Below are 50,774 nucleotides of genomic sequence, written 5' to 3'. Positions count from 1 at the left end.
GGATGATCTCTTTGTGATCAAACGCCCTAAAACTGCTGGATCGTTCTATAACTGCCCACTTTCCTCGTAATAGCCAACTTGTCATGGAACTACCTTTTCTAACTGCCGTCATTACTCTTTGTCGTTCAACCGTCTTCAATTAAGTTCCTTGAATCGTGGAACATGATAGGGCTGCTTTAATAACTGCTTTGATAACTGCACTTCTTGATAACCACAACACTTCATGTTTGCTAAGACCTTGGGTGACTCGAAGGTTTGGGCGAGAATAGAGTAACAGCTCTGGGCGACTGCATGGCACTCTATTCTTCAGATTCTGGACGACTTGCAAATTTGGGCGATGGTGTTACCGCGTTCTTGGACCTTCCTATTTGGGCTTTCATCTTGAATTGTTTGATTGGGCTTCGTTCTTTGGGCTATCTAATTTGGGGATCCTCCAATTGTGCTTCATTCATTCGGCCGTTCGATTTGGGCTGAATTTTTATGTGTCAACAATTATATATTCCATGTTTGAAATTTCTTTCATAGTTAAATCAAATCCCACTCATTTCAAGTCCCGGCTCTACCATTGCAAGGACCATCCACATAAACCTCCATAAATTATATTCAGGTATGTTCTTCTTCCTTGGAATTGCGACTATAATATTTTGCATTTCTCAAAAAAACATTTATTAATTTATCTTCATATTTTATTTAACATGATTTTTTATATGTCAATTGACTTATCAGTTTAAATGTGATTTGAAGAATTCAAAAAGTAAAGTACTAAAATATGTTATTCATTCTATGCAATTATTGTACATTAAAAATAGAGAGTGAATTTAGCTCGCTAAATTTGAAAAGTCAATTTCAATCTTTATCTAAAAAAGTTAAAATAAAGACTCTTTTGGAGCTCATTTTTAAGTAGGGGCGGATCCAAGAACATAATTCAATAGGGACGAGATAGAATTATGTAAAAATTATGGGTTATAATTATGGACTAAAAATTATGTGAGCTACTTTGTAAATGTCAAAAATTGGGTTCATCCTTGTATTTTAAGTATTGACTATTTAAAATAAAGAATATTAATAATAATTTAAACTTTGCCAAACATGTACGGAATATAAATTGTGGTTCCTATAGATAAATAATAATAATAATAATAATAATAATAATAATAATAATAATAATAATAATAAGTGAATAATAGTAGTGAATCATAAAAATTTGAGAAAAAAATTATGTGTGATCGACATTAATTATAATTTAAACTTTATCAAACATGTACAAAATCTACAGCAATATGTGATTAATATTATCTAGCACCATTAATGCTAGCATCCGTCCAAGTGATATCTAAATTTCATTTTAAAAGTAGAAGCTTGAATCTCATTTAAACACACATAACTGATGTATCCTTTTCAAATTTTTTTTTGCACGCTAACACCTTGACTTTGTGAAACTATTTCCTTATGACGTGCATATGGGATTATATACGAATTCCTTGCCAAAGTCATCTAGTTGTAATATTAGAAGTCCTCTTCCTAATTGTACAAGAAGTTCACTTCCAAACTTGAGGGCTTCCATCGCACTGCCCCTAGAGTATCATGATGGAGGCACATCGCCCTATCAGGTCAGGGAACAAGAACTTGCCCGTACGCTGGTGGCCATAAAGGGTCCAATTCTATATCTCAGGAGTGGAACCCTCGCACTGCGACTACTAACAAGGTTGTGATTACCTCACTTCTGTCCTTTATGTAAGTATTATGCCCTAGGTCCAATCGACTTTGGACATAAATACTTTTATATATAATTAATGCAATTAAATGGCAGATCTATTATTTAATTAATAGACAATTAAATAAATAATAGAGTCCGTAGATTCAAATATTTTAATTTGTTAATCACAAGGAGTTGTGATTGTGAGATACAAATTACATCTGATTGAATCTTAAATCATCCGTGGTCGTAAGTAATAACGAGATACGGATATCGTTATTACGGATAGACCATCACGTGTGGCATTTCTTACTTGTGAAGTAAGTAGCTGATCTCACAAGTTAAAGTGTGGTAACACTTAAATGAACACGTGGATGTTTGTTATAGAACAAAACATTGGAAACCCGTCGAGAGATTCCACATGGATAACTATCTGAGTGTCGGTGGTTAATCTCTAACGTTCGGTAGTGAAATTGGTCCTTTGACTTGAGGTTGTCATGGTACCTTATATGAGGACAGTCATACTTTGGCGGTGTTGGATGTTGCTCTGAAAAGGGCCGCTAATACGACATCGTTCGGGTACGTCAAGAATCGTATGAAGGTTGTGATTGATCAATAAAGGATTCGTCACTCTTAGATAGTAGGAGATTATGATCTGCGTTTCATTCAATTAAGTCCATGATCAAATCCTTGGCCAACAATGATGAAATCCTTGGCCAAGGTGTACTCATAAGTCGAAAAGGAGTTTTCGATTTATATTGACTTAATAGTGGAGTGAAAGATATGATCGATGATCGGGATTGACACAATTCCATATCTCGTAATTGATCGGATCATATTGACGAAGGGATTATAGTTTCACGGTAAACGAACGAATTTGGTTTTGTCATACCACGTGACATTTTCCGTCACATGTATTGCCCTGACACATTGCTAGATGTCAATCAGGGACGGCGAATGTGAATTGACGATAAATTAAAAGGAGTGTTTTAATTTATCAATTTTGATTAGATCAAAATAATATTTCACGTCGTTAGGCATCGTGGTCGGGAACCTAATGGGTCACACACAAAAGAGAATTGGAAGATTGCAAATTGCCAATTGATTAATTTAACAATCGTTGGATAAATTAATTAATTGGATTTGTTATTTATATTTTCGAATTAATTAATTGGATTAATTAATTCACGGACCGGGTTTAATTAATTGGATTAATTAATTATTGGGCCGGACCGGGCCGAGCCTATTTGGGTTTATATAAATACATAACTAGGGTTTGAGGTCCATTAAGGTTTTCATTATTCTTGCTAGCACAAGAGAAAACCCTAGAGGCTGCAATCAAATTCTCTGTGTGGATCACCGTTGGAGGCTGGACAATTGGACAGCTGTGGTGGCGAATCAAAGTTGTGGAACGAAAAGAAAAGCAAAAGGATTGCAGATCTGGAAAAGGTACAATCTTATCACAATTCCTAACCAAACACAATGAGATCTATTGGATGGGAATCGAAATATATTTTAAATTCCGCTGTGCATGTATAAGTAGATTCCCAACACTTTACGCCACTAGGTTATTCCCCGAGGGTGAAGAAGTTCACTTTCTTAAGTATATTAGGAGTTGTTTTTCTTCTAAATATAAAAATTTCCTCCCGACTATCCATGCACAGAGAGGCGGAGTCAGGAGGGGAAAAAATAAAAATAAATAAAAAAAATCTACTGGAATTGTGCATAGAAAAACTAATTTTTCCAAAGAAAGATTTTTTAGACCACAAAAGTAAATGGGCTTGGGGCAGCCATGCCCCCTCTCCTCCCTACGCCCCTGCATGCAATCCCTACCTCTTTTAACAATTGAGTGATCTTTAAGAGACTTTAACGGATGATCTGGACTGTTTTCAACTTGACAATAAAACTTATCGAAATTTTCACTTATAACCCTTATATAGAAAGATAATTCCAAAAACACTAACACAGTTTTTTAATCCTAAAATACTATATCTTGTGCCATAAATTTTTGAATTACTAAATAACCCAATTAAACATATATATAGGTAATCGATTGCAATCAAGATGCATATTTATCTCCAAGTCATTAAATAGCTCCTAAAATGTAGGGATTTCATTCTAGAAACAATTGGATTATTAAATAACATCGTTTGTATTTGGGGGTATAATTCCAAAGATATTTCTATTTCCAATCCCTTCATATTACTAAATAATGAAAATGCATGTTTGGCAATTTATAGTCTTATATTATTTTTTTAATGAAATGTAAGGCAATTGTAAGACGTTGTGTTGCTATAATATAACTTATAATGTCTTAACATTTTTAAATATACTAGTCTATCGCCCATACAATGCATGGACTGGATTATTTTGAATGTCATATTAGCATTTTTAATGTAAATATGAGTTTAGTGTTTAAAGAATAAGCGAATGAATTAGTTACAAAAATAATCATTGAGATAAGCTATTTGTGATATTAATTTTGAAATTGAATAATTCAATATAGTAACAACAAAAAATGAACAGTTCAGCTTTGTACAAAGAAAAATAGTAATTTCCACCTGTTGAAAAAATTGAAATAATTTTAAATCAAACAGATTTATATTGAAAAAATTTTGAATAGAAAAAAATTTCTTCTTTGAAAGAGAGAAAAATAGTAATTGAAAAAATTAAATCCAATCATAAAGAGAAGAATTTTAAAAAAATTTATCTATAATACGAACAAAAAAATTTTAAAAATAAATTAATCAGTAATTTCCATTAGTAGAAAAATTGAAATAATTTTACATTGAACAAATTTAAATTGATAAAATTTTTAATAAAAAAAATTTTGTCCTTTGAAGGAGAGGAAAACAGTAATTAAAAAAATTAAATAGAAAAAAATTTATCTATAATATAAACAATTTTTTTATATAAAATAAAATAAAAGAAAATTTCCATACATTGAAAGGAGAGTTTCTCACCTTTCACGGAAAGAAACTCTCATTTCAAAAGTAGAGAACGCTCATTTTCTCCTTTTCAAAAGGGGAGATAGAAAAGAAGAGACAATCCCTCCGTGGATAGAGAAAATGGAGAGTATTTTTTTCTTATTTTTTATTTAAATTTGTTTTGTTCATATTATAACTTTTTTTATTTTGGGTTTAAAATTATTTTTAATTCTTTTCTCTTTATGATAAAATTTATTTTTTTAAATTTTAATTAAATAATATTAATATATTCTTTGTTTCATTTTTGTAACTTTAATTTGTTTAATTACATAATATTTTTTTAAGTTTGTTTTGCTCATATTATAAATTTCTTTTTCTTTTTAATTCTTTTCTCTTTATAGGTTTGATGCATTCTCTCTCCTTAAAGGAACTACAAATGAGTGATACATGCGTCTTTGAACTACTGAATAAATCAACAATTCTCTTTACAAATGCAAACAACAACGGAACTATAAACACTACTAATTGGACAAAAAAAACTCCAAACATTCACAAAGCAAACTCTTGTAAGCCTCATTAAATATAAAAAAAACTGATTGAAAAAATTCAAATTTCTCAAGTAGATAAGGGTAAAGAAAGAAATACATGGCTAACTTTTACACATTTAAAAAAATATATATTATGTTAAATAAAGTTGAAGAAAATAAGAAATTAATTTACAAGAAAGCAAATATCCAATAAAGACATAAACTTCATAGTCATATCCAAGAAAAAAATAAAATTGCAGTTATATTTTCATGTATATACAAAGACAAGAACATACCTTATATCTGGGTAGAGGAAAATGAGTCAAGCTAGATTTTCATCTATATACAGAAATAAAAACTATATACCTTATATTAAAAAACGGAAATACAAAAAAAAAAAAAAATTGCAAAAACAAACCCAAAGATAATTGTCACAAATTCTATGGTTTTCTTCTCTACGATTGAGATTAGGACTGCGCGATATTTTTTTTCCCACAGAAAGAAACAAGAATTTTGAGAGTTTTTTTTCATACATGAAATCTGAACTTTTAGACGGAAATTGATTGAATTGAAGGAGGGAGAATGAGTGACTTGAAAGAGTGATAGATGATAGATTACTTTATATTTTTTTATAACATAATAAAAAAATCAAATTACTTTGACCAAACCCATTTCAAACCAATTAAATGTGAAAACAAATATGAGAAAAATGAACATTCCAGATTTGTGCCCAAAAAAATAATTTTCACTTTCACCAATAGAAAAAATTGAAAAAGTTTTCACTCCGTGCATGGAGTGGAGTCCCTATATTTTTAATTTTTTTAATTTTATATATATTAATTTTTTAATTAATATTTAATTTTAAAAAATTAAATATATCTAAATATTTACTTAAAAATGTTGAAGTTAATATTTTTTCATCTATAAGTAGCTTTTACAATTATAGATTTTTTTATTACTTTTAAATAACTTGAAGTGATTTTATGACTTATAAGTAACTTTTTATATTCTAGATACTGTAATCTTTTTATTAATATTTAATTTTAAAAANTTTTATCACTTCGTGCACGAAGTCTATATATACATATATTTTTTAAATTTTGTTTATTTTTTATTAATATTTAATTTAAAAAAAGTAAATATATTTAAATATTTACTTAAAATGTTGAAATTAATATTTTATTTATTTATAAGTAGCTTTTACAATTATAAGTTTTTTTATTACTTTTAAATAATTTAAAGTCATTTTTTTATTTATAAGTAACTTTTTATATTTTAGATAATGTAATCGTTTATTAATATTTAATTTAAAAAACTAAATATATCTAAATATTTATACTTAAAAAAAATTAAGTTAATATTTTTTTACTTATAAGTAGCTTTTGTAATTATAAGAGAATGAGGGATTAATATTTTTTTACCTACAAGTAGCTTTTACAATTATAAATTTTTTATTACTTTTAAATAACTTGAAGTGTTTTTTTACTTATAAGTAACTTTTTACATTCTAGATAGTGTAATCTTTTTATTAATATTTAATTCAAAACACTAAATATATCTAAATATTTATACTTAAAAAATTTTAAGTTTACATTTTTTTACTTATAGGTAGCTTTTACAAGTATAAGTTCGTTTTACTTTTAAATAACTTGAAGTAATCTTTTTAGTTATGAGTAACTTTTTACATTTTAGAAATAAAAAATAACTTTTATGTAAAAAATTATTTAAAAAATATTATTACTAATAAAATATAGGATATGGTCGATAGTTGATAGCGCGAGAAAATAAAGAAAGAGTACTTTGTGTCAGATTTAAAACATGTGAACTGCAAGTAAAATAGAAAACGATGTCGTTTCTACTCTATCAATTAAAAAAAACTACAGCGTAACAAAATATTATTTAAAAAATTATTACTAGTAATAAAACTATAGGATATAGTTGACAGTTAATAGCGTGGGAAAATGAAAAAAGATATTGTGTATCAAATTTAAAGGACCAAACCAGTTCAATGTAAAAATCAATGTAATAAAAATGAGCAGTAAACCTCACATTATCTCCTTTAAGGCAAGGTGAGACTTCAACATTTTTATGTAAATATTTAAATATATTTAATTTTTTAAATTAAATATTTATTAATAAAAAATTACTATAAATAAAGGAAAAAACATATTACTACTCAGTGCACGGAGTGAAATCACTCCATGCACAGAGTGGTTCCACTTCGTACAAACTAGAAAAGGAGAGTTCTCTCCTTTTGAAAAGTCAAAAAGAGAGAACGCTCCTTTTGAAAGGAGAGACTCTCTCTCTGTCCACGGAGATAAATTTATTATATTTTTTTTATGGAGGGATAATTTTTTTCATATTATATTTCAATATAAAATTATTTTTAATTCTTTTATGGTAAAATTTAATTTTTTTAATTTTAATTAATTAAATAATATTTATATATTATTTATTTAATTTTTATAAATTTTTTTATTTTATTTGTTTAATTTGGTTTAATAAAAATAATATTTATACATTCTTTATAATACAATGACATTCTTTAAATTTGAATTAAATAATATTTATTTTTTAAAAAAACATTTTAATTTAATTTAAAAAATTTATAATAATTTTTTCCTATTTTTGTCTGCAATTTTTTTTAATAATCTTTATATTTAATTTCATTTCTTTATTATATAATATATAGTACTAGCTTTAATAAAGTGAAGTAGTGTGTGAAAATGAAGAATCAGTGAAATGGCTGTGAAAATAGTGAGATGGCGTGTGAAAAGAATGTTACAGTATGATTGAATAGAAATATTTACTGTTGCCAAACCAGTTTCAAACCATTTTTCATGTGAAAACCTATTAAAGCACTTCAAGTTATTTAAAAGTAATAAAAAAACTTATAATTTAAAAACTACTTATATGTAAAAAAAATTATTAGTTCCTCATTCTCTTATATTTGCAAAAGTTTCTTATAAGTAAAAAAATATTAACTTAAATTTTTTGAGTATAAATATTTAGATATATTTAGTTTTTTAAATTAAATATTAATAAATTTTTTGCACTATCTAGAGTATAAAAAGTTACTTGTAGGTAAAAAAAATCACTTTAAGTTATTTAAAAGTAATACAAAAAATTATAATTGTGAAAGCTACTTATTAATAAAAAAAATATTAACTTCAACATTTTTAAGTAAATATTTATATATATTTAATTTATTAAATTTAATATAAAAATAAAAATAAAAATAGACGTGCATGGACCAATTACTCCATGCATTTGCATGGAGTGATGACCTTCATGCACGGTGACTCCGTGACCACTTCGTGCACGGAGTTAACTTCTTTCATTTTTTTTAAACTATAATAAATTTTTATTAATATTTAATTTAAAAAATTAAATATATATAAATATTTACTTAAAAATGTTAAAGTCAATAATTTTTTTATCTATAAGTAGCTTTTACAATTATAAGTTTTTATTATTACTTTTAAATGATTTGAAGTGATATTTTTACTTATAAGTAATTTTTTACACTCTAGATAGTGCAATCTTTTTATTAATATTTAATTTAAAAAACTAAATATATCTAAATATTTATACTTAAAAAATTTGAAGTTAATATTTGTTTACTTATTAGTAACTTTTGCAATTATAATTTCGTTTTACTTTGAAATAACTTGAAGTAATTTTTTTAGTTATAAGTAACTTTTTACATTTTAGAAATAAGGAATAACTTTTATGTAAACAAATATTTAAAAAAATATTATCTCTAACAAAATGAACAGTATACCTCAGATTCTCTCTTTTAAGATATGGAGGGATTTTTTTAAAATGAAATATTTATTAATAAAAAATTATTATAAAAAAAATAAAAAAAATTATCACCACTTCGTGCAGGGAGTGGAATCATTTTGTCCAAAAGGAAAGTTCTCTCCTTTTGAAAAGTCAAAATGAAACAACTATCCTTTTAAAATCAGAGATTCTCTCCGTGGATGGAGAGATTGTCTCTGTCCACGGAGAGATTTTTTTTTAATTTAATTTTTTCAATTTTAATTAATTAAATAATATTTATGTATTATTTATTTAATTTTTGTAACTTTATTTTATTTTATTTTTTTAATTTAATGAAATAATCTTTATATAATCCTTATGATATAAAAATATTCGTTAAATTTGAATTAAATAATATTTATTTTTCTTTAAATCATTTTAATTTAATTTAAAAATTTTATAATAATTTTTTTCTATTTTTATTTGCAATTTTTTTAAGTAATCCTTATATTTAATTTCATTTCTTTATTATATAATATATGGTATTGCCTTTAATCAAGTAAAGTAGTGTGTGAAAATAGAGAAATATTGTAGTGAGGTGATATCACAGTGAAAAGATGTGTGAAAATTGTGAAATGGCGTGTGAAAATAATGTTACAGCGCCATTGAATAGAATAATTTACTGTTGCCAAACCAATTTCATGTGAAAACCTATGTGACAAAGATGAACAGTAAACCTCTCATTCTCTCTTTTAAGATAAGGAGTGACTAATGTTACATGCACAATATAATGCTTATTTTCATATCATATTGTATATTCTATAGCAATTATGGCATGTCTAAAGGAGTAATATTATGTAATTTACGAAAAATGGAATGTTGTGAATTATGATATGTTCTTATGTGAATCTTGAATAATTAGTGGTAGCATATACAACATTTTGTTACATCATTCAATCATATTTTGTTACAATGGGATGTCAAATTAATGATATATATGGTAGATTATACCGTATTTTTTTGTCACGTCCTGTCAAATTGTATTGTATACTGAAATATGTTACATTTACATTTGGTACTTCGACAACTTATATGTACCATATTTTGTCATGTCAATCATGATATTCTAAGATTCCTATCGAATTTTATATTTGAATAAAAAATACTATAATCTTTGAATTGTAGATAGAAGATATTGGAATTGATACTCAAAATTTGGAGTAAAAGTGTTTGAGATAAGAAGATTAGAAATCTTTGGGATGTTTTGAAATTTTTTGGGTTATCATAGTTTTGATTTTGATTTTGAATGGGGTCAGGTACTATGATTTGAGAAAGTTCAGATGGTTCCGTGTTAATTTGAGAATTTTTGAAGATAAATTTGGTGTATTTGATTTGGCATGTTTACAGAAGTGATATAAGCTAGTTAACTAATTGATTTTAGGAGTGAAGTTTATGACATTTCACGTTTTTTGCGCATTCAACGTTCTATTTTGCATGCCAAAACTTGACTACTCCCGTTTCTACAAGTATTTACCATTCTATTTTGCGTACAATCACTTGATTACTCACATTTGAGCTTTCATATGTTGAACATGTACCCTTTCATTCTTTGGCGAAATATAATTGAATCAATGTAATACCAGGTTAGAAAGTATTTATTAAATCAATTAACAAAACAATGTGTCATATCATCAATAATATCTATAAATACAAGATCATACTCATAATTGTTGTCTAGATATAAAATTTTCAATAGTTTAGCTAATATAAATAATTAAACAATTTTAATCTCGTAATGTTGTACCAATTTTTATTATTATAAAAACAAAGAAAATGTCGTTGTCCGAATTAAATGCGCTCTAAACTTGATTCTAGTAAGAGTCTATAGAAAATAATTCAATCCCATCCCATAGCCATGGTCTCATGACAATTCTTGCATAAGCGAATCCTCCAACGGTGCGTGTAACTCACACCTCACAAGAATTCTAGCATCGATACTCATTCATGATTAAACCTTTCTAACATCACATTTAGTAGCACTGTCACCATGAGGATGAACACAAATAAAAATAGTGTTATTACAAGTCATGTGATTCAGGTTGTTTATACCATATTGAACCTTCATGGGATCTCCAATAAAAAAGGTTGGTTACTTCCAGAGGTGACTCCCTTATGGGTTTAAGCCAATCTAAGGATGGCAATCGAGCTCGTCGGCTCGGGCCGCCCTTGACTCGGCTCGACTCGAGGCTCGGTAGACCTGGGGCTCTGCCAAAGTCGGCCCGTGAGCTCGCGAGCTTGTAAAAAAAAATTTAATTTTGAGGCTGCCTTAAAAGGCAACAGCTTAGGTGAAGAGATATTTTAAAAAAAAAAAGGGGGGGGGGGGGGGGGGGGGGAGAGAAAACGAGCCTGCCCGGCTCAGCTCGGAAAATGCCCGAGCTACCAATTTTTTTTGGCCGAGCTCGAGCCAAAACTTTAGGCTCGCGAGCCGGCTCGGCCTGGCTCGTTTACATTCCTAAGCCCATCCCCTCTATAATTTATATATGCCCATCTCGGACGATATTTATTCACGTCCTTCTTGGACAATAAATGGATACCATAATATTTACAAGCTCTTATTCTCCGTTGAAAATTTGCATACCTATAAAGTTTTCCTAAAATTTCTAAAATATCAATATCACGTATTTAAGTAAGATAAACAAATGAAATTTAGAAATTTACTTCTAGTAATATGATTGAGCTATTGCATTTCATTTGCAGGTCTACAATTTTATTTCAATACTTTTCAAAGTAAGTTTTACAACAAAGTATGTAAGTGCATCTATTTGAAATTTTAAACACCCCCACATTCCAAAAATATCCAATTTGTATATAGTGAATATACGATCTTACAACTTATTTTTGTTGATAAGATCCAACATTGTGTAGAGATGATTAATGCAAATGTTTCCACCACTTTCATGATTTTAATCCACCAATGGATCCACAAATTTTTATTAAACACATTAACAAAATACTATAACAATAAATTATAAACAAATAATTGATTATATTTAGAATGCAGGGATCTTAGATAAGGGACACCTAGGAGAGCCGCCAACTCCAACTACCGTCCATGTATGATCCATATTAGATTTGACCAACTACCGATCATTTTTCGTTTATAACCAGGAAAGAGAGGTGCATGATCTCGTGAATTATTTCTAAAGAAATAAATAAATTATATGTATGCCCTGACCAAACCTATTGATGGTAGAGGTGAAATTTCAGTTTCAAAATCTCGATTAATTGAATCTCCTGCTCCAGGTATTATTTCATGACGTTCTATATTTGAGCCTCTTCAAACCGGGCTTATTGCTATTGATTCGATGATTCAAAATCAAGATGCCTTGGTGGTGAAATGGTAGACACGCAAGACTCAAAATCTCGTGCTAAAGACGGTGGAGGTTCGATACCTCTTCAACGCATAATATTGAGAACGCTCATTTCGACTGGATGAATCTTACTGATGGAATAATTAAATCATAATTCATTGATTGATTGTATCATTAGCCATTTCTTTTTTTTTTCTTTTTTTCCTTTTTTTGGTACAAGGACTGCTTTGGTATCTTTTACCTCCATTTTCTTTTTGGGAGGAATTTTACATAGAGTATCGGAGTGGATTTCGAACCCCCGACACCGTGGTTCGTAGCCATGTGCTCCTTCAGTGTTCCGGTCGGTGGAGCAATTTTGGGACGAATTTTCAATGTGCTTGGAAAACCTGTTAACAATTTAGGTCCTGTAGATATTCATACAACAAATGATGGATATGCAAGCATGATAGCTTATATGCTATTCTATATCTCCATGAATCTAGGAACTTTTGCTTGCATTGTATTATTTGGTCTACGTATCTCTGCAATGACACTATAGAACAAATGAAGGGATGTGACGCAGCTTGGTAGCCCGTACCACCCATGAGATACCCACGAAAACATGCAGGATCATCATTAGGACCATCATACTTATGGACCATCTTACCTGAGATTGCAAATCTCCCATTCGTCTGTATGTAAAAAACGACGACAATTGAGATCCATCATTCAGATAAATGAGGGTAAACTAACGAGCTCGGATATTAATTCTCACATGTGATATATAATACGCATCCAAATTAAGCAAGGAATCCCCATTTGAATGATTCACAGTCAATAGGGAGCCGTCGAAAACACCAGCTATGCCTAATATTTAGAAAAAGGATATAAGCATGTAGCGAGAATCGAACCCACGTCGTTAGCTTGGAAGGCTTGGGGCCTACTGGATGCACGCCAATGGGACCCTCCAATAAGTCTTGGAATTGGCTCTCAAAACTTCTGTCACTCCATCCCCGCAAGGGCAGAGAACCCGTCACTGTCTTGTAATGTCGGAGGAATCATTGCCGCAAGGCATAGAAGGGGAGGTCATAAGCGTATGAAGTATGAGTACTACTAATTATAATGAGATTAAATCAATAGCACAAATCAAATTCATATTCTCATCACATTTTGCCTTCTAAATTTAAGACATTTGCACTATGTCTTGGAGGAAAATAAACATTTAGGCCATTAAAATATAGGTAACAATATAAATTATGAGTTTTTAATTATGCATTAAAAAGATAATTAAAATAGAAAACTAAAAAATTAAAGTTACATCTATTTCTAAAATTTAAAGCTTATACGTTTATATTACAATATTCAGGACAATAACTCATCTATGATTTTCAATAAGTTTTCTTCTTCCTTCAAAATTTCATAAACATCACATACTAAAAAAATGATTAACAACCTAGGCATCATCAATTGTTTCTTTTCCAAAATAAAGTAAAACCTCAAAAGTCCACACCTAATGCTTTAAATCAATAAAGTTGAATATGCTGAGGGACATTATTAACTCTTCTTATAACTTCAAGAATTCATACATTACACTTATGACCAAAGTAAAAATATATGCCAATTTTGACACTTTGATTACATGTGTGATAGGGATCACATCTTAATATATTTCTTCATTGAGAATTCTTGAGAGTCAGTTAAATTTACCCCTTTGCATATTACACCATATATAATCACCAATATATCACTCCACTTTTTTCCTTTAGTTACTAATACTCATTCTGCAACAATTATTTGTAAAGCCTATTAATGAAAAGGAGATGAATTTTTTTTTTTTTAAAAAATCTCCAACATATAGTATACAATATTATAACCTCAATTATTTAAGTGTCAATTACGCATTTTATACAATTGGTTACAACGTTATATTCTATTTAAATTATAAAACTTCTCTTTGAAATATTTACTCATATCTTTTATTACAAATAGGTTAAAATTAAACAAATAAATTTTGAAATGAATAATAATTATGTTTTAGCATAATTTGTTCAAGAAGTTTCTATTCCCACGTATATTGACGTAGGTAATTTCAGAATATCATTAGCAAACATATATCATCACCAATTATTTACATAGTCATTGACAAAAATAATTGCAAAATTCATGTATATACACAAATATTAATTACTATAAAAATCACATAATCTAACCTTCAACTTAAGCATCATAGCTTGGAAAATATTTTTTCTTTTAGTGGTCATCAAGTAAGCAAATATTAGCATCATAATAGTATAAGATGTATAACATAGATTAATAACAATACATATGAGTTACAAATATAAATTGAATGATATAAATGTCAGTTTTTTCTCAATTAAATACTTGTAACTATCACCTTATACTAAATGGTTTATATTCCGCCACCTAAGCATCAAATTATAGAGAGCAATTTTTCAACAGGGTCACATCAAAAATTGAAATGCAAACTAGTTATGTTCTTTTACAAATATAAAACTAAAATAGATTATTTTATATGAGTCATGTTAAAACCAATATATGAAGGGTGAGTACGTAGACATAATACAATTCTACAAATATATGCAAAGAGGTATAGAACTTGAGAGTTTATGAAAGTCATCAATGAACCATCTTAATGAGTAGACTCAACCACTCCACTATATTAAGGTATACAGGTCAGGTTCACTGCTTAAATGAAAATAAATTTTCATAACCTATTTTGACTAGCTTTTCTTCTTCTTCTTTAACAAGGAAACTTTTATCTTTGAGAAGTCACTAGGACATTCACAAGACACTATATGTAGTTCTTTAAAATTTACCACAAGTAGCATAGTGCAAACGTAGTCTTTATCAAGTAGAAGTCCTAGGCTGTAGACCGATTTAAATGGTTCTATATCAATTCTGGAAAATACTCAAGGGTCTAAAATGCTTGCCATGTTTTGTTAATAGTTTATGCTAATGGTAGCAAATTGGACAATAAAACTTAAATTCAAAATTAGATCTCTAATGAAAATATAATGATGGTGATTTTAGTTATAATCATGCTACTATATCACTAAAGAAAATACAAAATCAGCAAAAATAATTTTTCATTTTAATCCAATACTATTTTATATTTTGTTTTCCATTAAATGTTACTATAATATAGACAAATTAATTTAGCATCAAAACATGGCAAATAACTTTACCTCTTGAAGATTACCGATAAAAGGATCACCTTAGTATAAGATATTGCTAAGATTTTCAAACCCAAAATTGCCCACTTATAGTTTCAAAAATCATATCAAACAATCCATGAGAAAGGGGGTCATTTACCCACAAATCAAACACAACTTTAGATTGTTGTGAAAAAATGGGTGATTAGTGTGTAAATATTTACCAATTAACATAATAAATTAAATAACATAAATATAATTCAACAATAATGTAAACATAAAAAGAGAAGAGGTAGAAATGCAAGCCTTAATGAGCCATAACAAGGATGTTGTCCTGAAGTCGTGTTGCCTCTAATTCGTACGGGTTCTTTTGACACTACATGGTATCTAGATAAAACTCATGTTTCTCACAACTAGTTCTCCTTTTATAGGCACGATTATAGAAAGATAAGTGAATGAATATTTATCGAGTTATCAAAAGTATATGAACATAAAATGTATAGGGAGTACATTATAATATTATTAATATAATTTTGTATTAAATTGAAATTAAAATAGAAAGAACAAATTAAAATGTATTAATTTTCAAATTTAAAACTTAAATTATTTATTTTTCAACAATTCAATCATTTTTGGACTAGAGGATAAACTGAAAGCTCCAAAAAGTAACATCTTTCCTTGGGCTGATATATATTCCAAGGAATTTGAAGTTATTTATAATATATAAAATATCATATCAAGTGAGAATTATTTTTCGCACAAATCTAGCCCTACTGTAATTTAATTATTTCAATGATATCTTACTCTTCGTTTTTCAATATGTATTTAACGTTCAATTATGCATTTTACTATTTACGTTCATGTATAATAATTAACATTTATTTTTAGGGATTTGCATTTCTCTCATATTTATATCAAAAGGGTACTTGGCTATACAATTGTTTTAGGAGTAAATAAATTATTTTATGTTCATGTAAACTTATTTATTTTGAAGATTATTCATTTAATCTGTGATATAAATTTATTCTCTAGGTTCACTTACACACCCTTTTGTCTAAATTCATTTTCAAAATCACCTGTATATTATTTTCAATAAAACCTTACTTTTCATTTGTCATATGTATTTAGCATTCAATTGCGCACTTCACTATTTACGTGCATATATAATAATTAACATTTATTTTTAGGTTTAACATTTCTCTCATATTTAGATAAAAATTGTGCAGATTAATTTTTCTGTGACTAGTATCATAAGTGCAAGAAAATTAATAGATATAATTAATTCTTCTGTGACTACTGTCATAAGTGGAAGTAATAGATATACTTGGTATATATAGGTGCTAAAATTAATATGATAGGATTAATGGGAAATTAAATCCCATAACCTCTTATGACCATGAAGTCTCATAATAACAATCCCCTTTAATATAATATTAACCATGCACTTACAAAATCATAAATACCATAATTCTACTTATTAACCATAACTCCAAAAACGTTATAACATAGTGCAACTCCACAACCTTTCACATCTCCACAATAAAAAATAATGAATATTTTAATATTAAAATGTATAACAATATGTGGCATATAAATCTTAGATATGCTTCCTAATTTGCCTATTATAATACCACAAGAAGAAAGATTATTTTGCAACAGGCAACATGCGTTGTCATAAGTCTTTGACAATGTGATCTTGTACGTACATTGCTATTTTTAATGTTGTTGTAGAGTAAATGAATATGACAAACATACAATGCATGTTGCTAAAGATTACAAAGCAAGCTGTCATGCACGATGTTAAAACAATAATGAAAACTTGCATTGCAAAACATTAACAATTCTTCGACTATGTACATTTTTCTTGTTGTTATTAATGTTTCAACATGTATATGACACAAGCTCAGTGTTCTACTTGCTTCATGTCCCACTATGGACGATAAGCAAGCCACCAGCCAAGTGATCACACACATGCCCATTCCAATTCTCATAGGATCCATGGCTATTTCAAGTCAGTCCAACACAATCCAGTAACTAGTCAAATTTCAAATTTTCAAGATTTTAAGCGTGTTTGCAGGAGCTTCAACGAATGCAAATTTGTGTACACATTAACTCTACTCGTAATTTTTATGGCCAACAGTGTCTAATGCTCTAACTAATTACTCTTCGTATCTAATAGACATAGCATGTTTGGCTAAGCTTAATAAGGTGCTTATAAGCACATTATTTGAGAAGTATCAAGTTTAGCCAAACATATTTAATTATTAATAGATATAAGTATGCACGTTTGGCTTTACTTCTTTTTTAGGCAGTACCAAAAGTTATATTTCCCAAAAAATCCCAAAAAGAAATATTTAAGATAAAGATTAGATATAAAATAGAGTAATACTATTCACAGTCACTTATTACAACAATTGACCTACGTAACATACACATGATAAGTTATTATTTGATGGAAAAACTACCATGTTAATGTATCAAATAATCACATGCTATGTGTATATTACGTGGGGCGACTGTTACAGTGAGCAACTACGAATAACATTACTCAATAAAATATGACTCAAGTTATGCCCTATTTAACCCTCATTTACTAGTACCCATTTTGCTTCAAATTTATTCTCAATGACACATTCTCTCAAATAATTAATTGTGAACATGGATACATAGCTTTCATATTTCTTAACAACAAATTCCAAAAAAAAACAAAAAAGATTCATTTTTAACAAAGAATATTCTTAAAAATCTCTAATCTTGTGTTACTAGAAACTCGATGTACGTATTATGAGAATCGAATTTGTGTTGCCAAGAATGTACATGTGTTCATAACAACCTGGCAACTAGACACAAACTTGACTCAGATTTCCACGTTAGATGCACACTCCTAAGCCACTTCCCCACACCTTCACCATACCTTCACCACGGGCTAACTTTTTAGACTGCTGCATTCGGGCGAAAACCCCTCTATATATAACTTTACACCTCTCCTTTACTCTCTATACACACACCTTTAATTTTCTTCCCATTACAGTGTGTCTAAATATTCCCTTTGCCTCAATTTTGTTAGAAACAAAAATGATTTCTTTGTTAGAGATTATTAGCTTCAAGTACAAGCTGCTCCACGATCTTCAGGGAGATAGCAGTCATCTGCATAATATGCCGATATTAAAAGCTGACGAAGGGGATGGAGATGATGACGACGACGATGATGATGGTGACTATGACTACGCTCCGGCTGCATAATCGGAAGGTTTCGGTGATGGAAAAAATGGTCTGATTCCAGTCGCCTAAATAAAATCTTAGGTGGTTTCATGGAAACCCTAGTCTTGGTCAGAACAAACCCTAGTTTTAGGTTACTATATATAAATGATGTCACTAAGGTAGTATCTGAATTTGTAGTCTAACGTACTTGTACTGCTATTTTAATATATTAGAGGATTACACAAATAGGTTTCCGAGCGTCTCTTTTTCTTCTGCTTTTTCTTGCCTTTAAACAACGAAAACCTAACCCGATATGCATAATCTACAAGTTTGATGCATGAATAAATCAATATGTTTATGTAGCATTTGATTTGCCACAATAATTTTCAAATAAGAAGTAATTAGTTATGGATTTTTGCCTCCATAATACCCCAGCTGGAAAATAACGACTCCCCAACTGAGAACTCAGAGATATGAACTTCGACCACCTTAAAATGTTCTTGCCTCAGTCGCCATCCATTGGATGTCATTGACGACGCCAATTATAGTGAAGATGAAAGCAAATAGCGAAACCATTAACGAAAACTAACTCAGATAGAGCGAAAAAAGATCGTACATGTATTGCAGACGCTAATTATATGTCCCATACAAAAACCAAGAGCGTAATGACGGTTTGTTTGCGAGTATCTATCCATATCCGAATCCAGTTCCAGTGATTTGATAGCCAACCGTTGATTTTGTTCTTGAAGAAGATACATAACTAGTGTAGAAAATATCCAAAAGAGAGGCAGTCGATCGATGGTGGCAGATGGGCGTATGCATATGCATACACTCGAGGTAGTCAGCAGCACTCAAGAATCTCAAGACAGCATAAGATGTGTAACTTGATGACGTGTTAATTATTACATCACGAGTAGGCCGTAGCCTGTAGTTTTGCAGAAAATAATTAGTTAAGAGAATTAATTAGAACGTGTGTGTTTTGACTGATTAATTATTAAGCTCTGCTACTCAAACAGGAGCTCTTGACAGGAATTTTGATAGGAGTTGAGGTCCTTGAGGAGCCCCGGTCAAAGAGCCCTGTTCAATCAACATTAGTGTTAATTACTCAATTACTTTTGAGTGAGATAGTGAGAAAATTTGCTAGAAAACAAAATCCGAGATATATTCGTTAGATATGGTCAAGCTGTACAAACATATTATTTAATTTCTTAGTTAATATAGGGTATGTATATATTGAATTTAGATGTATTGTTCCGACTGGATTATTTGTTGAGTTGTCTCTCTACTAAAAAAATTTCGTAATGAAATATCAAAATTTTAGTGATACAACAATCAATACTGTTGAGGAGTGAGTATTTCGCTATCTTTAAGGAAATTAAGTTCTCTACGATGTCGATCATTCTCATCAACGGTGCAAGATTTATCCTCTTGACTTGTACCTTCAGTATGCAATAGCCCAGCTAAAACTATGTTAAATTCAATCCTTTTTGCAGTGGAGGATGAACTCAAAGCTCTACAAAAATAACAATTTTCTTTTTATCCACATAGTTCAACTATTTTAGAAAAATAATATGAAGTTAATTACATCATATGTGTTTAAGAAAATTAGTAGAATCTAAATGTCATATATAGGTGCTAGAAAGATACCATAAAACATCTAGAAATTAATTAATAGTGTTGTGACCAAATTTTTTTTTTTCAATCTAACGAATATTAAATAATCTATAAATTAATAACTTATTAATATATCAAGACATTCCTATTTACTTAAAATATATTGTATGCATCTCTAAGGTATAAAATAGATTTAAATGGTAATTTAGATCTCTAAAGTGGTAGAAAATCTCTCTAATGGAGATATGCAAAAAAATGCTAATTGCATTTTTCGGCAGAATATATAAAAAAAATGTCTATTTACATCTTTTTTAATATCTGCAAAAGGTAAAAAAATAAATTTAGATCTTTTTACTGGAGCAGAATTTGGATTTAAATCCATTGGGATGTAAATGAAGATGCAAAAGTAATTTTAGAAACATCAATTTACACTCAATTGTAAACCATCATTGGAGATGCATTAACAATTTCATGTATTTTTAACCAAATAATATTTATGAATCTATTTATTTTTTTCCAAAAGTAGATTCTACATTGATACTACATTTCCCCTTTTCATGAAATTTAACCAAGCAAAACCTCCATTTAAATAAACAAAAACAATGATAACACAACACATCAAATATACAACAATGACTTCTCATCTCAAAAGTATAAAGAAATCAACAATAATTTAGTAATATTAGAGGAAGGTCTTATAATAGTCGAATCAAGAGCATTATATTCTAGGAAAGTATTCATTTATTTATTATATCAGATATATATATGTGTGTGTGTGTGAGAGAGAGAGTTTTTTATAATCTATTATCCTATAAATTTTGCAAATTATTAATTTAACAAATTATTCCCAACTCGGGACCACCCAAAATTATTATTTAAATTGATGTCATTAATTTACAGGATATCGATTATTATTGAGGTTTTACTGTAATAGGATTTAATAAAAATTAAATCCCATAACCCCTCATAAGTTATAACCCATAAACTCCCTCAAACCATACACTTATAAAAAAAAAAAATCACCATAATTCTACTTAATGACCTCAACTCCAAGATAATATAAAAAAATGTAACTCCCCAACATTTCATATCCCTAAAATAATAAATTATATATTTTTTAATATTAAAATGTAAAACAATATGTGACATTCAGGTCTTAGATATGCTTGCCTAATTTGCCTATTATGATATACTAGTATTTTTGTCGTCAACAATATATAATGCTCAAACTAATTACTCTTCAATTCAACATCTAATAGACATAGCATGTTCAATTGTTAATAGATATGAAGCAAGCAAGCTTTTTTGGACAGTACCAAAAGTGATAGAGCCTCAAAAAGAAATATTCAAGCTGAAGATTGGATGTAAATTAGATAAGACTCAAGTTATGCACAGTAATCACGATTTGACCCAAATTTTCTAAAACTCATTTCAAACCAGAATATCTACTCATAAAGTATTTTTGTTGTGGACTCATAACTTTTTCATATTTCATAATCAAATTTCTAAAACAAACTCACTTTTCATAAAATCTATTCTAAAAAAATCCTATTTAAACAGGTACTTAATCTTGTCTGACTCGAAACTCGAAGTACATGTCATGAGAATCGAATTTGTGTTGCACTAGAATGCACATGTGTTCACAAGAACCTGGCAACTAGACACCAATATGACACATATTTCCACGTTGAATGCACACTTCTAAGCCACTTTAGCACACCTTCTCCACGAGTCAGCCTTTAATGGCTGCTGCATTACAGCAAAACCCCTCTACATATAACTTTACACCTTTCCTTTACTCTATATACATACACCTTTAATATTCTTCCCATAGAAGGGTGTCTAAATTTTCCCTTTGCCTTAATTTTTTAGAATTATAATAGCATAATGATTTCTTTCTTAGAGATTATTGGCTTCACGTACAAGCTGCTCCACTATCTTCATGGAGATAGCAGTGCTCTTCATAGTCATCTGCATAATATGCCGATATTAAAAGCTGATGACGGGAATTCAGCATAAAGCTCCGCCGCTCAAGCGGTAGCCTAGCGCGCAGCGAGTGGCCCAGCTTTGAGCGCTCGAGCCGCATTTCGGACGGTTAGTGAGCAGCCTGAAGAGCTATGTCTTTTTGTAAAATATATTGAATTTTGGGGCATGTCTCTTCGATCACAACCACTTAACCTCTATAAAATGGACATCCTTGTGAGTTTAAAATCATCCCAATTCATATGCTTTGATTACATTGCATCTTGGAAGACAACTGCGAACTATCCGTGAGCACCTTGATAAGGCAAATTCGTCTTAAAGACATAATGTTAAACATTAGCCTTGGATAACAATCTCATTCACTATTTTTCATTTCTGCATTTTTCCTTTGCAGTTCCAAGTAAGTTGTTACTTTGATTTAGTATAGTTAAGCTGTTCAAATTATAATTTGCAATTCACACACATATCCACCATTAGTGGTCCTTCCAAGAAACCCCAACTGGAAAGTGACGACTCCCCAAATAAATGAGAATGGAGAGATACGAACTTCAACCACCTTAGAACGTTATTCCCTCGGTCGCCATCCATTGGAAGTCAATGTTCAAGAGGATGCCAATTGTAGTGAAGAAGAAAGCAGACAACGAAACAATTACTCGCTGCTCAAGAACTGGAAAGATCTTCGTCCCAATAACTTGTCGAAAACTATGTTAGGTAGAGCGAAAATAAGACCGTACGTGTAGTGAAGAAGCAATATGTCCCATGCAAAATCAAGGGCATATTAAGGGTCGCAGGCCCGACCATTGCCCAAGGCAAACTAGGCCATTGCCTTGGGCCTCAACGTATAAAGGGTCTCAAAAAAATTTAAATCCCAAAAGTCTAACAAAAGTTTCCCTTTATTTTTTTGAGTTGGGTCTTATTATTTTTTAAAAAGCAACAACAAAACAACAAAATTTGACTAAATAAGAGGCCCAAAACATTTGGGCACTTTACCTTACATTCATGGATCTACAATTAAACTATTACCTAGTTCTATGCTCCTCTTTTTCTTTTTTTCTTTTTTGTGGGGTCATACCTACCAAAATCTAGAAAAAAAAATAAGGAAATCTTCTATATAAATTTTTCTTTAAAATTTATAAATTAACTTTTATGAAAGTTAAAAATAAGTTATTTATTTTAAAAGTGTTCATTTCATTTATATATAAGAGTTTCATAACAATTTATTGCCTAGGGTCTCATATTTCTCAGGGACAACCTTGGATTGTCGGTTATACTTTTGTATCTATTCGAATTCGAATCCGAATCCAGTGCAACGATAGGCATATGACAATGGCCTTGATAGTAATGATGACAATGGCATTAATAGTTCAACTGTGGATTTTGTTCTTGAAGAAGCTATCCAAATAATGCAGAAAATATCCAAAAGAGAGGCCGTCGATGGTGACGGACGAGCATATGCACATCCATATATACATGAGGTAATCAGCAGAACTCAAAAAACCCAAGACAGCATAAGATTATGCGAATTTAAACTAGACAACGTAAGTTGAAATGAAAACTAATGAAGTTGAGCGACCGCACAAGGCCTCAAAATTGTAGGGGCACCAAAAAATATTTTTTATTATAGTTGTATATTTATTTATAATTAAATATTTAAATATATATTCTTTTTATTTCAAGAGTTAAAAGTTTTGGGAAATCTTTTACCAAAAAAATAAAGACGGCTTTTGATATATTGACTTATTTGAAAAGATTGGATTACTTTCCGAATACATGTATTGCTTATAGAATATTATTGACAATTTCTGTTACTGTTGCATCTGCTGAAAGAAGTTTTTCAAAATTGAAGTTATTAAAATCTTATTTGCAATCAATCATGTTAGAAGAACGATTGAATAGATTAGCTTTGATTTCTATTGAGCAAGACTTTTTTTAAAAAAATATTGATTAAGAAAGTTTAATTAGTGAGTTAGTTTCTAAAAATGCGAGAAGAAATATTTTTACATTATTTGTTACATTTCAAGTTTTACACTTGATATATTTTTTTTTTCAAGGTTTGCTTATATGGAATTGCATGAAGAGGCTAGTGGCTTAGACGGTTCTTTGTTGATAACAATGAATTTTGATGAAGTTTGAGATATGCTTTTGAATTTTATTTATGTTTTTCTTATTCATGTATGTTAAAAAAAAAATTAAATTTTTTTTTTTAAATTTCGTATTTTTGCAATGAAATAATATTATTAAAATATTATTTTTAATATTTGTTTTAGTTACTCGAAGGGGCACAATACCACTATTTTAAAATCTCGCACAGGGCACCCAAAATTTCGGGGCCGGCTCTGGTAATAGGCCACCAAAGAAATTATCCTTTTGCTTAGAAAAATAAATGCGGGACAAGAGAAAAGAAGCAAGGAACGAAGAATTGCAGCACTAAATTGCACTACTTCTAGCTAAGTATCCAATGTGAGATTGGCTTGCTTTTATACCCTTTACGAACCGTGGTCCGAAAACCAGAAATTTGGCCTTGCCATGATTTTGGCCTTGAGTTATCGAGAGCTTCATCAAACAACTCCTAATGATTTATATTGAGTTGACATATATCAACTTTTTCTTTAACTACTCCTAGCAAATGGTGCAGGTAATTTTTCAAATTTTTTAACGCCTTCTAAAAATTTTATATTTTTTATTTGTTATTCTTTCTCATGCCTTCACATACTAGACACGTCTTTTAGATTCGATGATTGTATTATCCTCTTCTTGGTTCATGAACTCTTATGAAGCTTGTGCTCTTTTGCTAGCCTAACTAGTAGGAAGAGCAAAGACATATCCATCGATAATGCTTAGGCTTGTTGCCCTTCCTTTATTTCGTAGAAAATGAAGTACATGGTAATTTATAGTGACTATAAGAACTCGACGATTGTCGGAGGTTGGTCCAGTATAGGGTCATCGGCCCTATTGAGATATGATCAGTGGTGGATCCAGGAGTTTTTGGTGCACGGGCTAAAATTTAAAAGTCAATATAATAAATTTATATATTATATTAAAGTCAAATTCATTTAATTTGAAGTTGTTCCCGACGAGGTTTTAAGACATAAAATTCATCTATCACAAAATCTATATCTATCTTTTGAGCAAGTTCTCGTTCGATGAAGAGTATCATACAATCAGCAAGAAATTCATCTCCATTTTGTTACGAAGATCCGTCTTCACATGTTTCATTGCTGAAAATGCTCGCTCGGTAGTCGCAGTAGAAATAGGTAAAGTCAATACAAGACAAATCAGTCTAGTAACCATAACATAAATCTCTGATCTTCTACTCTCAGTCAACTGTCGACATAACTCAATAAGTGTAGATACTTGAAATCGAGATTCAGTCTTCATATCTAGCTCATAGTGTCGCAACTCATATTCCAAAGTACGAATATCTTCCTTTGGAAAATCTTCAGGATAGAATTTCTCAGCAAGTGTACAAATATCGTAACTGTTAAATGATGCAAATGAATCTCTAGGATCCAACGCTGCACTGAGTGTGAGAAGTTCAACTGATGTATCATTAAATCTTGTATTTAATTCCATCAATACGTAATCTATTGCTTCACTGAAAACATGAAAGTGATAATGATGCTTCATTGTAATTGGATCACGAGAACGGCAAGGACCAACCTTATATAAACTTTCTAGATCGGGTATCTCAATATCATGTTTTGAGCAAAACTTTTTCACTTCCTCAAGAAATTCTTCCCAATCATCATCTCTTAATTTGTGGAGGAGTTTTGTTGTAGTAAAAACGAATCTCACAGCAGTCAGGATGTCTTAAGATTTCTTTTAAAGGGCTTAACAAAAAACATCCGTTATTCTCGTGATGGTATGCATTAAATGCAAACTGAACACGAAATCAAAACTTTTCATATATTTGTAAGTACCACGAACTTCGCCTCGAGATTTTCCATTTGGACAATGAACACTAAGATTTTCAAACACTGCGCAAGTTGAATTATATATATCTATTAAGCTCTTTATAGAGTCACAATGAGAACTCCAACGAGTTTCTCCTGATCGTTGTAAATTACCCACTTGATTTGCTCCACTTCCCGACTCACGCTCCCCAATAGCTAACATAAGCTCAATTTCAATTCTTTGAGCAGATTGTAACTCCGTAACGCGCTTAGGGGAAGAAGTGATAATGTTGATAATATTGTCCATATGAGAAAAGAACTCCCAAATAACATCAACTTCTTTAGCTGTATAAACCAATACCAACTGTAATCGATGAGCGAGACAATGGATGTAATACGCATACGGACAATCTCTAAGAAATAATGCCTGAAGTCCATTCCAAGCGCCCCGCATATTATTAGCACCATCATATCCTTGGCCTCTTATTTTTAACACTTCAAGAACATTTACAGTCTCATTTTTTAGACTTGATGATGTGGTGTCGCTGACGCTTTTGATATCAAAATAACGTTCCGTCAAAATACCCTGACCATTCACAAACCTCAAAATAATAGCCATTTGTTCTCTCTTAGATGCATTTTGTGCTTCATTAACAAGAATACAAAAGTATCCATTCCCAACTTCTTCACGAACCATCCTTCTTACTTTATTCACCATTATGTGTAAGATTTCTTTTTGAATACTCAGAGCAATGTATTGGGCATTTTTTGGAGCATTTTTCAACACAACTTTATCAATTTCTGTATTTTTTTCTGCCAAAATTTTTATCATCTCAATAAAATTCCCACGATTTAATGAAGATAAAGATTCATCATGACCTCTAAAGGAACAACTTTAAAATGCTAGCCAACGTGCCTTCGAATTGAAGTCTTTAAACGTAGACGACGTCTCTCAACTTCTTCATTCGATATGGTATGTATCACTTTATCAATATGTTGAGACGGTTTCATTAAATCTTTAGCTCTTCTCTCACACATATTATGTTTCGATGATCGCAAATGAGTAAGAAATACACATTTTGCTCCATCGTTAACCCTCTTCCATTGGTTATATCCAGAAGTTACCAATGCCGAACAATTGGACGGATTTCCATCATTTCGGAAAAGATAACAATAAAAGAAATACACTCTATCTGTTGTAGGTGAATATTCTAACCAAGGAAACTGGTTGAACCATTTTGCCCGAAAGCGATAAGATTGAGATTTTCCTTGTGTTCTAGGATACTCAACAAGTCTTGGTTGATAAGGCCCGGCCTTTCTTTTTCCTGGTTCTCGTTCAATGCTAATATTTGAGGATGAATGATGTTCAACTTCCGAAGGAAATGAAGGTAGATCTTCAGTTAGTCCATCAGAAGTTGTACTTTCAGTAGGTTGACCAGTCCTTTGGAAGAATGAAAACAAGTTCTTATTCTTCTTGCGAGGAGGTTGACCTTCCATTTTCAATTCTTACAATTGCAAAAAAAAGGTAAAAAAGAAAAAATCAATCATCAATGATATTATTCTAGCAACAATAAAAAAAAAATCCACTAAGTTGATAAGGCAACAACAACAATCATTAAACCAACAAGACAACAACAAAAATCATTAAGCCAACAAGGCAACATGCCAACAAGGCAAAAACAAGTTATTAAGCCGACAAGGCAACATTTCAACAATAATTAATTAAATAATTCAATATTTTGCCGGCAAAGCCCACAAGTGGAGAGACGATGGCATTTACTTACAAGTGACGAGGGAGAATATTAAGCACTTGCAATTTGCTTTTCCTACATGTTCGTTGGACCGGGAGTACGTCTATGCCTTGATAATGATAAGTTTACTCATTTTTGAAATTGAAAAATAATTCAATTAAGCATGTTGACAATCGAAATCTAAGAAAACTTCGATTTTTAAAAAACTCATACTCAATAATCAATATAATATTAATGACAAATATATATAAAAAATGGTCCAAGTTATAAAATCAAAGTTACTACCGTACAAATATACATTTTTTAAATATTTTTTATTTACTTTACAGTTATTGCAATTGTTTCATTTTTGTATTTTGTGAAAATCAATCAAAATAATTTAAACAATATAAAAATAATGACTTAAAAAGATAGACATGAGATGAGATAATATCTATAATCTATTTGTGCTTTAAACCACATACCACAAATAGACAAACTGATAAACAATTCTTATTTTTTAATTAATTAACTTTTGACTTTATCAAAATTTTCCATGTGTCAACAATCCATATAAATTAAAAGGCCGTTCTTCTTCTTTTATTTTCTAAGTTCCAACACTTCCAGCATTTGGATTTTCTAATCCTGTACAACTATGGTCTATAAACTCTACATAATACAAGCCATAACAGCCATTCAGAGAAAGAGAGGCTCACAGACATACAAAGAGAAACGGAGAACAGCAGTGGCGTCGGCGGACTAGAACTAGAAGGTATTGGGCTGACTGGCTGAGGGATTGAGGAGCTGAGCCACCTCTACACGGCGGACTGGCGGTTCTTCGCGGCTCGTCGGCACCTACTAGAAGGTATTGGGCTATGAAATCTTTGATTAGGGTAATGAGTTCCTTAATTTTATAGAAATCTTGGATTGAAAATTTGAAAAAAAAAAAGGTTGGAGATGGAGAGACTGGGAGAGTCTGAGAGAGGAATCGTCGTCTGGTCTAAAAAAGTAGGTTTGGACCTGTTGTTGGAGATTAATGTTGGATTAGAATTAAATTTGGTTTGTGTTTGGTTTTAGTTTTGGGTTTAAATGGAAAATAAAATTTATGTTTTGTTTGGACCAATAAATTAAAGTTGGGTCATTTGCTCATTTTGTTGCAACTGGGTTTACACCACATGGGCTGATTTTAAATTTTACATGGGCTGAACTAATATATATATATAGATTGACTCCATCTGGGCTTGGGTGAGCATGGGCTAGGGCTTGGATCCGCCTATGGATATGATAGATTTTAATATAATTTTTTTAAAAATATTTTTTATATTTCATGTTTGAAATTTTTTTCATAGTTATATCAAATCCCACTCGTTTCAAGTCCCCGGGTCTACCATTGTAAGGACCATCCACATAAACCTCAATAAATTGTATTTGGGTATGTTCTTCTTTCTTAGACTTGTGGCTCTATAATATTTACATCAAATTATCTAGTAAAGACAATTCGTGACCAATAAAGAGACTTTTTTTATTTATAAAGAGCATTTAACGTATTATAGAGAGCATATTTAAATTTAGAAAGTAAAATTTGTTTTTATACACTCCTACAAGTTCTTCATTTTGTTTTTCTCAAAAAATATTTATTGATTTTATTTCATATGTTATTTAACATAATTTTTTATATGTCAATTAACCAATCAATTTAAATGTGATTTGACTAGTTTAAGAAGTAAAATAGTGAAATATGTTATTTATTCAATCCAATTATTGCACATTAAAAACAAAGAATGAATTTAGCTCCTTAAATTTGAAGAGTCAAACTCACTCTTTATTTAAAAAGGTTAAAATAGAGGGTTCTTTGTAGCTCATTTTTAAGTATTTGCTCTCTAAAATAAAGAATATTAATTATAATTTAAACTTTGCCCAGCATGTACAGAATATAAATTGTGGTTCCTATAGATATATAATATTAATAAGTGAATAATAGTAGTGAATCGTAAAAATGTGAGAATAAAAATTATGTGTGATCGACATTAATTATAAATTAAACTTTGCCAAACATGTATGAAATCTACAGCAATGAGTGATTGCTATTATCTAACACCATCAATGCTAGCATCCAAGTGATGTTCAAATTTCATTTTAAAAGTAGAAGCTTGAATCTCATTTAAACACACATAACTGATGTATCCTTTTCAAATTTGTTTATGCATGCTAACACCTTGACTATGTGAAACTATTTCCTGATGATGTGTATATAGGATAATGTATGAATTCCATGCCAAAGTCATCTAGCTGTAATATCAGAAGGCCTCTTCCTAATTGTAGAAGAAATCACTTTCTTAAATATTGAACCTCAACCTTGAGGGTCTCACCGTCCCGCTGCAAAAATCACTTTCTTAATTATATCAGGAGTTTTTTTTTTCCTTTTAATATAAAGATTTCCTTCTCACTATCCATGCGGCAGAGTTAGGAGGGATAAAAAAATAATAATAAATAAAAATAAATAAAAATAAAAAATTTACTAAACTTATACATAGAAAAACAAAAATTTTCTAAGAAATTATTTTTTTGACTAAATAGTAAATGGGCTTCGGGTAGCCCCGCCCTCTCCCTATTGCAATCCCTACCTCTTTATCACTACGTGATCTTTAGAGACCTTAATAGATGATCTGGACTGTTTTCCTCTTGATAATAAAACTTATCCCTCATCGTCTCACTTTTAATTAGAGTACTACAACTCCTAATTTGAATCAATAGTAACAATTTCTTATCCTAAAAAAGAAACTTTTCGTAGAAAAGAAAAATAGAAACAAAGAGGATGAGAAATTATCATAACGGATATGAGAAAAAACTTGTTATACATAAAATAAAATAAATGCATAAATGAGATATTTTCATGCCATACAACTCTAACCACTCATATTAATTCACAATTTGTACATGCATTCATTCTCCTATTTTGCATGTCAACACTTGACTATTCACGTTTTCTGCGCATTCAATCTTCTATTTTGCATGCCAAAACGTTTTTACAGGTATTTTCTTTATGACTCACATTTGAGCTTTCACATGACAATAAAGCTATTAACAAAATAATATGACATATCATTAATAATATCTATAAATACAAGATCATACTCATAATTGTTGTTTATACCGTCGAAAATAAAATTTTCAATAGCTTAAACTATAAACAGTTAAATAATTTTGAGCTAGTAATGTTGTACCGATTTTAATTATTATTAAAGCAAAGAAAACGTCGTTCTTAGCTGCATTTTGCTTCAATTTTTTTAAAAATTCATTTTTATCTACATTCAATCATAAGACACATAATTTTTTTATATCAAATTTTTAACTACATATTTTATTAATTTTTTCGATATTTATTGCTAAAGTAACAAGAAAACGGGCACTTCGACAATTAAATTGGGTCAGGTTAAACTAATTTCTCTCCCCACGAAACGACAATGACCGACAAATTAACGGCGTTAATTACCACCCAATCAAACCCACTTGATCCTAGTCGGTACAAGTCAAACCACACCAAATTGCACCCACTTTAATCAAACATCCCTCTCTCCTATCCTCGGGACCCGTTTACAGGATCCAAACCCTTTATACATATTCGTTTTGCGATGCCAAAATGAAATTGCCTCTTCTGCCCATTGACGCAATTTGATTCTATTATGGGTTTGGCTCTTCTTAGGGTATTTATGTAAAAATCACAGCCAGACCAGAGTCAACAGAAGTCAAAACCATCCAACAGAAACCCAAATAAAAATCCAAAACCGGAATTAATGTCCGGATTCTAAATTACCATTTAATCCCGTGTTCATTGCTTTTCAGAGGCCTATTTTAGTCATTTAAGTTGTACTTGAAGAAGAATTCTCTCATAAAAAAAAATAAATAAATAAATAAAAAAATATTAAAATCGAATGCAAAAACGCTGAAAGGTTCGTAAAGATAACAGAACCTTTACCTTTTCTCTGGGGGGGAAAAAAAGAAGAAAAGAAAACGCACTTACACACTGACTGTGTGTCGGAATCCGGCCATCGAAGTTAATAAACAGAGTTCTAAAGCTCTGGAAGAAACGGTTATGGAAATTTCAAAGCAAAACAAGGAAGAAGAAATTTGTAAGGAAAAAATCGAAAAGGATGAAAATCAGACGGAATTGAGTAGTAATAATAGCTGTAATGGTACAGTTGAGAACGCTTTAATCGGAAGGGGAGGAGAATCACAAGCTTCTCAATCTGGTACCATTTCTTCTTCGGTGCCGCTAGTGGAGAGTGATTTGCAGGCCGATTTTAGTGCCTCATCTCACCTTCTCTCGGGTATGTGAATAATTCTTCGTCTTTTGCTATGCTCGTCCGCCTGTTTTTATTTCGTGCGTATAATAGCGAGGTAATTTATATAGATGATTTTGTAGAATCAAATTGATTTTGTGTGTGGAATGGGTGTGTTTACGTGCATGTGTACGGTAAATGAACGAGTAGATGCAGTAATTGTGATAAATTTTGATATTGGCAGAGATTCCGATCAAATACTCCCTGCAACCTCTACACTCGGTGGAAGATTTGAAAGTAAGTAGTGAGTTTGCATTCCCACACACACACACATTTATGGACTGAATTTTTTATTTTCGTAATCTTTCATCTCCTGTGAAGAAAAACTAATTTTTCGTTTTGCTGATTTTGTTTATGAATATTGCTGTTGTATGACCGAATTTTTCTAATTGATTTTGTTGCAGTCCACTTCTTCCATTGATCAATTTTAAACTTTATCCGGAAAATGAGTTGGTTGCATAATTTTAAGTTTCTTCTGGTTTTTTAGATTATGTTATATTTAACCTTCTGATTTTGAGGAACGTAAGAGTGTGGACTCCTGATTAGAGTGACTTGACCAAAGAGTGCAAAAACCAATAAGCTTAAGTGGAAGGAATGCTGTAAGGGTGTAAAATATATAATTCTTTCTGGGATCTCAATCATTCTTTCTCCAGAGTGCCTATGAAGTACAGGAAACGTGCTCATAAGCCACAAGAGATTTGAGTGACTTAGATTAGTCTCAATTTGGTAATTGGCTTCAGTCATTAATGTAATATACATTGAATTTTTTTTAAAATTGTTTTTGGGCTAAAAAAAATCTTTATTGAAGGAGATTTATCTTAAAGCTCAACCACAGTCCTCTTTTGCCATGCACATTATGCTGGCTATATAATGATTTATAATACAACTGAATCCCATTGGTCTATATATTTGCAAGATTGCTTCTTTTATGTGCTTGATTAATAACAGAAAAGATTAAAAAGATACATCGTTATAGAAAAATTTTATACTTGTGTTTGTGTATATCTGTGGGTATACCATATGTCGCAAATCAACTTTCTTCAAATATAAAGTCAAATGCTGATTTTCCACCTCTAGATCTTATCTGGTTTTCCATACAATACTTTGACCCTCTCATTTTTTCGAAATTTTTTCCTTGGTTGTTAGAGATAGCATTACAGAATTTTTTTTTTTTTTTTTTTCTTTCTAACTCCTGGATGTTTAAAGCTGTGGTAAAAAAAACTAATAAACCTTATCCTCTAGCGTAATCTGTTTTCACTTTCATAAATATTTTTCTTTTCAGATTTCTAAGTTAATGACCATTTTCCTGAAATGCGCTTGTCTGTAAAAATTATTTTCTAGGCTGATTTGATCTTAATATCTTACCTGTCTTTTTATTCCAGATCATATTTAGTTTGAATGAGCCTGCTAAATAGCTTTAAGGTGAACTAAACGTTGGTTGTTTATTTAACTAGATGCGGAGTTGGATGATTAACTGCAGTTAGCTCTCTTATTCACTAGACAAAACGTAGAGATCAATGACGGCTTCCGTACAGTTCTATCTTATGTACCCTGGAAATGATTTTGCTTTAGCCCACGTTTGATATCCATTTTTTTCAAAATGCATTTTTCTCTCTCTTCTTTTCAACCACACATTCTTTATTAAAATAATATTACACGTAAATAAAAAACTTTTCCTTATTTTTCAACCACGCACTTCCCATGAAGTTACTATTCTAAAATGCATTTTTACATAAAAATGTCTATCAAACACCCCCTTAATATCATTTTTCATATCACTATGATCTGTATTCAGTACTTGCTTTTGCATTAACAACCAAGTTCGCCATTTCAAGTTATCACGCACATTTGACTTTTCAAAACTTTTATTTCCATTTGATGTCATACTATACACTGATGAGAACAATGATCTGGATGAATTTTGTACTGCTATTTAGAGATGGAGCAAATCTGCCATGGACTTTATTTTGGGTCTGCAATGGACTTTATTTTGAGTCCAATTTTATTTTTATTTTTATGTTTTTTTTAATGAAAAGCAGTTCATTTTACTAGATTTACTAAATATTATTCTGCAATTCATCTTACTTCTTTGGCACCTCAGGATCAATTAAGTTTGGTCCCTGAGGAACCTTTGATAGGTATTACTAGTCAATCTGCCCAAGTACAGGCACAGAGTCCAAGACAGGATCCTGGTGGTTCGGCCAAGTTGGAGGTGTCACCAACTTCTATTACGCAGTCCATTTCATCCATCCTAAGTCCAACTTTACCAGAACAAAAACTCTCACAAGTAGGGAATGGAAGCAATCCATGTATTGCGGAACAGGACAAGCAGAATCATTTGGACCCAAAACCTTTGTCTTCTGTGCCTATGCTGAAGACACCTTCTGATGGGTACAACTGGAGGAAGTATGGTCAGAAGCAAGTAAAGAGTCCTGAAGGTTCTCGGAGCTATTACAGATGCACTTTCTCTGACTGTAATGCTAAGAAGATTGAGTGCTGCAATCATTCTAACCATGTCATAGAGACTGTTTATAGAAGTCACCACAATCACGATCCTCCTCAAAAAGTAAACTGCATTATGGAAAAACCTGCACTATCAGTTGTGCCAGCTAATGGGAGTAACAATATAGCTTTAGCAGGTGGTGGTGTTAGTGATGTTCTGTCTTCTTCCAAAGAACCTTTGCTAGAAAAGATTCAGGTACCTGAAACAAAACAACAGGACTCAAGTGACTCTGATGAGACCATGGAAGTTAATGGTAGTGAGGAGCACGTTGACAAACCTGAACTTAAGAAACGGTGGGTTTCTGACTTGCTTGAGTAATGATTTCGACATATCATGTTACAATTTTTCTTTTCCTGATGATGGTTGTCACCATAATGATCTGATACTGTTTCACATCTTTGGATTGCCAGGTTGAAGAAAAATCCCGCAGATGATTCAGGATCTTTTTCCAAACCAGGAAAGAAACCTAAATTCATTGTTCATGCAGCTGGTGATGTTGGGATATCAGGAGATGGCTATAGGTGGCGCAAGTATGGACAAAAGATGGTGAAGGGGAACCCTCACCCAAGGTGAAACTGTAGTTTAAATATGCTGACTGTTATATTTGATTGATTTCGTTAAAATTAATGACCTAGCTGCATAGTTAATGAAAACCACAAATACCCATGATTTATATGAATTTCATGTGTGGTGGTCGAACTTGTAAGAAATACTGTAATAGTACTGTGGCTCTGATGCTAATTTTTGTGCTTAATAATCTATCCAGCCATGTGTCCTCCTAACATGGGTTACCTAATTGCTTAATCATGTCGTGCATTCTATTTTATTTATTTTACTATTATTGTACTCAGAAGTCCCAAAATTCTATGGTGCATGGTAAAAGATCACTCTCAAATGTAAAATAGCCCAGACTCTTGACACTATATGATGAGGATGAACCTCTGCTGGACGATTATGATACATTTGGGGTCCTTTTGGCGTGTTGTATTACACAAGATAAGGATAACTTTTTCCTAGCCGATGTTTACCCGTATTAAATATCCGGGTCAAGTTATCCTACCTTAACCTATCCGGATAAATTTAATCCCTGTAAATAGATGGGTTAAGACCCGGCTGTAAACTTCAGGCCCCGTGGAATTAGTCGAGGTGCGCGTAAGTTGACCCTAACACCCACGGTCGTTAAAAAAAATAATAAATAAATAAAAAAGGATTAAGACCGATAAATATGTGGTCATGTACGAACACAAGTTTTAATAATATTAACCCACCACACCCACCCCCACGCAGGTGCACTAATTCCTCCCCACCCTACCCTTACATGCTACTGTTAGGAACTGTAATCCCCTAACCCTACCCCTATGCTAACAAACAGTACCACAATAAATTTCTTCACATGACCAGAATTTATTCACACATCAGAAAATTTAAAATAAATCATTTTCACTTATGAATAAAATTTTACTAGTTGGTAAAATAGTAAGTAAAATTTTCGTTTAAATATACTTCTAATATAACAGGGCACAAGTAAAAAACTCAGGTATATGTTAAATATTACTTATGAGTTAAAAATTCACTATAAGTAAAATATTTACTTGTAAATGAAAATAACTGACAAGTTCAAAATTCATGTTTAAGTAAAAATTATTTTTAAGTAAAAAAATTTAATTTACTTAATAGGTAAAAGTAAATGTCAAATTTAAGTAAACGATCAGTCTTAGATAAAGAACTTACATATAACTAAAATATTTACTTATGAGGAAAAAATCACTTATAAATCAATAATTCACTTGTAAGTTATATATAAAAAATATTTTATCAATATTTTAAGTTTCAATACTTATATGTTATTCTAATACAGTAACAGTTTAGCATCGAAAGCCGCAGTACAATAATCCGCCACAGTCCTCCTTAATCCTATTCCCCCTATCCTCCTAGTCCTATCCCTCCTAATCCTGTATGGTGTACCAAATGTGTCCTTGAGTTTCTAATTCTTTATAAAATTCTGATGTTGCCTTCTTGTGATATATTATTTCTCTCACCTTCAATCATGTGTCTCTAGATCTTCTGCCTCAGAAATAACTATTATACAAATAGAAGCACTCGTGTGACAGCACCCAAATAAATCTATCTTTTTCTTCTGATTTTTTGGAGTAAATGTTGCCCCCGGTGTGCTTGTATCTTACTATCATCCAATTTTTATCACATTTGTGTTATTCCCTTTTCAAAGGAAAAGGGCTGACTATCTTGTGGACTTGGATTATCATCTAATTTCCAACTATTGACAATTCCAATTGCTTTAATACTGCTTCACACTGTCACGATTTTCTTCCTTTTCCTCAATTGTCAAATAAGAAAAGAGTACTTACATGCGGTACTTGATGTCTTGACTTGCAGATCTTCTGGGCAATGTTCTAATTTTTTGACGAGTGACTTCTTTCTATTGGTTTCTGTTTGTATGATGCTACCAATACCAGAATCTCCTTAAATAAATGCAGAACACATGGTACATAATTTTAACGTTTTTAAGTGTAGTGTCCATGTTGAAATCATGAAGGCTTGACCGTTCATAGAAGCTTCTCTTCGCAAGAAGTGATTTATCAAAACATTGAATCTCCTTCGCAAGGTTTTTCTGAATTCGCGATATTTTTACTGCAACTGTAACAATGAATTGCGTTCACTGTCGATCCATCATACCTAAAATTTTGACGACTGATGGCCGATGACTATGATGATTGATGACTGTCAAATTGACGGACATGGTAGGAGTCTAGGAGATGATGGTTGCTGTTGGAATGCCCATCGGTGGACTAGTGCGTCAATATTCATGTTATTGGCTAGCAGCAACCATATTCAGGACATTATTTTCATTTGTGCCCATATGAAACCATCTTAGCAGTTGGTTAGAAAATATAGGCATGGTAATGTAGGGTTTCATATTTTGAAACATTTGCTAATTTTGGCTTTCTCTAGATGTTAAATTGTTAATTATCCATTGAATGATTACCAGGAACTATTATAAGTGTACATCAGCGGGATGTCCTGTTAGAAAGCATATTGAGAGGGCTGTCGATAACACAATTGCTGTAATAATAACCTATAAGGGAGAGCATGACCATGACATGCCAGTACCAAGAAAACGTCATGGCCCAACGAGCAGTCCTCTTGTTACTGCTGTTTCTCGGGCATCCGTGCACAATCTGCACATTAACAAAACCGAGCCACATCTGAGCCAAACTACCCAATGGTCAGTGGACAAAGAAGGTGAATTGACAGGTGAGGCATTGAATCTGGGTGGGGACAACACAGTGAAATTAGCTCCAGCCCTTTTAAGTATCGGATTTGAGATCAAGCCTTGCTGAAATCTGGGTTGGTTTGCACAACTGGAAGAGTCCAATTAACAGCGCACATTCCTAATGGAAGTTTAAGGTAGCTTAATTACCTCATTTGACTTGTTCTCTTCTCCTTTTCGTTGTATGTTAAATGTTGCTTTAGTTTAGTCTATGAATGAGATGTTTATTTCTGTATTATTCAGATTCATGAGTAATTTGGAATAGATTAGTTATTAGTGTGTAAAAGTGGGCGTTGGGCTCTGTAACATTGAGTTTTGGTGTTCCGTATAACTCTGTGCATATTAGGCATTTTATTGGTCTGAAGTATTGGCTTGTTTCCTTGCTTCCTTTAACAGTCTACTGAATTGAACTTTAATTTCATTTTACCTAATTTATGTTTCCATTAATTATTAGTACTATTAATTTATTTTTCTTGTCACTCATTTGCTTGGATTATTGGTGTTCACAGATTTTGAATTTTAAACACACACTCATAACATATGTTGGATCTTCTAGGAAAATTTTTTTTTTTTTTTTTTTTTTTTTTTTTTTTGGGGTTGGGGGTGGGGGGTATTATCTATAGAAACCATATTGGAAATCCTTGTACTAATTTCTTAGTTACCCATCCAGTGAATCTTTTGAGTACGGCATCGTGTTGAATGTGTTCAAAAACATGAAGCACAATATTCAGTGACCGCATAAAAGATAAATGAAGGAGAAAATGATCTTCTGCGGATCCAATCATGATCCTATAATAAGAACAAGAGATCTTTCTCGATCAATCCCTCTGCCTCTGATTCTCGAACTTGATACAAGGTTCATTTGGTGTTGCAATAAGGGGTTGTATGGTACGGTTATTATGAGTATAGCTTCCGTCATTACAATTTTTCAAAAAGAGCTGTTAATGTAAATCGGTTGATGTTTGACATTATAATGATATGAGTACATTTATATATATTATACATTTATTTGAATGGACGTTAATCATTTTTCTACTATCTCATTATTTTTTCTTTAATAAATAAGTTTTATTTCTTATATATCATGAATTCTTATCCTATTCAATATTCAGTTCAAACTTAATTGGCATGAGTAGAGAAAAATAATAAGTTCAGTTAAAAATTTGATTAAAATACAAGTCAAAAATAACAATTAAATTTTAACATCGTATTTTTAGGATAATTTACAATTTTTCAATCGCATATTCTATCAATTTTTTTTCCTTTAAATTTACTAAAATTTTAATTTTTATTTAAACGAAACATGATAGAGACAATAAATTATAACCCTTAAAATTAAGGACTGAAGCAAGTTACAAATCCTTAAGAGCTTGTTTGGCAAATGTAAATGGTTTAGTTTACAAGTTTTCATTTGATAAATTAAAAATGGTCAAATTTCATTTTCAATCACACATTTTAATGGCTGTGAAAATAATATATGTTTATTCATCACTCATTTTTATCTATAAATAAAATTGTTTATAATTTTTTCATAAATTGAAGCTAAATAAATAGAATTGAGTTGTTGATATAAATGTATGGATAAAAGATAATTCGAATTTTGATTATGAAGTGTTTAAAAACACTGAACAAAGATATGCTAAATTAATAGGGAATAAATTCTCCAAAATGTTCAAAGTTATGATATTTAATAGTTTAGTGGAAACAAGAACCTAAGATAAGTAGAATTTACGGTTTCACAGTACAGAATAAAGGAAAAATGAATAACCATGGAAAGCATACAATCTTGTTTCACAGCACAGAATAAAGGGGTGAGTTAATCTATCGAAAGCGAGTAATGCTATTCGTATTCGTTCACTGCAGTAATCGTCCTACGTGATATACACATGGCAGGTGATTATTTGATATATTAATATGATAGTTTTTTATTCATTAATGCATTAAATAATCACCTACTATGTATATATCACGTAAGACGACTACCGTAGTGAACAACTGTAGATAGCATTATTCATGGAAAACGTATAACCTTATCGAAAGCGTATAACCTTATCGTAAACAGCGTACTGTCGAAATCAAATAATTCAATTCTTTAACGTCAGTAGTGTCAGTCTATCAACTATAAATGCCCAAGAAGGGCACGCGTTTCGACGTCATTGGAGTAATCTGGTTTGGTTTCAGTCTTGCTCGCTTCATCTTCTTCTCCTTGTTGCTCTACAGGTTTTAAGAAATTACGATTCGTTGAGGTGTTTTCCTTGCACTCACACCCCTCTGTTCCAGAAGAGCAAAGCGCATGGCTTACTCCATGGCTCGGGAAACCCTTGGCCTCACTCAGCCCGGTCAAATAGACACCCCACAGGTTCTCTCTTTGTTTTTCTCACATCACCAACACATACACTCCGAGACACCATTGTAGATGCACTTTTCCAAGAATATTGCGATTTTTATTTTTATTTATTTATTTATTTTTTTTATGTTACTTTTTAGTGAGGATGATACGCAGCAGGATTTTATGAATAGTCTAAGATTGATTGTGATTATCTTTATTTACACAAAAGTAAAGTTGTTCTTGGATGTATTCTTTCCTTTGTGATAAAAATTGAAATAAAATTTTCGCCTTTAAGCAATTTATTTGGCTGCACCTTAAGAACTTGAATTTTCTGTCATTATTTAATGATTTTTCTTTGCTATAGTTCTGTTTAGTTAATGGTTTTGGCCTTTTTGGTTCTGGTCAATCTTTTGTATGTGTCCTCCTCAAATGCCATTCGCTATATATGTATCTTGTGTACTCGAGTATTAAATGAATGTTTGATAGTGTGTTAATAAGGGGACACTATGTAAATTACTAAATATGGTATGGTTTTACAACAATTGAAGATCTCATTTGCCGCAATAGAGATTGATTTGGTAAAATGGAAAGGGGACATGCTGGCAGTAGGTGTCACAGAGAAGGACATGGCCAAAGATGAAAATCTGAAGTTCAAGAATTCAATCTTGCTTAAGCTAGATAAACAGTTAGGTGGATTGTTGTCAGAAGCATCATCCGAGGAGGATTTTACTGGAAAGGTCGGACAGTCGACGGTTCTCAGGCTTCCGGGACTTGGCTCAAAAAGGATAGGTCTAATTGGGCTTGGATCTACTCCATCAGAAATTGTGTCTTACCGCAATCTTGGGGAAACTCTTGGTGAAGCAGCTAAGACTTCTAAGTCTAGTAAAATTGCCATTACTCTTTCTTCTTCTGAAGGGCTTTCTGCTAAATCAAAAATAGCCATTGCTTCAGCAATAGCCACTGGTACTTTTTTCTTTGTTTCTTCACTTTTATTTGAACTTCAAAAATCTATCTGTTGCTAAGTCATGAACTGAATATGTTGGAATTTTCTACAACCAAAAAGGAGTTGTGCTGGGGACTTACGAAGATAATAGGTTCAAATCAGAACCAAAGAAATTATCTCTCAAATCTGTGGAAATTCTTGGTCTTGGAACTGGATCGGAGATAGATAAGAAACTCAAATGTGCAGAGGATGTTTGTTCTGGAATAATATTTGGAAAAGAGCTTGTAAATGCACCTGCTAATGTGCTCACTCCTGGTTAGTAATCTTTCACACTGTCATGTATCTTTTTCGTGTTATGTTTTCCATTACTATCAAAGGGTTAATAGTCTGGAGAACTGTTAATGTAAGCCAGGAACTCTCTTCTTGTATGTCCATTTCAAAGCTATATTTCCTTTATTGCCTTGGTAAGGTAAAATTCCTTACTTATTTTAACTTTGGTTTCTTGGATATATTAGGAATATTAGCAGGAGAGGCTATGAGGATTGCTTTTGATTACAGTGATGTTTTTACTGCAACAATTTTGGATGTAGAGCAGTGCAAACAATTGAAAATGGGTTCTTATCTTGGTGTTGCTGCTGCATCTGCTAATCCTCCACATTTCATCCATTTATGTTACAAGCCTCCTGGTGGAGCAGTCAAAACCAAGCTGGCCTTAGTTGGAAAGGGGTTGACTTTTGACAGGTGAATACAGGTTTTTATGAAGGAGCAAAGGTCTTTACTGTATAATTGTGAATAGAAAAAAAAAATGCCCTTAAGATATCCGGCTGAAATGGGCTCGTGGACACTTCACCCAAACAAAATCTTGAATTTTATTCTTTTATGTTCCAGTGGTGGCTACAATATCAAGACAGGACCAGCTTGTTTAATTGAGCTCATGAAATTTGACATGGGAGGAGCAGCAGCAGTGTTTGGTGCAGCAAAATCCCTTGGTCAAATCAAGCCTGCTGGAGTAGAGGTGACCTTTTTTAGTGTCACTTAATTTTAGGGACAACATGCTGGTTCGTTGATTTGTTTTCTTGTTTATCTAGTCCTTGTAGTCTTTTACTCCCATTCTGAAATGCCTTGTAATCATCTCCTTTTAGGGTTTACAACTCGTTGAAAGGAACCTGATAATTGGTGATGTTTGATCAGGTTCATTTCATTGTCGCAGCCTGCGAGAATATGATAAGTGGAACAGGTATGAGACCTGGAGATATTGTCACGGCATCAAATGGCAAGACAATTGAGGTAATTACTTGAAGGCACATACTAATACGGATAGCTTATAGGTCTTTTTCAGATTATGTACATGCTTGTTTCGAAGATTCATGATTTTGGTCAAAACTTTCATTTGATCTTGCTTCTCATTATATTTTGTGGACAATTTATTCACCCAACTCAAGTCAAATTTATGTAGCTGGATTTGGTCTTAGTTTGAAAGTTCTGAGATTTTGTTTCATGTTATTGAGTCATTTTTTTACCCTGCATGGGCTCTTAATTGTTGCTAGTTAATCTGAAGATAGATTGGTGATCTGCTCTGCTTTTTTGATTTTGAAGTGTTAACACGTTATTTGAAAATCTTTCTTTTCTTTTCTGCTTTGCATTTATCATTTATAAATGTAATTTCTCATGTTCATGGCATTTGAAGTGAGTTGTTTTGTTGAAAGATAGAAGTTAAGGTTCTTTGTACTATCTGTATTTTCTAGTATGCTAATACAGACTTCTTTATAGGCATTAAGTCCCTATTTGACCCACATTGTATCAAAATTCATTTTTTTCTCAAACCATACATTTTTCTAATAAAATAATTTTGCACGTAAATCCAAAATTTTTTCCTACTTTTTAACCACATTCTCGAAAAAATTACTATTACAATGCTTATTCTTTCATGTTGGACACTTACTACTCGCACATGTTAAAAAATGTGTCCATTGTATCTTTTTGATTTGCTTGGAAAGATTTTTATACATATTCATTGGTGTTTGAATATTTAAATTGAGCTTATTGCTCACGAAAACACTTGATGTAACAGTCGAAATCAAAATGCCACTTTTTGGAAAGAAATGTAAACCATAGAAACCTGTCCTGCATAGTTATCATCAAGTCGAAAGATTTGATGCCTGCACCCAATGTCCTTAGCAATAATATGCTTAGAGGCTCAATTATAAGCAAGAATTGGATCTGATCTTTTCACTCTTCACTTTTATAGTTGTCCATATCCCTTTGTTAATTTCTGTTTTAGTGTACTTTAATGGTAACACCTGATCAACTGCAAGAACAATGCACTAGACATATAATTTATTTTGTTACTGTACATAGTTTGATTTTAATGGCATGCCTTTTAAATAGTTTATTTCAAATTTGATCATTTAGTCTGGAAAACGTCTTTGGCTCTCCTAGACATGATACTGAACTCTCAAGTCTCAGACTCTAAGCTACAAATCAATTGTTCTTCATCTCACAATAAGCTTCAAACTTTACTTTGAACTATGTCCCATATCGCGTTTCACCGTTGACTTAATGGAAACAATTCGCTTATCTACCTGATGAAATTCCAACAACTATCTTTACTATATGAAATATACAATCTAGTTGATCATCCTATTTCATAAGATTGATTTATCCCAGTGTTACTCTCCGTTTTTATCTCAAGGTTTTCTTTTTCTTTTTCTTTTATTTTATTTAAGAACGTTATTTTTGTTCAACTATAGGTAAACAATACTGATGCTGAAGGAAGACTTACACTTGCAGATGCTTTGGTATATGCTTGTAATCAAGATGTAGGGAAGGTACACTTAGCAGCATTTTCTTTGAATCTCTGTCTTAAGAGGAGCATTTATTTTATTCTTTTTTCACTTACCCATGTACTTCGGTGCCACATTTCCATTTTGGAATGAGAACCTCAAGTTACATAGTTTTAATATAAGGTACATAAAACTTCAAATGTATACATTCTTTGCATCTGTCTTTGGGGAATACAAAAAATATACTCTATTTTCACCCATTTGTGTATTTTATTTACATATGTTCCCATTATGGAATTAGAATCTCAAAGTATATGTTTTAAATGGAAAACTTCCTAACCTTCAAATTCTTTACTATGTTTTACATATTTGTATCAATATTGGAGTCATTGTTTTTCTTTCTTCACTTTGTGTATTTGGGTATGCAATGAACTTTTAGTTGCATGCAGATAGTTGATCTGGCTACATTGACTGGTGCCTGTGTAGTTGCTCTTGGACGCTCTATTGCGGGTATGCTGTTTGACAAACTTAGGTTTTTATTTTTCAGTAAGTAAACTTGTGATTTGAAAATAATGTCAGAGATACTTGTACCTGCACTTCTGCAAAGTTGAAATTCTTGAAATGTTTAAACAAGGAGATTCCTTGCAAAGATACTTGCGCAGATTTATTTTCAATTTATTTTTATTTATTATTAATATTATTTATTTATTTTTTTTTTATTTTTATTTTTTTTTTTTTACGTATGAAAATCAGGTGTTTTTACACCCAGTGACGACCTGGCAAAAGAGGTACTTGCAGCCTCAGAGGTCACTGGGGAGAAACTTTGGAGGATGCCCATGGAGGAAAGTTATTGGGAGTCCATGAAATCAGAAGTGGCTGACATGGTGAACACTGGTGGTCGTGAAGGTGGGGCCATCACTGCTGCTCTTTTCTTGAAGCAGGTATGGCTTTTGTTTTCCTCATACCGCCCCCCTCACCAAGCCTCCCTTTAATGATACAGATCGTGGGATCAGTCCAGATCTCCATTCTATCACCACTCAGGCCACTTCAAGAAACCCCATTTTTTTTCTAACTACTTTTATCAATCACTATGGAAACAATAGATCGAGATTACCACTCACTTTCACCATAATCTGTTCCCATTTCTTCAAAGTCCAAACAAGCATCACAGGGCAGCTAAGCTTTCCATCAAGTGCTGAATGGACTGCCCTTGCTCTTCTCAATCTTCTGTACATCTTGATCCAAGCAGTAACCCTGTCGATCATGGTTGGATCATGCTAGTCATCCACAAAAATTGCCCAATGTATAGCCCAATGTAACAAACTAGTTTGAAACAAGATCTCCATCACTGAGATGGACAGGAATATAGTTTGGAGCTCAATTAGCTGTGATTTTGGATGAAAGCTGCATGTTACAATGCAGAAATGGAAATTGAATATGGAAAACTGTGCAGAGATCCAATAATAGAAGGAATGTTTCTTGAATCAAGAAAAAGGATATGACCAACTCTCCTGGTGTGAGTTGAGATTGGTCAAAATGAGTACTTTATTCCTTGGTTGACAGAATGTATCATTTATTTCCAACTTCCAATTGGTTATTTCGAAGTCGTGACATTGTTGAATTAGTCATTCTGAAATAAAATCCTCTACTTTAAATTCAACTAGTCTAATTAGAATAAGTGTAACTAGTGTGGGAAGATCATGGTAAAAACGCATTCAGACTTTTTTTTTGTGACTCTAAATGCACCATGTTCTAGCCTCTGTAAACATCTAATTTACATATACTCTTTTATTGAAACATCGACATATTGTTGAATGTGATAAATTACCCTTACTTTTAAGATTAAGCGTTAGCATTACATGTTACTGCAGTTCTTTAATTCAGTATCTTTTAAGTTTCACTAAAGATGATTTATAGTCTATAGTAGTTGAGATATCTGACGTGTAACTGTTATTTCTGCAGTTTGTTGACGAGAAAGTCCAGTGGATGCACATTGACATGGCAGGCCCAGTTTGGAATGATAAGAATAAAAGCGCAACTGGATTTGGTGTTGCAACGCTTGTGGAATGGGTGCTAAACAACTCTTCTTAGTTTCAGTTTCCACAGTTCTCTTAGACGGCAATAACTGAAATATAATCCAAGATAATATAGAAAAATCCTGGGGTGTGGGACATATATGAATAAAGTTGGTTTTGGAATAAAATGAGGCCTTTGCTTGTTCTTGGCTCCTTTAATATTCTTATTTTATCTTTGAGTTGCCCTTCAATGTGAAAATAAACAATGTGATAAAACAAGAATCTAAATTTTGTGCTGGTTGAAGTCTCTTATTCTACGATACTATACAGCAGTGCAAATCTAGTACGGTATAACATGAAGCAAGAAACAAACTGGCCAGTTTTAAGCAAAGATTCGAAGCGCCTTTCTGAGGTGATGAACCAAAAAACAAGTGTCTGAGAGTTAATTCTGTTTACTTTCCATCCACCATACCTAACATTTTGATGACTGATGGCTGATGACCATCAAAGTGACGGTAATCGTAGCTGTTGGAATGTCCATCAGCTATCATTGGACTAGCTTGTCAATATTCATGTTATCGACTAGCATAATCCTCATTCGTCCATATTCAGTATAGCATTTAAATTTGAATTTTTATCTCTGCACATATGAGACCCTCTTTGCAGTTGATTAGAAAATATAGGCATGGTAATGTAGAGTTTCATATTCCAATGCAAATTATCTACTTGGTGGTCAGTGGACAAAGAAGGTGAATTGACAGGTGAAGCGTTGTATCTGGCTGGGGACAACACAATGAATGGGGTTTGGTTCGCACTTTGCACAACTGGAAGAGTCCAATTAACCTCATTTGACTTGTTTTCTTCTCCTTTTCCTTATATGTCAACTTAAATGTTGCTGTAATTTTATGACTAATGTGTTTAATTCTGTGTAATGTTGTGGATCAAACGAAATATTGAGTTTTTGGTGTTCCTTATAACTCTTATTCTGTGCATATTAGACATTTTATTAATCTAAGGAATTGGCTTGTTGCCTGGCTTCCTTTTAACATTCTACTAAATTGTAGTTTAATTTATTTTTATTTATTTTTACATTATTTATGTTTTTATTAATGTTTAGCACTATTAGTTTCTTTCTCCTCTTGTCATCGAGGGTGGATTCTATAAGCACACAAAAGAAACATACAAGGTTCATTTGGTGTTACATTAATGATTTGTTTGGTATGATTGTTGTGAGTAGAGTTTTCATCGGTATATATTAAAAACGTGTTGATGTATGGCATTATATAACTCTAAATGTACTTTTATATATATTATGCTTTTATTTAACTTGACATTAATTATTTTCTACGTCTCTCTTAATTTTTTCTTTAATTAATATATTTTATTTCTTATATCTCATGAATTCTCATAATATGCAATATTCGACTCAAAATCAATTGGCCATGAGTAGAGAGAAACAATAAAGTGGAGAGTGAAAATTATAAGCATCAAAATCAAGGATTGTGGCAAGTTACAAATTCTTAGAGCTTGTTTGGAAAGTATTTTTAAATGGCTATGTTTATGAGTCTCAAGTTGACAAATTTATAAATTGATTAAATTTCATTCTCAATCACACATATTTATAATCATTTTTATTGATCTAAATTATTTATAAATTCTCCATGAACAGAGGCTAAATAGATAGAAATTTGTTGTGAATAAGTAGTATTTAACTTTGAAAGGTTGCTCGGTGGTCAAACTTTTGGGTTTACTTCTCAACGGTCATCAATTCGTGTCTTCTTAGAAATCCGTGAAATTAGTTGATGTACACGTAAGTTGGTCAGAACACCCACGATCATTAAAAAATAAATAAAAGTACGTAAGTAGTATTTATAGACCTCACAAAATGTTTAAATAAAAAATTGATTAAATCATTTTCTGAATCGATTGTAAACGATTTATGAACACTTTACAAACATTTTATTAGATAATATTTTCAATATGAAAATTTAGATAAGTGGTTTGAGTAACTGAAATTATCATCATGAATGCTTGTAGATGAAAAATCGTAGTGTCTGTACAAGTAGGGAACAAACAAGGAAAAATAGGAAGCATTTCTTGCAGCAGAAATATGATTTCTAGCTGAGGAAAGATGTTCCACTCGAGTGAACGAGCTTGCTGGAAATAATTCGAATTCATAATTCAAAACGAAAAGACACGATGCAAAGTTTGCAACCATGGGAAATATTGAAAGAGAAATCTATGTAAAGATTCATTCTTCTCTTTGACGAAGACAAGAAATATTCTCTTCTTTCATTGTACTTCTCTGCACAAATATTGGCAATTAAAACTCAAAGCTTGCTTTAGTTGTGTGCTTCTGCATAATATAGTATGAGCCTTCTTTAATAGTTAATTGCTTTTCCGTCGTGTTCCGGGACTCCGGGGCATCTTCTTTAGGCACAAATCGTTTCTTTGTTCCATTGTATCCTGCTTTCGTGAGTACATCAAAGTACAGAATAAAGGTTAAAAATGGTACTATCAAAGCATATAATCCAGTGGCGTAAACAGCGTACTATCGAAATCAGATTACTCTTTTCTTTAACGTTAGTAGTGTCAATCTCAGTCTACTATAAATACACGAGAAGGGCACACGTTTTGGACGCCTGGTTTCTCAGTCTTTCTCGCTTCATCTTCTTCTTGTTGCTTATCATGTTTTAAAAATTACGAATTGGTCCCATTTGAGGTGGTTTCCTTGCAGTCTCACCCCCCTAGAGCAAAGCACATGGCTTACTCCACGTCTCGGGAAACCCTTGGCCTCACTCAGCCCAGTCAAATAGACAACCCACAGGTTCATTTTTCTAATTTTTTTTTTTTTTTTTGTCACAAGCACATACATCCCGAAACACCGTTTTAGATGCACTTTTTCTAAGACTTACGAATTTGTCCCATTTGAGGTGGTTTCCTTGCAGTTTCAACCCTCTGTCCCAGAAGAGCAAAGCGCATGGCTTACTCCACAGCTCGGGAAACCCTTGGCCTCACTGAGCCCAGTCAAATAGACACCCAAAAAGTTCTCTCCTTTCTTTTCTTTTCTCATTTTTTTTTTCGTCGCAAACACATACACCCCAAGACACCATTGTAGATGCACTTTTCCAAGAGCATTGCAAAATTTTTTATGGGTTTTTATGTTACCTGGTATCGGTGATGATAAACACGATTTTATGAATAGTCTGAGATTTATTATGTTGATCTTTAAAATTAAAACTTCTATGTATTTGTATTATGGGGGCTTGTCAGGTAATATACCTTTTAAGATTGTTTTATTTGTGGCAGCTAAATAAAAATTTTGCATTTAAGCAATTTATTTAGCTGCAGTCCCTAAGAACTTGAATTTTCTTTGCTATAGTTCTGTTAGAGTTCATGGTTTTGATCTTTTTGGTTCCTGCCAATTTTTTATGTGCGCGCGCTTCTCATGCGCCATGTGCCTGTGCGCATATATGTATCTTATGGACACGTGTGTTTTATAGTGTGTTAATAATGGTCGTAGCATTACTAAATGTGATATGTTTTTTTCAAAAATTGAAGATCTCATTTGCGGCAAAAGAGATTGATTTGGTGGAATGGGAAGGGGACATGCTTGCAGTAGGTGTTGCAGAGAAGGACATGGCCAAAGATGAAAATTTGAAGTACAAGAATTCAATCATGCATAAGCTAGATTCACGGTTACCTGGATTGTTGTCAGAATCATCATCCGAGGAGGATTTTACTGGAAAGACCGGACAGTATATGGTTCTCAGGCTTCCTGGACTTGGCTCGAAAAGGATATGTCTAATTGGACTTGGATCTGCTACACCAGCAATTGCATCTTATCGCAATCTTGGAGAAACTCTTGGTGAAGTGGCTAAGAATACTAAGTCGAATAAAATTGCCATCACCCTTTCTTCTACTGATTGGATTTCTAAAGAATCAAAACTAGCCACTGCTTCAGCAATAGCTACCGGTACATTTTTCTTTGTTTCTTCACTTTTATTTGACCGTCAAAAATCTCTCTTTTGTTAGGCGTGAACTGAATATGTTGGAATGTTCTACAAACAAAAAGGAGTTGTGCTGGGGACTTACGAAGATAATAGGTTCACGTCAGAATCGAAGAAATCAACTTTCAAATCTGTGGAAATTCTTGGTCTTGGAACTGGATATGAGATAGATACGAAACTCAAAATTGCAGAAGTAGTTTGTTCTGGGATAATATTTGGAAAAGAGCTTGTAAATGCACCTGCTAATGTGCTCACCCCCGGTTAGTAATCTTTCAGATTGCCTTGTATCTTTTTCCTGTTAAGTTTTGCATTACTAGCAGAAGGTTAATATTCTGCAAAATTGTTAAAGTAAGCCAGGAACTCTCTTCTTATATGTCCGTTTCAATGCTATATTTCCTTCGTCGCCTTGGTAAGGTAAAATTCATCTTATCTACTTTAATTTTGGTTTCTTGGATATATTAGGAATATTAGCAGAAGAGGCTACGAGGATTGCTGCTGAGTACAGTGATGTTTTTACCGCAAAAATTTTGGATGTGGAGCAGTGCAAACAATTGAAAATGGGTTCTTATCTTGGTGTTTCTGCTGCATCTGCTAATCCTCCACATTTCATCCATTTATGTTATAAGCCTCCTGGTGGAGCAGTCAAAACCAAGTTGGCCATAGTTGGAAAGGGGTTGACTTTTGACAGGTGAATACAGGTTTT

General features: G+C 31.8%; 4 protein-coding genes across 6 annotated transcripts in view; 3 read left to right on the top strand and 1 right to left on the bottom strand.

Annotated features, from left to right (window-relative positions):
• Window positions 1-25,389: 25,389 nt before the first annotated feature.
• LOC111376238 (zinc finger MYM-type protein 1-like) lies at window positions 25,390-27,626 on the bottom strand. The gene is made up of 3 exons (XM_022999190.1): window positions 27,038-27,626; window positions 26,157-26,942; window positions 25,390-26,045 (listed from the first exon to the last, which is right to left on the bottom strand). The coding sequence occupies exons 1-3, from the start codon at window positions 27,624-27,626 to the stop codon at window positions 25,390-25,392; spliced, it is 2,031 nt and encodes a 676-aa protein (XP_022854958.1).
• A 4,180-nt stretch (window positions 27,627-31,806) lies between these two features.
• Window positions 31,807-38,386, top strand: LOC111376248 (probable WRKY transcription factor 32). The gene is made up of 5 exons (XM_022999199.1): window positions 31,807-32,187; window positions 32,384-32,436; window positions 34,301-34,995; window positions 35,113-35,271; window positions 37,710-38,386. The coding sequence occupies exons 1-5, from the start codon at window positions 31,953-31,955 to the stop codon at window positions 38,059-38,061; spliced, it is 1,494 nt and encodes a 497-aa protein (XP_022854967.1). The 5' UTR covers window positions 31,807-31,952; the 3' UTR covers window positions 38,062-38,386.
• A 1,679-nt stretch (window positions 38,387-40,065) lies between these two features.
• On the top strand, window positions 40,066-46,368 carry LOC111376244 (leucine aminopeptidase 2, chloroplastic-like). The gene is made up of 10 exons (XM_022999196.1): window positions 40,066-40,350; window positions 40,869-41,283; window positions 41,384-41,578; window positions 41,779-42,004; window positions 42,152-42,278; window positions 42,455-42,550; window positions 44,014-44,091; window positions 44,496-44,556; window positions 44,800-44,987; window positions 46,009-46,368. Exons 1-10 carry the CDS (start codon window positions 40,285-40,287, stop codon window positions 46,135-46,137), a joined length of 1,581 nt encoding a protein of 526 aa, XP_022854964.1. The 5' UTR covers window positions 40,066-40,284; the 3' UTR covers window positions 46,138-46,368.
• A 2,319-nt stretch (window positions 46,369-48,687) lies between these two features.
• LOC111376243 (leucine aminopeptidase 1-like) overlaps window positions 48,688-50,774 on the top strand; it is a 6,231-nt gene continuing 4,144 nt past the window's right edge. Inside the window, exons 1-4 of one of the 3 annotated variants that reach the window (XM_022999195.1) lie at window positions 48,688-48,888; window positions 49,623-50,037; window positions 50,137-50,331; window positions 50,534-50,759. In XM_022999195.1, coding sequence (XP_022854963.1) covers window positions 48,823-48,888; window positions 49,623-50,037; window positions 50,137-50,331; window positions 50,534-50,759 — 902 coding nt within the window. In that variant the 5' untranslated portion in view covers window positions 48,688-48,822. Of the gene's footprint in view, window positions 48,889-48,968; window positions 49,108-49,396; window positions 50,038-50,136; window positions 50,332-50,533; window positions 50,760-50,774 lie in introns of those variants that run through there. The other 2 variants (XM_022999194.1, XM_022999193.1) reach the window with 2 other exon arrangements.

Source organism: Olea europaea, unplaced genomic scaffold (assembly GCF_002742605.1).
Source record: "Olea europaea var. sylvestris unplaced genomic scaffold, O_europaea_v1 scaffold1477, whole genome shotgun sequence".
NCBI lineage: Eukaryota > Viridiplantae > Streptophyta > Magnoliopsida > Lamiales > Oleaceae > Olea > Olea europaea.
The sequence above is the reverse complement of the archived record's forward strand: the minus strand, read 5'-3'. Positions and strand labels throughout refer to the sequence as shown.

Excerpts from the sequence above, each read along its gene's own strand:
- LOC111376248 (XM_022999199.1), top strand. The coding sequence starts at position 31,953 with ATGGAAATTTCAAAGCAAAACAAGGAAGAAGAAATTTGTAAGGAAAAA. Across the intron at positions 32,188-32,383 it reads CTCATCTCACCTTCTCTCGG|AGATTCCGATCAAATACTCC; the intron begins GTATGTGAATAA and ends TGATATTGGCAG. Across the intron at positions 34,996-35,112 it reads AAACCTGAACTTAAGAAACG|GTTGAAGAAAAATCCCGCAG; the intron begins GTGGGTTTCTGA and ends TTGGATTGCCAG.
- LOC111376238 (XM_022999190.1), bottom strand. The coding sequence starts at position 27,626 with ATGGAAGGTCAACCTCCTCGCAAGAAGAATAAGAACTTGTTTTCATTC. Across the intron at positions 26,943-27,037 it reads TTCAATTCGAAGGCACGTTG|AAAAAAATACAGAAATTGAT; the intron begins GCTAGCATTTTA and ends AAATTTTGGCAG. Across the intron at positions 26,046-26,156 it reads ATCTCGAGGCGAAGTTCGTG|ACATCCTGACTGCTGTGAGA; the intron begins GTACTTACAAAT and ends AGAAATCTTAAG.
- LOC111376244 (XM_022999196.1), top strand. The coding sequence starts at position 40,285 with ATGGCTTACTCCATGGCTCGGGAAACCCTTGGCCTCACTCAGCCCGGT. Across the intron at positions 41,579-41,778 it reads TGCTAATGTGCTCACTCCTG|GAATATTAGCAGGAGAGGCT; the intron begins GTTAGTAATCTT and ends TGGATATATTAG. Across the intron at positions 44,988-46,008 it reads CTGCTCTTTTCTTGAAGCAG|TTTGTTGACGAGAAAGTCCA; the intron begins GTATGGCTTTTG and ends TTATTTCTGCAG.